This window comes from Candoia aspera, chromosome 18, assembly GCF_035149785.1.
Source record: "Candoia aspera isolate rCanAsp1 chromosome 18, rCanAsp1.hap2, whole genome shotgun sequence".
Taxonomy (NCBI): Eukaryota; Metazoa; Chordata; class Lepidosauria; order Squamata; family Boidae; genus Candoia; species Candoia aspera.
Window position 1 is genome coordinate 5,654,027 of NC_086170.1, and position 62,693 is coordinate 5,716,719.

Below are 62,693 nucleotides of genomic sequence, written 5' to 3' on the forward strand. Positions count from 1 at the left end.
TTCCTTCCTTCCTTCCTTCCCCACTCTGTCTCCTTCACTTTTCTTTCCTTCCATTTCTCTCTCTTCTATTATTCTTTCCTTCTTTTCACTTCCTCTCTTTCACCCTTCCTTCCTTCCTTCTTTCCCTGCAAAAAGTTAATATTTATCATCATTACTTAATTTATTTTCTCTTTTCCCTTTCTTCACACTCACGGCAGCCCAACTTTTAACCACTGAGGGCCAGGTGGTGGGGCTCGGAGTTCTGCCCATTCTAGCTAAGGTATTGGGTTCAAGACCCCGGGTCAAGTCCCTCCACGGCTACAGAAGCTTGCTGGGTGAGGCTGAGCCGGCACTGTCTCTTGGCTCAGCCTACCTCACAGGGTTGTTGTTGTGAAGGAAAATGGGAGGAGTGGAGAGAGAGCACTCTGCTTGTTGCCTTGAGCTCCTGAAGGTGGGAAGGTGGGTGAGAAATCCAGCAAATAAAGAACCATGAAGCCAGCTTGGTGACTTTGGGCCAGTCCCAGTCTCTCCACCCAACCCACCTTGCAGGGTTGTTGTGGGAAAAAGAGGAGGAGGGAGCATTGTCTATGCTGCCTTGAGCCATACAGGGTCTACATCCAGTAATACATGGATAAATAAATTGGAGAAGGCTGCCTTGATGGAGTGCTCGGCTTCTGCTCGAGCAGTTAGGATTCTGGATTCGGATCCTCCCATCCGCCAGCATTGCCCACATGTGCAATACAAGTTCTGGCTTTTAAGGAGGATATAAAAATGAATAATCACGATGATGATGGTGATCTTTTGCTTGATTTGCTTGGAAAGCCGCTGGCAAAAATAAGAAGCGAGGCTCGCCCAGGCTTACTTTCGGCTTTCGCAGAGGGAAAGGGATCCGCGCAGCAACCTGTTCGTGTGAAACCTGATTGATTCTTCCCATCGGGGACCAGTCTGTGCAGCAGGCTGTGCCGCTGAAAAAAGGTCAGCTCTTTCCCACATCCCGAGACACTGTCCCACAGCCTGGCCTTTGTTTAACCCACTCCCGGCGATTTACGTGCAAAAGAGCTGAGATCCCCCCAGCTTTTCAGAGTTAATAAACCAGGAAATAATAAATCCCTCTTGGGCCCTCATCGGCGGGGGCTTGTGGGAATTTGCACGAGGCAGAAAAAAGGCAGGGTGGGTGTGCGGGGGACAATGAACTGGGTCAAGAGACTTACTGGTGTGGAGGCTCTTCGGCTGGGTCGCCCAGGGAGGGGGCGAAGGTGAGGGCGGAAACAAGGGGGGCCGTCAAAAACCGCCTCAACGCCTTGGCAAGCCACAGCGATCCAGCAGCAGTTGGCCTTGTGCGGCTGGCCTTATGCAGCTGGACTTGTGCAGACAGAATTGTGCAGCTGGCATGGTGCAGTTGGCACTGTGCAGTTGGAATTCTGCAATTGGCCTTGTGCAGCTGGCCCGGTGCAACCGGAATTGTGCAGCTGGCCTTGTGCGGCTGGCACCGTGCTGTTGGATTAGCAAAGGAACGTGATTCCCTGCAACAGGCTTGCTGGGGGCTGACCAACCAGATTGGGCCTGCCTGCCCGCCCATCAGTAGGAACTGGGCCACACACACCTTGGGTGATGCACCTCGCCCCGAGTGGATCAGTGGCCTTGCAGGCTTTTTCACTACAAGACCCAGCAGGCACAGACAGGGAGGGAGCCAGAGAATTTCATCTGGACAACACTGTCCGTTCCTCATCCTGGATGTCAAGACTGAAGTTGGCCCTCAGGTCCCCTTGGATGGTCAATTGAATTGGCCCGCCTTAGGCACTGCAGACCATTAAGGGAAGGCTCTGAAGGGGTATCCGCAAGGCCATCTGGCTTGACCCCCTTTCTGGGGCAAGAAATCCAGATTGTTCAGCACTCCCAACAGCCACTGCTAAGAGGCCACCTTTATCCTCTTTTCAGTTATGTGAATAGGTGAGGATAACCTCTGTCACTTTGACCCCTCACTCTCCCCCAGCAGCATCCAGAATCTTAGAGTTGAGGATCACGTTCTGACAAATGGGGGTGGGGGTGGGGGAACAGCTATTTTGGAGACTCAATTTTCCCACATGGCCTTGAGTAACCCTATATCCCAACTGAGGGCCCCCCAGTAAGACAGATGTCATTCAATTCCCTACTTTCTCTCCCCCCCTGCCCCACAATTTCCCTCTTCTCTCTCTCTCTCTCTCACACATCTGGCCCTAAGCTGGGTTGGACTAGATGACCTCTAGGGTCACTTCTTTTCTGACTCTAGGATTCTCTCTTTTTCCCCCTCTGCTTCTACTCTGGCACTTCCCCCTAACCCTTTGGGCCTGGCCTCCCCCTATGCTTGAACCAGCTCCGCATCTACTTTGGGCCCCAAGTTAGCGTGGAAAGAGCCTGCTCCACTTCGGTGCTTGTCCTGTCCAATGGGTGGTCTTCCGATGCTTCCTGCCTGCCCCCTCCCCAAATTATTGTTCCTCGGGGGGGGGTTCCTCCTTGGCGTCCGCGCAATTTTTAGCAGGAGCTGCGTGCATTTGCAGCAGGACACCGATGCGCTGTCAAGGGCCGGGTGGGTTCCAGCTCGGCCGCGTTTCCCACACGCCTTGGAACAATGGAAGTGTGCCTTGCCACAATCAGAGGCATTAGTAACAGTGCTTGAACTTCAATGGTGGGTGGGGGAAGGCCGTTCCCAAAAGACCATCTGGTTAGGAGTTGCAAACCGGCATGGCCAATTGGAGCCGGGCGTTCCTGCTTTGATCTGCCTGCAGCCCCTTGAATGCAGTGTTTCTCAACCTCATCAACTTTAAGATGTGTGGACTTCGACTCCCAGAATTCCCCAGCCAGCCTTGCTGGCTGGGGAATTCTGGGAGTCGAAGTCCACACATCTTAAAGTTGCCGAGGCTGAAAAACACTGATTTAACTGGTCCCTCTGATGGACAACCTATTACTTGTCCAAAGGATGATGCCTAGTTGATGCTGCTAGACCTACATGGGGTTTGATCCAGTTCCTTCTCAAGCACTAGCCCCTTGGGGTGGCTTGTCCAAGCCCCCAGGTTTGGCACTCTTCAGCCTACCTCGCAGGAAGGTTGTGAGTGTCGGAGGCAAGCTTTCAAAGATGCTGGGGAGGTGAATGGGTCAAATATACATCAATGAAGGTTCCTCAGGGGGAGGAGGAGGAGGAAAACACATTCTTCATGGAGGAGATCATTTAGGCTGTGTTTCAAACACGTTGTGTAAAATTGGGGGGGGGATAAAAGGGTCAGACTCAGAAAGTTGGATATTTCTCTGTGATTAATGTTCCATGCTTCAGAAAGTGGTAGATATCGTTTGCCCAAAGTGTTTAAGCAAATGGCTTGCGCACTCACCTGTTAGGGATGCTATGGCAGCGAGCTGCTGCCTTTCCACAAGGGGGTTGGTCTGGATGACCTTTGAGGGACCTTCCAATCCTATGCTTCCATCACCCACCTCTGGAGCAGTGAAAAGAAACAGCTGCCTGGCCCCTAAGGGTGGTTTCCAACATTTTACCATCAAAAATTTCCCATCCCCATCCCCAGATTTGGAATATCTGTAGGTGATAACTCTGAGCCAGCTTGGTTTGATCTCCAAAAGCTAAGCCAACCAAAGCTAGTTAGGACTTGGATGGGAGACCACCAGGAAATGCCAGGGCTGAAGGCGAGACTGTAAAGTTGAAAAAGAAGCTTGGAAGAAGGCCAGATCAAACCACTTTTGGGTTATCACCAAGTAATGCAATATTTCAAACTCAGTAAGATTCAGTCTTTGCATTCGCCATAAATTACTAATTTTCAGGATGACCCACTTGGAAGAGAATTCAATTCTCGCTCCACACTGTGCCATTTTATTTTCCCACAGTGCCCCAGAGCCTCACGTCTTGCCTTCAAGGGCAAGGTGGGATACTGCATTATAATGGCACCTCATCACCCACTCAGGATTTCGGATTTTATGCCATTGGGAGCCGAGAGGCTGAACCTCGAATGAGCCACTTCTTAATTTAGGAAACGGGAGGGAGGGAGGCTTGCAAATCTCAGCTTTTCACAGCAGCCCTGAGAAGTTAAAGGGCACAAGACAGAGAGATTCAAACCCAGGCTGGAAATAAGGAAGGTACTTCATCCAGACGCTCTCCTGTAGACTTTAGTAAGCTACAGTTCCCATAAGGCCCAGGTGACAATAAGCCATGAATTTAGCATCCCATGCCAAGCAGGACCTCAGTTAAAAAAACAAGGTCTGACTTTACATCCATTGTAGAAAAATAGCCAGTGATGTCCCCAACTGCTAGAAAGCAAGAACTAAGCTATTTTTGGCCTGAATTTTGCACGGAATACCCAGGGATGGAATTTGAACTATTTTATTTCCAGCTTTTCTCCGCCCCTCTTTGGCTGCCGGCCCTGTCATTAAGCATTTGCACGTAGCCTTCTTATGATTCTTTTCCTTTGCTTGGGAAAAGACACTGGTGGGCAATTCCCCGCTGCCTGCCCAGACTTGGAATATTATTGTGCTCCAATATTCCAGCTTGGAACGTTCTTGCTCCCCAACTTGCAATGGAGAGGTATTTCTTTCTCCACCTTAGACCCCAACGTAGCCGTGAATCTGTCATTTTCTGTGACCATTTTATTATCAGCAGCGTAGAGCGTTCGGCCTTGCTGTCCGTTTTCCCGCGCTTTCCAAGCTAGGCAGATTCTCACTTCTTCTCCAACCCCTTCCTTCCACCCTTCCCGCTCACACCTCTGGATGGTATTCCATTATAGTTCTGGAATGCCTCTGATCCCAATCGATGGAGTTGCGGGGAAAGGGGGGTACAATTTTTTTCCCAGCAATTCTTACACCTCTGCCATGTGTGGCTTTGCGTCCTGGGCCAGTTGGCACAGGCAGGTTTTTCTCTCCCAGGCATTGAAAATCAGTCTAGCGTGTGCTAAACGGTGCCTCCTCTCTTCTCCATCCACAGGCCTGGATTGGTTGAGCGAGTGTGGGAAACACCAACTTGTTGAAAACTCACATCACTGCAGAGCCAAGGACGGGTATAAATAGAGGCCGGCAAAGAGCTGGCGGGTGACTCGGGGTTAGACCAAGGAAAGCTGATCAACGCCAGTCTGGCTAACAGCCGCTCTCCTGCTGACGAACCAATGGCTCCAACTCCAAGCAGCCATTGCCCCTTCCATGTGGAGGATGAGAAATTGCTGGTGAAGGAAAAAAACAAGGTAACTCAGCATGTTGGTCCTCTGCTTTGGGGGACGCAGGCTGTAAAAATCTGGGTCCCTTGCAAACCTCTTAGCTTCCCAACAGGGTGTCCATCCAGGTTGGCTCTGAGCAAGAAAAAAAAAAAAAGGCCCAGATTCGCCCATGCAGTTTTTGAACACAGGGAGGCAGGACTGGGGCTGTCTTGAGTAGGATGCTTGCCAAGTAGAATTGTAGTAACGGAAGGCACCTCAGAGGTCATCCAGTCCAACCCCCTGCTCAGATGATGTTGTAGAGCCACCTTCTGTTTGAAGGCCTCCACTGAAAAAGACAGGTCTAAACTTGATCCAGGTCGCTGGAAATCCAGTTTTTCTAAAGGGTAGAAAGATTTTTTTTACCTGCTCCCTCAAAGCCTCATGACCACTGCTTCTTAAATTTTGTATTTGGCTTGAAGTTTTAATATCTCTCTCTTCTCCCTCCCTCCCTCCCTCTCTTTCTTTCTTTCTTTCTTTCTTTCTTTCTTTCTTTCTTTCTTTCTTTCTTTTCTTTCTTTCTTTCTTTCTTTCTTTCTTGCAGCTGAGGAAACCAGTGGTGGAGAAAATGCGCCGTGACCGCATTAATAACAGCATTGAACAGCTCAAAGTTTTGCTGGAGAGGGAATTCCAGCGGCACCAACCCAATTCCAAGCTGGAAAAAGCAGACATTTTAGAAACTGCCGTCAGTTATTTGAAAAAACAGCGTCAGACACCAGGATCAGGTAAGTGTAAAGCTAGGATTTTGTATCTAAGTGCCCAGTGTTTCTCGTTGGCTGCAAAGCATATAAATGAGGGAGGGGGGGAAGAGAAACTCATCTCTGATTTTACGCATCTTAAAGTAATATCCAGCTGATGGGAATATAAAACGCCCGTTTATTCCTGTTCTTTTGCAACGAGGGTTAGAAAATGCTACAGGATTGTAAGAATTTCTGGCAAGGAAATGAGGGTTGTGTTGTTGTTGTTGTTTCGCTTTGCTGCAGATCAAGCTTCTAGAGATGCTTGGCTTTTTTATTTCTATTTCGAGGTCCATTTTTTAAAGATGCAGTGAAGAAAGAAATACTGAAAAAGTAACAGAGATACATTTTTAGGGATGCAGGACCAGCTGAACTGCATCATTTATTTGCCTTGCATGAAACAGGAGAGGATAAGATGGGAACTGTTGGATTTCAACTTGGGTGCAACGATCTTATTTAAAAGGGCAACTGCATCCAATCCATGAACTAATGAAGGTCAAGCCACAAGCTTAACCCTAACCCAGATTAAGACATTTTATGGATTCAGACACCAGGTTTCAGCTTGACTTATTAAACACGCCCATGCCAAAAGTGAGCGTCTCCTTCCTGCCTACCTTACAAGGTTGTTGTGACAATACCAGGGCAAATTATGCCTTCTGTCTATTTTTTTAGCAACCCAACTAATATACCATATTGAGAATATTTGCCTACATCTGGCATCCAAGCGTAACAGTGACAGCGCCATTTTCTTTTTTTCTAGCCTTTGGCCTGAAAAACCCTGAGCTCGATTTCAACACTGGCTACCTGCGCTGCTTAAGAGAAGCCTTTTATTTTCTCTCCTTCTGTCAGCCCAAGAGGGAAACCCAATCTCGGCTGATTAAACATTTCTGCAAAGTCCACATGATTTCCGATGCCACCTTCTCTCTCCTCTCCACATCTTCATCTCCTGAGCCCAAGAAACAGTCTGCAGACAAGAAGCCCCCTCCGTCGGCCACGGCATTGATCTGGAGACCCTGGTAGATGCCCTGCTGCGGCCTCTTCCCAACCACCTGCAGACTTGAAAAATCAGCCAAGAGGGATTTTTGATTTTAAAGTCCCTCTTGTCCAAGTAGGAAACATTTTATTTCCACCGAGGAGAAGAATTAGGTTCTTGTTTTCCCGGGAGGGTGGGGGTGGGAAAGAGAGCCTTTCTCTTCAAAGCGTTTTCCTTCATAATGAAGGGATGTGCTCTGCAGGAACAGAGAAAAAATAGCCTTTTTTTTCTTGGCAAAGCCCCAAGCTATATAAAACCCAGTGGGTCAGCGTGCTGAGGGTGCTTCTGGTAATGTCCGAGGCAACTTTGCAAAGAGGAGCTGCCGGAAGGCTGTGGGAATCTCTGTGAATGCGTTGTCCTTCAGAAAGAAGGGTGGTTTTGTGGTTTGAAGGTGTAGTTTGTATCAAAAAGTTTCCTTCCTTCCTTCCTTCCTTCCTTCCTTCCTTCCTTCTCTTTCCCTTCCTTCCTTCTCTTCCTCTTTCTCTTTTTCCCTTTCCTCCCTCCCTCCCTTCTTTCTTTCCCTTTCTTTCTTTCTTTCTTCCTTCCTTCTCTTTTTCTTTTCTTCCTTCTTCCTCTTCCTCTTCCCTTCCTCCCTCCCTCCCTCCTTCCCTCCCTTTCTCCCTTCCCCATTAGTTGGGTTCATGCATTACGTCTTTTCCAATAGACAGCACCAAGTCCCACCAAGCAAAACCCCCAGGAAAATTTCCAAGGGTTTCCCCCCCTCACCTTCCAGGGTCTTTGGCATGATGTAGCAATGCAAGGCCTAGAAAACTTTCCTTCCCTGTTTTGATTTTTAAGCACCCTTTTGAAAAAGTCACGAGCCCCTTTGCTGCAAATCCTCTATTGGGAGGTGGACTTTTCAATGTTTCTTTCATTTTTGTCAGAAATCTGGGTGCCTTTTGTGAAGGCTCTGCTAGCTTACATATCTTTAATACGGAAAAAGAAACGGGGGCACGACAGCACGCTGGCTGGATGTGAACGGCAAGAGATCTTTGTATCAACGGATGGTGCTTTCCGATTACTGCTATGTTTTGAATTCCTCTGATGCTGATTAAATATATATATATGTATGTATGTATGTATGTATGTACATGTCTGTGAGTGAATCCTTCCTTTCAGATTCCAGGACAGCTCATCAAACTACGATCTTAAAAACAAAACAAAAAACTGAGCATGGAAGATATGCTGTCTTTGGAACAGAATCGCAAGAGTGTTTGTGATTTGGGGGTAGGCTGCTCCTGTACATGGAAGTTCCATTGCTGGCTGTTGCCCTCCTGAAGGCAGAAATGCTTTCTGTTCAGTTTGTTTCTTGCATTGTCCAAGCCAGTATCAACTTACAACAGAGAGTCAATTCACTTCTGGTTTTGTAGATTGATTTCTCCCAGTTTCTTAACTTTTAACATCTTTTTTTTTTTGCTGCAGGGAGGGGCAATTCTAGCTACCAAATGGACTTAAAGCTACAGTTTTGTTGATGGTAGCTGTTGGTTGAACCCTCTTCCAAGGGGACGCACATTTCTCAGGTTGTGATCTCCGTTGAAGGCTGGTTTTACTTTAAATAACTTAAATTATTTGTTCTTAGGAGGTGCCAAAAATGCCAACTTCCTGGGCCACCGGCCTCCAAATTTTGTGTTATGTCGCAGCTAAAGGAAAATAGGGCTCCAGCTAAATGAATGAATGGATGAAGGGTCATTGATTCAATCAAATGCCATGAATCAGTTTGACCAATCGGATCATGGGGTAATAAATTAATAAACAATCATAAAGTCATAAAATGAAAAGGCTGGGAGGGATCCTTGGAGATCATCTAGCCCAACCCCACCGGGCATTCCTCCAGCTGCAATCTGGGAATAATTACTAACTTTCCTGGTTGGGTGACTATTGGCATGACTATAATACATTTCCAAGCCAGGATCTTCACAGCAGTCAATAAACCTGGTTACTGAATGAACCCATTTTTTTTGAGTTGACCAATATGGTGATCCATCAACTTATCAAATAACCTGGAGTTCACATCAGGCTAAAATACACACCAACATTCCAAAATTAATCCTTGCCAAGTTTAATACGTTAAGGGAACGTGCTGCTTGATCGTTCCTGGTCTGGTTAAGTGTGCAAAGGAAATGCAGTTTTGCACTGATGTACATTAGTGCTTAAAATGCCTGCTCCCCTCAATTAAGTATTACATCAAAATGATTTTTTTTTTTTGCACAATTAATTGCCTCGGAGAACGGCTCTAAGCTCTTTTTATATAATTTGGGCCAGGGGCTTAAATGAAGTGGTATATCCCACTGAATAATCATAGAATCCTAAAATAGGAGGGGTTATTGGAGACCATCTAGCCCAGCCCCCTGCATTCTCCACTGCAGCATTCCTGAGAGCAGCCTTTCAGGGCCTTGAACACCCCTATTGTGTCATCCCAGCCCCCCAAATTTACAAGCCCTTTAGGACTGGGGAGGAGGGGAGGGCAGCATCCACATCCTACAGCTGCCAATTTATTAAGTTCATTTACAGGCTGTTACTCCTCTTCAGGTGAAAAAGAAAAATGCCATTGAAAGAGAAGCATAGTGTACCCAAAATATGGAACTGTGAAATCAAAATGAAAGCACAACAGGAGAAAGCTTAACCGGAGTCAAGGAGCCCCAAGTGCAATTTCCACCTCTTGCAACTCAACAGTTGATTTCGGGTGGACTTCTCAGCCTTTCCTACCACACAGGGTCATTGTGAGCCTAAAATGAAGGGAGAATTCCCCCCATGAGTGCATGCTGGAGGAAAGAGGGAGCATAAATGTAATGTTTAAAAATGCCCAGAACAATGTCTTCTCAGTCAAGCTTGAAACTTCACAAACACATCCATGCACTTTTCTTGGCAATAATACAGAAGTCATGCATCATTACTTTCTTTGGGGATTTTTTTAAAACTTCCCAGCCTAGCCTATTTCCCTGTTGGTTTCCTGGTGGTCTCCCATCCAAATTCTAACCAAACTCCACTCCCTTAGCTTGCCAAGATCAGCTAGGTGCTGACCAATAAAACTGCAATATTGTCACAGAAATGAATCAGACAACCTTATAACCAACACAGCAATCTTGAAAGTTGATCTATAATACGGTTATGGTCCTGCTGAAGTGGAGCAACATGTAAGAAAATGAAATAATGAAATTAAATGTAAAGTATAGTTAAATTAAATTATAAATAATAAGATGAGATGGATAGGATAGGATAGGATAGGGAATTCCCTAAAAAGAGAAAGAGAAATTCAAAAGAAATTCTCAAGCTGCCTGACTATGAGGTAGAAAAACAGAAGCCACTTTTGTAGCAGAGATACACTTTGAAGTCAATGGGTGAGGGGGTGACACTGAGCGGGAAAGCTGGATAGGATAAGGTAGGATAGGATAGGATAGGATAGGGAATTCCTAAAAATAGAAAGAGAAAGAGAAATTCTCAAGAAATTCTCAAGCTGCCTGACTATGAGGTAGAAAAACAGAAGCCACTTTTGTAGCAGAGATACACTTTGAAGTCAATGGGTGAGGGGGTGACACTGAGAGGGAAAGCTGGATAGGATAAGATAGGATAGGATAGGATAGGATAGGATAGGGAATTCCTAAAAATAGAAAGAGAAAGAGAAATTCTCAAGAAATTCTCAAGCTGCCTGACCATGAGGTAGAAAAACAAGCTGCTTTTATAGCAGAGATTCATGTTGAGGTCAACGGGTGAAGGGGTGAAACTGAGCAGGAAGGCCAGATAGGATAGGATAGGATAGGATAGGATAGGATAGGATAGGATAGGATAGGATAGGATAGGATAGGATAGGATAGGATAGGGAATTCCCTAAAAATAGGTGAGGGTTGGTGTTGGTTGGTTTTTGCAATGCAAATTCCATCATCCTCATCCTGCTAACTCAGACCGATGGAAGCAGTAGTCCAAATCATCCAGACGTGGTGCTTTAAGCCTTTGGAAAGACCCTCTGACCTCCACTGATTCCCACCCAGCCACCTTTTCCCAGCGCCCTTCCTCGGGGGCTCAGGAGGGGGACGCGATCTTTATGACGTTGACCCCCTCCGCCCTCGGGGGCCGCTCTGGCCAACAGCCCCCATTAACACCCCCCCCATTGTTCTTTGGGTCTTTCCCACACTTCGGCATTCATTGAAACCGTTCACAAGCCAGACAAAAGAAGCGTGCGTTGCAATGCCCCATTATGAAAGCTGCCATTCAGCTCCAGCTCCAGGCCCTGCGAAGATAATCTGTTTGCTCCTAAGGCCCTTTTCAAAAATCTGGGAACACATCTCTCTTGGAAATCCAATCTTCCCGCGCAGTTTTGGCCCTGTCTGATCTGGCCAGTGTAACGTGCCGAACATTAATTCCCAAGTGTATCTCTGCTACAAAAGCAGCTTCTGTTTTTCTACCTCTTGGTCAGGCAGCTTGAGAATTTCTTTCGAGTTTCTTTCTGGAACCGCTTTCTGGGTTCCATTTTCCATTGTGCTCGAAAGGCCCAATTGGGAAAAGTGGGCATCTTTCCTTGGAGGATTGCACGATTAATAAAAGGACATATTTTGAAAAATATTTTAAAAGCTAATGCTGTTTGATTAAGGCGAACGAAAGTGGAAACGCAACAGCGTTTTTTCCACAGGCAACTGAGGCAGCATTATTATGATTTTATTTTATGGGGAAACATTTAACGTATTTTTTATCCCACTTTTCTTTGCCTGCAACACTCAGATTAGTTAAAGTTTGATGTCGGAATCTGAGAACAAGGAGGACGGATAAAAACCTCTCAGCTTGATGAACACAGCCTAAAATAAATTAAAATAAAGTCTATGAGTGGAGGAAAAAAAGGAATGACTAGCACAAAAGGAGATTATTCTGAATGAGGTAGACCAACCTGATATGATCTATTTTTTCCCCTTTTCTTATGATTAGCTCTGACCATAACACCAAAATGTGGGGTGGCCTCAAGTTATGATGGTGGTCATCAGCTTATATGGCTTTAAAGGTAGCTTGGGCAAATTCTCTGAGGTCTAGCAATGCTTAGATTGTCAATTAATTAAGCAACACAACACACAAGGAAAGAGGGAGGAAGAGGGAGGAGGAATAAAGCAAGCTCAGGCCACCTTTGGAAAAGTGCAGCCGTTAGCTCAACCATTTTGAACAAGAAACCATAAAATGAACAAAATGAGTTTAGTTACCTATTGTGTTCTAATCCCCCCCCCAATTAAACCTAACAAACCTTGATGTTGTCAGAAGGGGCCATTGAGGGCATCCAATCCAACCCCCAGCTCAAGGCAGGAATCCATGGAAAAGATAAATGGCAATCCAGGCTCTGCCCAACTACATCCATAAAGAGGAAGGCATAACCTCTTTGGGACTTTGGCTCTCTGACTCTTAAAATGTTTTTTGCGCTATTTATCCAGACTCTGCCATCCCAACCACTTAAATCCATTCTCCACGACCCTGCCTTCCTCTTCCTCCTCCTCCCCCCTCCTTTTTTGCTTCCCTTTAACCTCCTACTTAAAAAGAAAAAGAGAAAGATGGGCCATTTTTCCAAGGGGGGAAGAGTTGTGAACACAGCAAGTGTCTCCATCTCAAAGGGGTTACTTTGGGGACGCCACGGCCCGATGCTCTGCCGACGGTGTGAGCCGATAAAGCTCCATTTCCCACACTGCTTCCCATTCATGGGATTAAACTGCGCAACAAAAGGCATGCGCCCGTAGCATCTGGCCTGCACCCTGCTGGGATCAGATTCAGGAGAGGGGCGGCGGGGAACGATTTCTCTTCTTTTCGAAAAGCAAGGGAAGAGCCCCCAGGAAATTTGTGGGTGGCTCAAATGTCAGCAGGAGCAGCCATTTAACCACAATATGCCTTTCTGCTGGCACCATGCGTGCAAGCTTTAGAGCAACACAGAACTCTTTGTAAGGAGAGCTGGCGGCTGACCTCTCACACGGTTCTCTGAAGTAGCGACATGTATTTTCCTGCCCAGCCCTCTTATTGGGATTTGCTTACCTTTTTCAGCATATGATGCCCACTTTGAAGACAGCCCTGAATGATTTCTATTGGGGGAACTGACCAGCTGCTGAGTTACACAGCTCTCCACAGCAAACTTGACCCAACTTTTTAAAAGCCCACTTCCTTCTGAGCAAATAGCAGCTCTATTCTGTTTGGAGTCAGGATTGCGTGCATTAAATTAACACATCCAGCTTGGCCAGGTCAAATGCTTAAACACGCACCCCATCAATCCCAAATTCAGTCTAGGATTGCACTTAACAGATTTGTCACAGTGATTGACATCATGCCAAGGACGAGGCACTCATATTTTTGACCACATAACTTGCAGCAATCTGGGCCAAAACGTGATGCCTTGAAACATATTTGCTGCTGCAGGCCATCTTCCAGAAAGTCCTTGTGATGCTGTTCTCCAATAAATTGCAATTGTCCCCATTGTACGGATGAGGAAGACTGAGGTTCGTTCTCCCACCCACGGCTAAATCCTCCTAGCATTCGGATCTACTCCGATTTGCATCATCTTCCCATATCAAATAAGGTTATTCAAAAATACACATTGCAAGCCTGACCAACCGCCCTGTTATATTTCTGGACAGGCTGGAAGATCTCCCAGACTCTTTAACTTTCTTTATCCACAAAGCTCTTTCTCAAAACCTATTCATCTGTCTTGAATTTAGGGGACCCCAATGCCTTCCTTCCTAACCCCTTTTGCTGTTTATTTCCTCCCCGTCAACCCTCCTCCCAAAAACATGCATTCTGCAATTTACGGCCCTTTCTCAAGCTAGCAAATTTTACGGCCGAATTTTCTTCCACTATGCCACCCCCCATCCTCCCCTCGCCCAGTACATATGCTTTCCTTTTGAAAGAGGGAAGAGACCCCACTGTATGCATTTAGGCATCTTTTAATCAAAAGCTCAAATTCTCCATCTTCAGGGCAATGCACGACAGAAGTGCGCCTTTCCTGAGCACGGGTTTCTGATGCTTAATTTTGGGATGGGGGGGAAAGGCAGAGCATTGACCCCCCAGACATTTCCAACGGCAGGCTCCCACAATCGCACAATAATACCCCGGACCGTTTCCCACATTCCTCAGTCGATCTTCGGAGGCCTCCCTGTTGTTCAAGCCAGACCACCTGCTCCTTGGGGATCGGCTATTCTCTCAAGGCGATTCACAGTTAATTTACCATCCCATAATAGATGAGTTTGCTATTGTCTGAGAGAAGGGTCCGGATTGGACGGGAGTGTGGGAAACGCCAAGCATTGCTGGACCCATGCTTTTGAATGCATCGCGGGGGTATAAAGAGACCCTCACCATGCCCCACCACGCTTTCAAACCAGAGATTGGCTCGGAAAGCTGGCTTATGCAGGCAGCGTTACATCTTGCTGGAAACCTAGGCATCTAGAAGGTAGAACCCAGTAAGTATCTTTTTGCTTTTTCCACCTGGATCCTTTCTAACCTTGGCTAGGAGCAGAAAGACATGGATTCGGAAGGGGATCGGTGGTCTCTAATTCTTTCTCTGTCCATCTTTCTGGTGTCGCAAATAGCCAGGATGGACACAGCGATGCCGTGACCGGGTTAATGAGCTTCCAGCATGTGAAAGAGCAATGAGAAATGACTTCCGCAGGTGCCAGTTCAGCCCCAAGCAGGAAAGATCCTGGACTTGATTATCAGGCACCCAAAACACAGCCATGGTGAGCGTGCATCTGATTATTATTTCTTTTTCTTTTTCTTCTTCCTTCTCCTTCCAAAAACAGCCATGGTGAATGTGTATCTGTCGTTGTCTTCCTCCTTTTTTTCAAAACTAGAAAGTCGCTTCCGGTGAAATATCATTTTGAGATATATATATTGCTGAAAGTCTGAAGTTTGGTCTGGATGAAAGCTGGCAGCCCAGAAAACCTCTAAAAGGCCAAGATAAAGTTAAGCGCAAAGCCCCCTGTCCCTCCGCTACCTGTAAGAGGAAACCACTTTAATTCCAAAGGTACCTTATTCCTCAATACAGACCCTGCTTTCAAACAAGCTTAGTTATTACTGTTTGTTGGCCATGAGAAAACACACCCGGTTGTGTTTACCCACCATGCTTGACCAGACTGACAGCTTCATTTCCAAAACTGGCTACCTTTGTTCAGGTTCTGGCTTTTCCATGATTGAGGATATTGTGGGAACCCAAACCAGGTTAAGGGTGTTGTGTGAATGCAGCCCAGGGGGGTAAAGTCAAGACAGGGTAGAATTATCTTCTTTGAGTAACTAAGTCCTTTGTTATCTGCCCAAAGATCACTTGGAGAATCCCCATCTTTAAACTCCATTTCTTTTTTTTTTCTTTTTCTGCAGGGAGAATAATTTCCACCTTAAGCCAGGATGATGGCATCTTCCCTGGGAGGCCTGTACAGATCCCAGCTCTCCGCTCGGCCAGCCCTTAAATCTTTCCCCCAAACTTTTGGCAATGGTTATCAAGAATACGGCTTCTCTGGAAGGGACCAACTCAGAGGGGCAATGGTGGGGCCAATGGATGCCTTTTTTGCCGGGGTGGGGGGTGGAAAAGACTTTCTTGGACCCATGTCAGATAATTCAGAGGGGTCGATCTGCGGTACGCATTGCCATCATCCCTCTATGCAGTAGGGACCTTGTCCCACCATAAGACATCTGGATGTCAGCTGGTTTCTTCGTTCAGCAAGATGGAGGGTTCTCCTTTTTGCAAGGAAAGAAAGCTGAAATTTCAGCTGGAAAGTTATCCTTGTGTTAGGAAAAACTCCTCACAACTGTTCTTTGGGGAACTCTTATCTATCTATCCCTCCATCCTCTATCTTCTATCATCTCTTGATGAGTTTTCTAAAATTTGGATTTGGGAAAAGTAAGGCGAAGGAAAAATGGATTGGATTGATTTGCTTTGCCAAAGCGTTGACTTCAAAGAAGTTTGAGACCATTTTTTTTAATCCAGGGGGGGAGAAATCATTCAACCCAGATTCACACACATGCACTGTACGCACCCCTGCAAACTGAGTTTGCACAAGAGGCGAAAACCTCACGGGGGTGGCATTGGCCCCTTTTTAGCAAAGACAAGCAGCTCCGTTGGCATTAACTGTGCCTGGTCAGTATTAACCGGGATTAGGATTTTTCATGCCTTAGCATGTCTGGTAAACCCAGAGATTGGGGATGCAGACCAGGGAGATGGCTTGGCATAATGTGTCATCCCATTAAAATTTCAGAATTAGCTTCCTTCCTTCTCTTTCATTTTTCCCTCCCTCCCTCCCTCCCTCCCTCCCTCCTTCCCTCCTTCCTTCCTTCCTTCCTTCCTTCCTTCCTTCCTCCCTCCCTCCCTCCCTCCCTCCCTCCCTCCCTCCCTCCTTCCTTCCTTCCTTCCTTCCTTCCTTCCTTCCTTCCTTCCTTCCTTCCTTCCTTCTGCCAGCACCAGCCAGACCTTTGGGATTTAAGGAAGCTTTTTGGAAGTTCTATGACATTTGTAGATCGCATTTATCCAGCCAAGATGACTCATTTGTTGTAATGCTAATCAGGCGAGACGGTTCTTCGAAACCCGTTGACTTCCCAGAGTCGAGATTGTTTGTGTCCAAACAGTGGAACAAGGGCTTTTTATAAAGGCCCCAACCCAAGTTGTGTGTCCTTATAGGAACCACGGTAACAGTCCTGCGGGCTGGTTTTCTTCGTGCAAAGTTGAGCGAAGACTCTTAGGAAAGGGTGGGGGTGTGCAAATTGTATTTCCACGCGCTCTTTTTTGCTGGGGGGGTTTGTGTACAGATGTGCTTGTTACTGTCCTTACAGGACAATATTGTTGGTGTGAATATGCATCAAAATCTGTACCCTGTATAAGGGGGCATGACTGAAGTTTTTGCACAGTAACTGGGAAAAAAGAAAGATAAATAAAAATCTGCTTTCCATCCAGCTCAATGCATCCAAGTGCCTCATTCTGAATCATGGCAAAATGGTGTGGGACCTTCCTTATCTGCACTGTGCATCTAGTCAATCATGGCTTATTGAAGAAATCAGTTAAGCCGTCAAGGCTCAGCGTGTCGCAAAAACACAGCTATTGCATCCAGTGGCATTTACTCCCAAGTTAGTCTGCAGCTTTGGAATGAATTATTATTTCTCTGTTTATTGGGTGTATAAGGTTGCAGAGGACCAAAATAGCATGGCTTTTAATTACATGAATGTCATTACAGTTTATAGAAAGATACGTGATTGCAGATTGCTTGGACTTTTTTTTAAAAAAAAGGAAGAACCGAAATATGACACAAACATAAAATGACAAACATACATCATTACATTTTTTTAAAAAAGGCATAGCTCCGTGATAGACCATCATCATCATCATCATCATTCTATTACGAGTACTACTACTAACAATAATTTATTAAATTTATACGCCGCCCAACTCCCAGCAACCCTGCGGGGATTAACTGCAGAATTTAATGCAGGGATAAAATGAGGATAAACAGCCCTCCCCTACATTCTAAACCAGTCTTTCTCAACCTTGGCCGCTTGAAGATGGGTGGACGTCAACTCCCAGAATTCCCCAGCCAGCATGGCCGGCTAGGGAATTCTGGGAGTTGACGTCCACCCATCTTCAAGCGGCCAAGGTTGAGAAACATTAGCTTAGACTCTAAGTGTACATACATGCTTAAAAATAAAGCTTTATATGTATGTATGTATGTATGTATGTATGTATTAAAGAGAACAGGAACCGTGAAAGATAAAGGACATATCGTGAAAGATAAAGATAACCGTGAAAGATAAAGGAATAAAAAGCAAAATACAATTCAGATACAAGCACATGCTTAGAAACAAAGCTTGGGGTTCGCTTTCTGCAACTCAGTTTGGCTTCTAAACTAAAAAAAAACCCACTTTGTTCTCGTGCCAACATAGACTGGGGTGCAGCCAAATTGGTCTGCTTCTATTTACGGCCATCAAGACCAGCGGTCGGTCACGGTCTTATATTCTGGAACTCGTCCACTTCCTTTTACATCTGGTAGCAGGGAGTTCCCCAGGACAACTGGAGTCTTTTTGGGGAGGGGGCGAGTTCCACTCTCCCTGCATTGTTTGTCTGGAAATCAAATCAAGCTCATTCCTGTGCTGAATTTACTCCGGGCTGCACACGTGTTGCAATTCAGCCCTGCTTTCTTGCACGGCAACGATTCTTGCCGCTGCGTGAATCGCATCTCAGCCCGCATCCGAATGATGCGAATTCTTGCTTTCTTGGAAAACAAGTTTTGGAAAATTAAGCAGCTTCACTCCTAGGCCCTTTTCAGTTTAATTCTAAGTATATTTAGAAACGCACCCGGATTGGGAAAGCAAAACCCATTGAAATCCATGAGAAAAAGCAAACTCAGCAGGGTACATTCCCACGGAAACGCGTTCAGCCTCCTTGCATCGCCTGATTTGTTCCAAGCCGCAGGACCCCAGCGAGGCTCGAAGGGGACGTTTCAGTTTGCAAACTAAGAAGGCCCGATTCCCGCTATTGCCGGGGGAGAGCCCGGTTAGCCCACGTGCAAAAATCAGGAGTCTGGGAGCACCTTTTTTCACAAACGTATTTTATTAAAAGACATAAGGTTCCCCCGAAAACATTTTTGATTTGAAAAACAAGTTCCTAGATCTCAACGAGGTCGCCCGCCGGGCTGCAAGGGTTGAGAACCACGCCGACATCCCCAGGCGGGGCCACCGGGAGCCCCGCCCCCTTCCCCCGGGCAGCGCCGGCGTCACCGCCTCCTTTTTTCCCCCTCCCGATATTAACACGCAAAACGTATGCGCATAAATTTGCATGTCTAAGGAGGCCGGCCGCGCAGCGAGCGGGTCGATGCGTCCAAAATGGCGGAGCGGGCCGGGCGCGGCGGAGGCGGCCGGCTGGACAGGAGCATCACCTTGCCGCCGGACGAGATCTTCCGCAACCTGGAGAACGCCAAGCGCTTCGCCATCGACATCGGTAAGCCCGGCGCCGGCGCTTCTCCCCGGCCGCCCGCCGCCGCCGCCACCATTCGCCCTTATCTCCCTCGCTCCCTGAGGCGGCGACCGGAGCGAAGGGGGAGAACTGAGGCGCCGCGCGGGGCACGCCGGGAGTTGCAGTCCCGCGCCTCATAGGGACGAGTGGCGCGGAGGGCGACGCCGGACGGCAACTCCCGGCATGCCTGGCGCTCGGCCGGGCTGCGCGGCGCCCGATGGGAGCGGTAGTCCCCGCGCTCGCCCGCGGCAGGTTGTAGAGCTGGGGAAGACTACGAAGACCAGCGTCCCTCTGGATTTCAGGGCGAGGGAGGGAAACGATGGTATAAACAGGTCCTGGGTGTCTTGTGGGGTGAGGGAGGCGACTGGCCTTCCTTTTCGCGGGGGGGGGCGCCGCTACCAGCCGTGCCCCCCCGTTTTGCAGAGGGGAAATGTTTGTGTGGTGTTTTTTTTTTTTTTTTTGCAGGGGGAGAAAATGCCCCCTTAGCTTCCGCGGGGGGGAATAGGGCTCCCTCCATTTTTTTAGAAATGCTCCCCTTTTCTGTTTGCAGGGGGGGCTAAATTGCCCCCTCCTTTTTATGGGGGGAGAGAGAAAAAGGGGCTGCTTTCCCGTTTGGCGCCCCTCCCAGTCTTTCCTTTGGGCCAGGTGGGGCTCCCTGCAAAGCAGTTCAGGCCCTCCCTCTTTTGGGGGGGCTGAATCGGCCCCCCATCACCCCAAATCTATGAAAAAGGGGAGCTGTTAAAATTCTCCTGTCAAGAAAGATAGTCCTCCCCCAAAAAAATCTCTGTCAAGGAAGATATTCTCCCCCCCCCAACAAAAAAAACATAACCCTAGGAGTTTGGAAGGAACAAGCATGTCCCAAAATACAGGCCATACATTAGACTGTGAGTCTCACTGAAGCTGGAAAGGAAATATAAATATATAATCTTTCGCTTTTAAGAAATCTGCAGTTCGGATATCTGGCTGTAAATAGCAAATAAACTTTAACGAGGGGCGCTTTGCACAGGGTTTGAAGAACAGGCCGTACAATTTTGGAAGTTTTGCCTTTCTGTGCAAGACCTTGGCTTGGCTAGAAAGGGGGGTTAATGCTGGAAGTCCAGCATCCCCAAGACAAAGTGGAATCAACGGAGGGACTGTGGTGGCTATAAGCCTTAAAAACAACTGCGTCCCGCGAGTGGTTTATTTTCAGAGCTCCTTTCTCGCCCCAAATTACTAGAATACACCGCAAATTGGATCTCGCCTTTTGCGACTTTCGGGTAGGCTGCGTAGCTGGCTGCACTTAGGTTTTGCTTAACGTGTTGTTATGGTTTGCAAGCTGTGGTTTTACTGTTGGGTGAACCCACCCAATTGTGGTTTATTCAGCGGACCGTGGAGGACCTGGCTTTCTATGATGGTGAATCCTGCCAGACCCTTTGCTCTTTCAGTTTCAAAGTCGTTCGCTAGTGAAACATTTTTAGCTTTTTATTTTACTCAGTACGCTGCTGGTTTTTTGATTTAGCATGACAGTTGACCTACGTGGATAAAACCCAGCCTTTAGCAAATAGCACATTAAGTTGGCCGACTGAATAAAACTGAGCTCATTGGCCAAGTCTTCCCCGGGTTGACCCTTTTTCAAGACATGCCTCTGCTTGTTGTTCTCTTGGACATGTTCATTCCAAGCTGCTTTCTGTGTCTTTATTCAAACAAAGTGAACTAGGAGATCTGTTTCTGCCAGATAAGATGGCTCTGACTCTACGGTGAAAAACTTCACACAGTCCAGCACGAAAAGTGGGGTATGAATGTGAAAAATTTAGATCCGAGAAGCTTCTGGTGTTTGAGGCTGACATTTTCAGTGCCTGTCTCAAGTTTCTGGTGGAGAATTACAGGATGCAAAAATCCCAGGAGACCGCTTCTGTGCTTCTGCTGCTGGCATCTTGAGATCTGCAGATGTTCCCTTGGGTTTTGGCATGGCTGGCACCTGGAGATAAGGAGACAGGAAATTGTAGGCACAGCAGGATAAGACCAAGCATGATGGGCTTGTTTTGTAGTTTAGCCTTTCTGGTCTAAACCAGAAATATGATGGTTTCTAGCTTACTGTGTTGTAAGCATTATGGTTTCTTTCATGCCCTCATTTGCTATATTTCTGCTTGCTTGAATGAAGCAAAAAGCACTGTGGTCAGCTGCAATTTTTTAATCTTAGACTAGGGCAAACCCAGCTGTAGAAAGAGAATAATTTACATTTTGCCAAACTTGATTCCCGTTTGTTGATGCTCCTGGCTATGTTTGCGGTTGCGATGTTTTTCCTAAGCTACGGTGTCGATGGCATAAATTGTGAATAGGACATAGACCTTGAATCGGGTTTTCTCATTTAAAAAAAAAAAGTCTGCTCACCCTGCAAGCTGTGTTTTTATGGGACCAAGAGTAATTAGAACCAGATTTTAGTTCTGATTACTAAAATTCAGTTGAAAATTGAATAAATGCTTGCCAACCCTGGCTTTGCCGCGGTCCTTGCTGAACAATGTAAGATTGCAGACAAAGTAAGCCAATTAAGCATCAGTTCTTATCTGTATTTTTCTGTGAGGACTCAGTGGCTGGTCATACGTTGTGATGAGCCAAAACATGGCTTGTTTCTTTCCAGCTTAGTATGTTGAATGAATTCAGCCTGTTGTGGTTTAATCACCAAGGCATGGTTTAGTGTGATGCATGAGGCCAGTTCAGTGTATTTAGCTGCTGATGTTGATTAAAATTTGTATATATATTAGGCTTTTACCTAAATCCACAGTTTCTTTTTAATTAGGTAGCTCAGACATTACCGTGTGTCCTTTTTGTACAGTATACTTGTCTGTGGTTAACATCCTTAACCCGGTTTTCTGAGTTTGCAACATGAATCATGAGCCAACCCTGTTGCCTTGGTTGGTGGAACTTGGTGACCTGTTTAGTGTTTTGGTATGTTGTACAATCACAAGTTTCAATGGAAAGTCCAATTAGAGGCAGGAAAAAACTTTTTACCAAGTGAACTATTAAAGCAAAGATGGCTCCCCTCTCTTTCTCCTTGTTCTCTGTCTGCATATTTTGTTTGTGGGGTTGCTGAAGAAGAAGAAGAAGAAGGGGCTAATGGCAAGGAAGAGAGAAGAGGGAGCCATCTGTTTCAATCTTGGTGATGTCCAGGTGTGTGGACTTTGACTCCCAGAATTCCCCAGTAAGCAGCGCTGTTGCTGAGAATTCTGGGAGTTGGAGTCCACCCATCTGAAGTTGCCCAAGTTTGAGAAACACTGAGCTGTAGAGAGCAAATTCCCAGAAATTATGAATATCTAAGGAAAGAATAATTTTCTACTTCTGGACAAGAAAGGAAAAAAAGGGGGGGGGGGAGGAATGGAAATTATGGGCAACCATTTTTTGAATTGGCCTTTACGGATTGGTATAAATAGATATTGCTACCACCATTTACCCCAGTTCTTCGAGGCCTCGCGAGGGACAAGGCTTGTGATGTCTGGATTGATATTGCACAAGAAGGTGGTCTGTGTGCAACCACAGTCTGAGTCTGTCCTCTTGAGAAAACAGAGGTCCCCCCGCCAGGAGAAATACTTTCCTCTCCTTGCATTTGGGAGTTGCGCTGTACAGGAATGCTAATAGATTCGAGGCAGTGCAGCGTAGTGTAGCGGTTAAAGTATTTCTCTCTCTCTCTCTCCCTCTCTCTGAAAAGCAAGATACAGGTTTTTTTTGAATCCGTTCAATTGTGTCTCATTCTCGGCGACTGCCTGGATGAGTCCCTGCAGTTTTCTTGGCAAGGTTTTTCAGAAGCGGTTTGCCATTGCCTCCTTCCCAGGGCTGAGAGAGAGTGACTGGCCCAAGGTCACCCAGCTGGCTTTGTGCCTAAGGTGGGACCAGAACTCCGAACTCCCAGTTTCTAGCCTGTTGCCTGAACGACTAGACCATACTGGCTCTCAAGATACAGTTAAAATGGTTTATAAAACTTAGCTCAGCATCCACAGAATATAATCTTGATTCCCTTGAATCAAGCTTGAGCCCTGGGGGCTGCATACATTTTTTAAATTTATTTTTTACCCATGTTGCTGCTGATGCTGTGGTTTTGGCAGCAGCCTGGGCCAGCCACTGCGTTCTACATGAATGCTTTTTTGCCATCCTGGTCTAGCCCTGCTTAGCTTTTTACCATCTGCCAGTGACTCCCAGGTAGTGACACCAAAGATCTTCTGGTTTGAACTTAATCCCCGAGCAATAGAATTGCAATTATTTCTGTGTTTTTCAGCTGAGACACTTTGGGGTGAGTGCCCCCACTAACACAGTCCAAATCAGTGTTTCTCAACCTTGCCAACTTTAAGATGTGTGGACTTCAACTCCCAGAATGCCAGTATGTGTGGACTTCAACTCCCAGAATGCCAGTATGCGTGGACTTCAACTCCCAGAATTCCCCAGCCAGCCAATCTGGCCAGGGAATTCTGGGAGTTGAAGTCCACACATCTTAAAATTGCCAAGGTTGAGAAACACTGGTCCAAATCTTTTGGGTTTTGCATGGAATTCCTATAAATCATGCCAAATGTTTGCTTTTTTCTCAATCAAAGTATGGTTTATTTTGCCAACAGGCGGATCATTGGCCAAGTTGGCTTACTATTCCACAGTGCAACATAAAGTGGCAAGGGTACAGTCCTTCGACCAGTCGTGCAAGGTAAGATGACTTTTCCGTTGCTAGTTGGCAGAAGTCCAAAACTGTTGGCCTGAGAGAATTGCAGCGGGAGACGCCAGGACTCAGGTGCTAACCGGCGTTTTATGATGGCACAGGTGCCAAAATGTAAAAGGGCTGAAAACTGACGAGATTTAACAGTCTCATCTCTACGACCTTGCTAGGCTTCCACATTCTCGTTGAAAATCTCTTGAAATTTCAGGCCATAAACCTGGTCAGGTGCTTGTATTATGGTTTTGATTATTTTCTGATACATTATTACGCAGCAGTGTGTGCACATGCTGTATGTAAAAGTGCTCATTGGATTCCCAAACCTGGTATAAGTGAAGGAACCGATTGAATCAGCTTCTGGACCAGCGTTTCCCAACTTCAGCGACTTTGAGGTGTGTGGATTTCAACTCCCAGAATTCCCCAGCCAGCATAAAGCTGGCTGGGGAATTCTGGGAGTTGAAATCCACACACCTTAAAGCTGCTGAAGTTGGGAAACACTATTTTAGCCTAACTTTACTTCCCTTAGAGGAAGAACTTGGGCCCAAACTTTTGGGGAGGCAGCTTTGATCTTTCTGTGGTTGATCCCAAAGGACGTTGAACACGAATCTCCATACGAAATCACCGTTCAGGAGGAAATCACGGCTCGGCTCCATTTCATTAAATTTGAGAACGCCTATATTGAAACCTGCTTGGACTTCATCAAAGACCATCTCGTCAACACCGAAACGAAAGTGATCAAAGCCACAGGAGGTGGTGCGTACAAATTCAAAGAACTTATTGAGAAGAAGCTGGGATTAAAGTAAGTGGAAGTGCAAAGAAGAACATTCGTCTCGTGAGTGCTTGTCCCTGATGGGATGAGCTTAGATTCTGGTCCTCCTGCCAGCCTTTTTATTATGGAGCATGATGAAGAAGTTGCTTTGGCAGACAAGCTCAGGAAAGGGGTGGAGGGAGGATGCTGTTTCGTTATGCACTGCAAGCCTTCTCTCTATATATATATTTATTTATTTTTAATAGTGGATGGGTAGCTACTGTATAGTTTGAGATTAGCGTTCAGGGTTTGACAAAACAACACGGGGTAGACGTGTGGGAAACTGCTCTAAAGTCTTTGGCCCCCCTTGGGATTTCAAATCTCAGCCAATGTTTCTGCACATGAATGATCTCAGCTGGCCCAGAGTCAGGCACCCCGTTCAAATAAGCCGGCTTGGTTGACTCTCCCCTGCTCGCTCGAACTGACATGGCTGACCAGCTTCCCCAACAGAGTGCTCTCCAGCTGAGGCTGCGTGGGCTGCCCTAGATAGATATTCTGGACTTGCAGCCGCAGGGAATCATAACGCTGAGGAAGGTTGTCGGGGGCATCCCCGTTTGTTGATATCTTAACTGCTTGGTGGGTTAAAGGAGGGAGTCGTTGGGACTGCAGCTCCCTGACTTCTCCAGAAGCACGAGGGGAAGTGCTGTCTTGAGAATCCCTGGCACTGGCACACCTGGAGGGCAGCTGGCTAGGGACAGGCTGTCTGATGAAGCCAAAAGGTGTCGCGTGAAAAGATTCCAAGAGGCCCAGTCAGGAACAGGGAGACCCACTTGTGAAACAGCCGAGCCAGGCGGAACAATTTGCTGGTCAAACGGTATGAATGTTTGCCTTATAGTCACAGATGCCCCCAAAACGGTGCTGGGATGTTCCTTGCTGTTGGAGGAAAGGTTGTAAAAGGGGCAGAAAGTGTTCAGCCATTTAGGATGCCTCTTGATATCAGGACAGCCCCTTTTCCCCTCTAGAATAAGTGAGTAATACCCCCAGGCAGGAATCTTTCCCAGTCCTGCTTTGCGGCCCTCCTTCGGAGCAGTGGTTGCAACTAGGAGGAATTAAGAGGTTTTCTTTAAGCAAACTTCAGCGCTTTTACGAGGAAGCCATGAGCTGGTTCTGTGGCTATTAACAGGGCTGTTGTTTTCCTCATGTGGTTTCCTCGTAGATTAGATAAAGAAGATGTTATGACTTGCCTAATTAAGGGGTGCAACTTTGTGCTCAAGAACATCCCCCACGAGGCCTTTGTCTACCTGAAGGATGCCGACCCCGAGTTCAGGTTTCAGATGAACCACCCCCACATTTTCCCTTATTTGCTTGTCAATATCGGCTCTGGAGTTTCCATCGTGAAGGTGAGGACCCTCGGCTCGTTGGCTCTTCTTCCTGCCAATGGATGTTAGGAGGTTGATCCCCTTGTCGTTATGATCTTCCTGGGAATTAAAGGGTGGGATCTCCTAATGCCTGTAGTTGGAGGCTGAGCGTGAATTCTTTGAACTGTGTTGGCAACAGATTGACTGGCCTTGCTTTTCTGGCCTAATTAATCAGATCAGGTCAGTATCCTGTGGCTGGCTGATTTATTTTTATTTGTTAGGGTGTGTATTTGGTACTTGTCTATCCAGCCTTTCCTCCAGAGGAGTGTTTCTCAACCTCAGCACCTTTCAGATGTGTAGACTTCAACTTCCAGAATTCCCCAGCCAGCATGATGAATTCTGGGAGCTGAAGTCCACACATCTGAATGTTGTTGAGGTTGAGCGACACTGCTCTGGGGGCTCAAGGTGGCATATGTCGCACTGACCGGCCCCAAATCTCCTGGCGAGTTTTTGTGGCTGGAGTGGGGCTTGTACCTGGGTGTCTCAGTCCCATTTGGACACCTTAACTGGCCTTGGGTAAGCTGGATCGCTGGTGGGAACCCAGCCGTTGTCTTCGCATATTGTGGGAACAGACCATGATGTTAAGTATGGTGTAAGTCATTGTGTAAATACGAAGCATTTTATTTCATTAACTAGGTTTGTTGACACAATGAATTCAGGTATGTTGTCTGAACTCCCGTCTTTGGAAAACAGCAGGGCCTAGAGGCAGGAGCCTAGAGCAGCTCTGCAAAAGCAGGCCACTCGCGCATTGCATCTCTGGGGTGGTGTTTCTTGTTCCATGCCACTGCACCAGCTGAGAGGACTAACAGGCAGTGCCTTTCCCCCCTCCGTAGTGGCTGGGAATTTCGGCCGTGTCCCCGTTTTCCTAGAAACGGGAGCTGTCATTTGGAAAAAAAGCAACCCATTTAATAGGCAGCCTGGATTTATTTGTCTCTCTGCTGCTGGATTGATGGCGCTCTCTTACTTGGGAGGAAAAGCAGGCTGTCACGTGAACTGGGCTACCGACATGCGTGCAGATTCAGACATCTGTGCTGGGATGCAGTTTCAGGAAAGCAGCCTGGTCTTCTCTGGTGCTCAGTGACCTCTCTTTTGTGTCAGATCCTCCCCAAGGGATCAACTTGCCCAGTCAGCCCCAGGCTGCAATAGAGATCTGTCCTTACCGATGTAATGGCAGTGGGCTTGGGGCAAGAATCTGCTCCTTGTCTTTGACAGGTGGAAACGGAGGATAAATTTGAATGGATTGGCGGAAGCTCCATCGGAGGCGGGACTTTCTGGGGGCTCGGAGCGCTGCTTACGAAAACCAAGGTAATACTCCTGCCTAGCAGTTCAATGTGTTGTTGATGGATTTCTGTTAAAGAAAAAATGTGCCTTTGCCACATTTTAGAGAAAGTAATAGTAAAACAGTGGCAAATCTGCTCTGCTTGCATGGCGCGAGGCTCCAAATCAAAGCTGAGCATCCTATAAATGTTTTCAGGTTGGGGTCGGCATGATTAAACGATTCTGTGTATAAAATAAATGTTCGGTTCTTGCTACAGTCTTTTTAGAATGCTTTTGTTTCCATGCCACCCCAGAGGCTGTTAAAGTAATTCCTAGAGTGATATGGGCATTTTCTTTATAAAGAAATCTGGTAGAGTAGCTTATAAAACAGCATGGCATTCAAACGGCTCACTTTAAAAGCTCAGGCCAAAAGACATCTGCGGCACTGAGCTAACCTGTCAGGATAAAAAGAGAATTGTTGCAGAAATCTGAGAAAAGTAGATTGCTTGTGTGTTGCTGGAGGAATTCCACACTTCAGCCCCAAGACTGCACGTCTGCTTAAATTTCAAACGGTTCTCCTCCTGCGTTTAGAAGGCTAGCTTATCAGGAAAAGGAGCTATTGTACATTCTAAGGTAGGCAATGGCAGGCTAGATTTTTAGAGGCAAGGAGCTTTCCTCTCTCAGGGTGGATAAGCAGTTCCAGGCCAGCTCAGAATTGGCGTCATGACTTGAAATAATGAAGGATGTCTTGGGGGAAGGAAAACAGACTGGTGTCGAAGACATGATGCCCATTTGGGATTTTCATTTTTAGAAATTTGATGAGTTGCTGCAGCTTGCTTCGAAGGGCCAACACACCAACGTTGACATGCTGGTGAAGGATGTATATGGCGGGGCGTATCAGACCCTCGGGCTTAGCGGGAACCTGATAGCCAGTAGCTTTGGAAAATCTGCCACAGCGGACAAAGGTAGAACTTTCCAACATTTCATTCTTCGGTCTACCCAAATTTGGGGCTCTCTGTTAAGTGGTTTGCTTGCTCTGCCCATTAAAATTAAAATTACAGGCAGTCCTCGATTTACGACCACAATTGGGACCAGAACTTCCATTGCTAAGCAAGATGGTCATTAAGTGAATCACCCCGAATTTTACGACCTTTTGTCATGGTCATTAAGCGAATTACTGCAGTCATTAAGTGAATCGTGTGGTTGTTAAGCAAATCTGGCCTTCCCAATGACTTTGCTTGTCAGAAGCTGGTTGGGAAGGTCACAAATGGCGATCATGTGACCCCAGGACGCTGCGGCCGTCTTAAATACATGCCAGTTGCCAAGCGCCTGAATTTTGATCACATGACTGCAGGGATGCTGCAATGGTAATAAACGCAAGGACCGGTCGTCAGTCACTTTTTTCAGCACCATCATAACTTTGAACGGTTGCTAAACGAATGGTTGTAAGTTGAGGACTACCTATAAGGGCCTTTATTTTTTCATTCTCAAGATAATCCATTGGCTGCCATCGCCAAACCTTACTGCCGTTCCGGGTGGCTTCCCTCTTCGATTCATTCTCTGAATCCCCTTCCGAATCAATTTTGACAAGCTTCTGTTAATTGACACACATCCTTTGGGAGTTCTTGACCTCCCAACCCTCTCGTTCCCTTTCTCTTCTCAGATTTCTGCAAAGAAGACATGGCAAAAAGTTTATTGCACATGATCAGCAACGATATCGGGCAACTGGCTTGCTTGCACGCAAAACTCCACAACCTGGACAAAATTTACTTTGGGGGCTTCTTCATTCGAGGCCACCCCGTCACCATGCGCACCATCACCTACAGCATTAATTTCTTCTCCAAGGTAGCGGAAGGTTGCTCAGAAATCTCGTAACAGATTTGGGAGCGTGAGGACGGGGTGGGGCGGGGGTACGGCAGGACAAATGTAAGACTTCAGGTGTGTTCCAGATGGGTGGGTAAGTGGAAAACCTAGGTTGCTTGTGTGCCAGGGGTACGGTGGGTGGGCAGGCATAGAAGAAGCCCTCTATAAAGAGGTCTGCATCTTCCTGCTGCATTAAATACCCCTGCAGTAGAACAGAGGTGGGTTTCTGCAGATGCCTTCAGGTTGTAGACTGAAGGGGAGTCCCTCAGCTTTTGGCCTTTGTTTCCCCCAAGCCTTCAGTGCCGTCTTCTCTGATGAGCTTTTTTTTAAAGCGCGGTCTGTTGAAAACAGCCAGGAAGTCCACTTGGTTTTGATCAGAACATCGTAATGTCAAGCGCTTGTTGGTGTTGGAAACCATCTCTCGTTCAAAGGAGGTTCAGGGCTTTGCTTCCCACGGCGAGAGGTTAAGGGCTCAGCCTCCCTGTGTCAGCACGAATATCTTTATCCCCTTGTGGATGCGTGTCTGAGGAGGAGCCTAAAGTGGCTATGGGGGAATGAAAACGCATCAGGAAGGCCTGGGTCATCTTCGTAGATGCTGCTGGGGGACACAGAAGAAATGAGCAAATCACCCCTTGCCTCCATGGTTTTCTGGTTCCGTAACATCTCTGTGGCAGAGTTTGCCTTGTTTTTTCCTTTACAGGTAGTCCTCACTTAATGAACAGTTTGGACTTATGACGGTGCTCAAAAGCCCGACTTGCAATCGGTCCTCGCACTTGCAACCATTGCATCCCCATGGTCACGTGATCGCAATTCAGGGCCTTGGCAACCGGTTCGCATTTATGACCGTCGCAGCATCCCGCGGTCACACAATCGCCATTTTTGACCTTCCTGGCTTGTTTCCAGCAAGCAAAATCAATGGGGAACTGCGTGATTCACTTAATGATCACATGGTTTGCTTAACAACCATGTGATTCACTTAATGACTGCAGCGATGCGCTTAACAGCCACTGCAGAAATGGTTGTCAGATTCACTTAGTGACCAAAAATGTCCCAATTGTGGTTGTTAAGCGAGGACTGCCTGTACCCTGAATTTGAACAAAGGGCAGGTTTGTGGCGTTTGTCCCATCAGGATAACCCTCTCTGGGGTTTGGGCCTGAAATGAGGTTGCTTGTGTTGTCTGTGCCTGCTCTTTTGCTCAGCGTCATAAATATGGGACAGCCTGTCCTTGGGGGTCCCTCCAAACTATGTTTCATGTCATGGCAGGGAGAAGTTCAGGCTTTGTTTCTGAGGCACGAAGGCTATCTGGGAGCAATAGGGGCCTTCCTCAAAGGAGCAGAACAAGACAGTAAGTACAGCCCCTTTCCCTCTTCCACCCCATCGTTCCCCCACGAGGAAGAATCCCTCCCCCCATAGCGGATTCTTAGGCACCGTGCCCCGATCTCTCATTCCAGGGTCCTCCCAAGCCAGGGAGGGCTTGAAACATTCGGTCAAGTCTTTGACTTGTATCAAAGGTGGGGAAGAAGTTCAACCAGCAGAGACTGGCCTTCCGTGTTGGTTATCTGCCTCTGAGAAGCCTCGGCTCGGTGTTTCCCCCCCCAACTTGCTGCGCCTGGAAGGACATCGGCCCCGTCCCTATTTTTGGGGTCCTTCAGAAATTATTTAAGTGCTGCGGTGTAGGCGTGCTGCGTAACTAGACCATAAGCCTAAATCCGTAGGGATTTGCCAGCTCCCGGTTTTATCCGTGGCCATGTGAAAATGCTGGCATTAGGCTCTGCTTCGGTGTTGCGCTTCAGTTGCATTCAGCTTTTGGTGGAAAAACAAGGTGGGTGGTTTTGTTCATTCCCTTGTTTTCCAGCATATTTCTAAAATAGAATCAAGTCTTTAAGTGCGTGTGGGTGGGTGGGGGGTGTTTTTCCTCCTATCCAATATTCTTTCTCCCTGGAATGTTTTTTTAAAAATGCTGATCACTGTTAAAAAGAAAAAACAGCAATGCTTTGGTGTATGCTGGAATACCGTTGTCTTCTCTTTTTCTCTTTCTCTTCCCTCCCCCTGCCCTTCCCTAAGATCCCAATTTATACAGCTGGGGAGAAAACTATGCTAGCAGTTCGGGCCTTCTCAGCACATCGCCCGATGTTTGCCCCATGCAGCAGGAAAGAAGTGGCACTGTAAGTTTTTCCTGAGTAGAAACAGCTCAGCATTTATCCCCCTCATCTAAATATAGCCCCACCCCGGTGCTTTCTGAGGCCCCTCTAGGAAAGGTGGCAGAAGACAGCTGATCAGTGGATCCTTTTTCTGCCTTTTTAAATTGCAACAATGAAAAACAGCCTGCTGGCACCATGTGCTGTTTGGACAGGAAACATCTGCCCTCTGGGCAAGGAAGTCTTGGAGCTTCATCATGCGTATTTTTCCTAATTACTTTGAAACTGGCCAAAAATGAGGGCTTCAGACCTTCCGAATCACGTAGGCCCTTTGTTCTGGAATTCACCCTTGTCGAGAACTTCAGCAGCCATCTTAATATGAATACTGCATCTTCTGTTCAGGGAAAACAGCCAGTTGTGATGCTGGCCGACATTTTTTCGTTGGTATTATTTGCACGGCATAGAGAAGGGAGGACCCAGTTGGGTTAGAGATTTGGAGAGAGAGGAAGACTTTCCACAGCTGCCAAGTTCCCTTATTTTGCCTCTTAATTCTCCCCCTGTAAAAATAAAAGGGAACAAAGTTTGAGCCCTCCAACTCAGAGCAGAGGTGAAGGCTTCTGGAAGCCAGTAGTAGTATTTTTATCCCACCTTTTAAAACACTGATATATTTGGCCAACTCAAGAATGTTGATGCATCTCCTGGGTTGCAGTTTCACATTACAGGTAGTCCTCGACTTAAGGCCATTTGTTTAGCAACCGTTCAAAGTTACGACGGTGCTGAAAAAAGTGACTTCCAACTCGTCCTTGCACTTATGACTGTTGTGGCATCCCTGCAGTCACATGATCAAAATTCAGGTGCTTGGCAACCAGCTCGCACTTATGATGGTTGCAGCGTTCCAGGGACACGTGATCACCTTTTTCAACCTTCCCAGGCAGCTTCCGACAAGCAGAGTCAATGGGGGAAGCTGGATTCGCTTAATGACTGCAGTGATTCTCTTAACGGCCATAGTAAAAAAGGTCATAAAATCCGGTGTGACTAACTTAACTGCCTTGCTTAGCAGTGGAAGTTCCAGCCCCAATGGTTGTCGTAAGTCGAGGACTACCTGTACTGTCGTAATGCATTCAGAAGCATAGTTCCTTTTCCAAGCTGTTCCAGGAAGAAGTGGGCAGTGTTCTGGATGCAGTTCCCAGCAGATTTGAAAGGAAAAAAGCGGTACCCGTTTTTACCCTCCCGCTGACGCTACAGTCTCTTCTTTCCAGTTCGACATGTTGGAGATGGATCGTCTGGAGCGAATGCTCGTTAACCTCCCCTTGCTGCAGGATCCCTCCACTTACGTTGCAGACACCGTGGATCTCACCGATGACGTCATGGCCCGGCAGTATTGGCTCTCGTGCTTTGAGGAAGCCTTGGATGGGGTAAGGACTCCCCATGAAGTGTTTGGGGGGGGGGGTTAGGAGGAAGCCCCACCCTGTGTATAATGTTCACATCTGCCTAAAGGAGCTTCTCTTAGATCTTCCTCCAGTTTGCATAGCCCCCACTTTAAGGCAGCAGGAAGGAGAGTTAGTCAAGCATCCTATATCTTCTGGTCCATTTAGTAGTGCAGAATTAAAGCTAGAGGCTTATAGTCAGTGTGCTAACTTCCCTTAATTTTCATTTTTCAAGATTCTGTTCAGGAGAGAATGCAGAAGTGGCCTAATTTGGGGAATAGAAGTTTCTAACCTGCTTTTTCAGTGGGTTGTTTTTTGGTTTGTTTTGTTTTTTTAACAGTGGGGAGGAGCGTGAAAATGCAAAAGCAGTACATTAAAGCTCAGGCTTATTTACTGATTTTGCACCTTAATTTCTTTATTTTAATAAAGCACATCTAAGAAAAGTAACAGAGAGGCTGGTAGGTGGCAAGAGGAATCTGTAGGCTCGTTGGTGTCTGTGGGGAGTCAGGTGAGAGCCCAAATTGCCACGAACCACAGCAACTCTGCAGTTTCCATTGGAAATTGGAAAAAACTGACCCCTGAGTCTTTGCCGCTGGCCTCATTCTTCAGTTTCTTGCTCCTCCTCTTCAAAGAGTATAAACAGGGGTACAGAACCCCCCGCACAAGGCCCAAATCACTGGGATTTGTGTAAAGCAGAAATAGGGTTTAGCTGGGAAACTCAGCCAGGATTTCAGCACTTTTGCACCGAGAAGATAAAACTTCATTTCTTCGTTCCTTTGCTTGCTTTTTCCAGCCCCTTGGCTGAAACTAGAACTGGGATGGGCAGCGTTTCAGGGATTGGGGGGGTGGAAATTTGGTCTCTGGCTTCCCAAGGGGGAAGGCCCCACATCCCAAGAAGGAGCAGAACACAAATGCTTTGGGCGTTTTCAGGATGGGATTAGGAACAGGAGCCTTCTGGGAATTCCCGTTTCTATTCCCTCCTTTGAGGAACGCCGGCATGAAAAAAAGAAATCCAGCTGCCGAGACGTGGCCTCTCAGCAGCCGATTTTCAGGGTTGGGACGGCCTGCTAAACTAGAGGAAGGATGTGGTTTGATTCAGCCCCTCGCAGAAGGGTTTTCTTTCTCTAGCCCTTCTCTCTCCTTCCCCGGCCAGGTCGCCAAGCGTGCCGCCGCCAGCCAGCCCGATTCCATCGATGCAGCCGAGCGAGCCGAGAAATTCCGGCACAAATACTGGGAGAAAGTCCAGACACTCCGACAGCAGCCTTTGTAAGTTGGGGCCGGGGGCCATTTTAACATCCTTAACCGAGTGTTTCTCGGCCTTGGCAGCTTGAAGATGGGTGGACCTCAACTCCCGCTCAGAGCTTTGTCAATTTCTCAGTCGTAATCCCTGCCTTAATTTTTTTTTACTCTTTAAAACATTTATACTACAGCTGGCCTGATTTATACTGTCCTTGGCTGTTCCTTGGGTCTCTGGCCATAATTCAGTATATTATCAGTCTTTGAGCCAGTGTCATGGGTGAAAGGCGCAAACCAACCCAGATGGTTATTCTTGCCAGTTTTGTAACAGAGGGACGTCCTGTTTGGTGATTCTTTCGTTCTTTTCCATTTTCACACATCCCGCAGCTGCTGGTTAAGGAGCTACGACTAAACTCTTCTAGCTGGCCTTTTGTTAATTTAAAGCAGCAACGCGTAGCTTAGAAGGAACAGCCGGGCTGGGTATGTAAATAAAAATAGAAGGCCAGAAAAGAGGGGACCGAAGCTGGCAGTGGAAAAGGGCTAGATTTGAGATACCTCCTTTTTTTGTAAATTATGGCCAAAGCCATCCAACCCTTCAGGGAGCAAAAATTGCTATTAGCCAGGGACAGGAGTGGGTGGGTGGTGTTAAAAGGCAGAAAATCCTTTTTTTCTTGAGACAACTGACCCCTCTCTCCTCCTTTTGCCTTCTCAGCGCATACGGCACCCTAACAGTTAGAAGTTTATTGGATACAAGGGAGCACTGTTTGAATGAATTTAACTTCCCCGATCCCTATTCCAAGGTAGGGCCTTCTTCTCCTTCTCTTGGTCCCATATCTATTGAGCCATGGCCCAGTTTTGCTTCCCCTGGTCCCCCCCGCCCCCCCCATGACATCCCAGCCTGCCTTTTCAAAATAACATTGCAGCAACGGCTCTCTGGCCCCAGGAACTTCCCAGAAGGTGAACCAGAAGGCCCAAATGCTGTTACAGGCACCCTCCATCCTTGGGGAGGGAAGGCGAATGGGTTTTTTCTGTCTCCTGTAGCTCAAGAGACACACAGTCAGTTGCAACTGGGAAAGACTGTCCACAGCATGGAGGGGAGATACTGGGCTCTGCACCCCCTCCGTGGCGGTCGTAGTAGAAAAGCAGGCATAGCAGGGGCATCGAACAGTCTGTGCGTCAGAGCTAAGCAGAAAAGGAACCGAGAGGTGGGAAATGTTGGCACTAGCTACCAGAGCAAGTTGGAAGATCAGCCAGTCTGATCTTGTAGATTTACCATTGCAAATCTGTAGATTTACAATATTTGTAAATTTACTGCAGATTGACTATTCCTTTTCTTACATTTTGACCAAGGTTGTCTTAACCTTGTTGCTGGGACAATATCAAGCTGGATCTTCTAAGGCATCTGGAACCTCCAGCCGTTATCCAGCGCCTGGCAAGCGACAAAACTAGGCGTAGAAGAACCATCTCAGCAATGAGGGTCTTGGGCGAAGAACCTCGGGGCATTTCCCCTTCCCCTCTGAGCATGTTGCGTTGCGTGTTTCTCTCTCGCAGGTCAAGCAGAAGGAAAACGGCATCGCGCTCAGGTGTTACCAGGGGGTGATCGACTCCCTGGATTCCCTGGCCTGGGAGGAGAGGCAGTTCGCTCTGGTGAAAGGTCTCCTGGCAGGAAACGTCTTCGACTGGGGAGCCAAAGCCGTCTCAGAGTAGGTCTCTGTGTTCTTTGCAAATCCCTGTCGTTCTTCTCAAGGCCGCCTTTCGCCCGCTGCGGTTCTCCTGGCAGAGGACTTCTGGGGGCATGTGCATCCCTAAGCTGCAGTTTTCAAAATGCAGCAGTTGAGTTGGCTTAATTTGCTAAGCCTGAACTCAATTTATTATTGCTTTGGGCGAGGGCAGATCCAGTCAACAGCTCTGCAAGAGAGATCGCTTTACGTTGAAAATACAGGTAGTCCTCGCTTACCAACCATCCATTTAGTGATGGTTTGGACTTAGACGGTGCTGAAAAAAAAAACGACTTGCAATCGGTCCTCACACTTATGACTGTTGCAGCATGCCCACAGTCACATGATCGCAAGTTGGGCACTTGGCAACCAGTTTGCATTTATGACCATCGCAGTGTCGTGAGGTCACATGATCGCCATTTTTTACCCTCCCAGCCAGCTTCTGGCAAGCAAAATCAATGGGGAACCGCGTGATTCACTTAACCATGAGGTTCGCTTGACGACCACTGCAAAAAGGTCATAAAATTGGGTCAGATTCGCTTAATGATGACTTTGCTTAGCGACCAAAATTCCAGTTGCAGTTGTGGTCATTAAGCGAGGACTACCTGTATCTGCTTTTTAGTCTAAAGGGAAACTTCCTTCAGCACTGAAATGCGGAGGAAAGAGGCTGATCGGCGATAAAGCCTCTGTTTTGTATTTCAGAAATCTTAGTTTCAGAAACAAGGGTGTTTTTCTGATCCCTTGGTGAGCTTTCTGGTGAGATCTCTATGAAACGACGCAGGAAATCCTGGTGGGCGTTTTTCTTCCGCAGAACAGCCGCAGGAAGTGTCCCCGTAGAACCTGGATTTCTCACTTGTGTGCTGTTCTCTGTCTTTTTGCCCCTCCTCTTCCTCACTGCCAGTGTCCTTGAAACAGAACCACAGTTTGGATTTGAAGAAGCCAAGGAAAAATTACAAGGTATTTGGAGCTGGAAACCTGGGCGAGGTTCTTCTTTTTCTAGATCCCTATAAAACCACGCAGGAAGCAGTGCGAGAGGACTATAACTGGTGAGCACCAAAATGAAGTTCTCCGATTGCAGGCTGCGAGCCGTTCCCCTGGCTCTCCGAGACCAGAGAGGCCGCCGGCCCTCGGCCCCCAGATCCCCTGAGCTGGACGTTTAAGCCGAGCTAGCTGAAGTGTCCCAAATCCTGACTGTGACGTGAGGAGTCCAAGCCTAAGGACATCATCCTCAGTTTGAGCCTTCTCTGAATGCGATAAAAATGGAAGGGCGCTTCACCCTGGATGTCCCTCCCCAGACGTGGGGACTTCAAATCCCAGAGTTCTTAGCCACAGCCATAGTGCTGGCTGGGAAGTTCTGGGAGTTGAAGCCCACCCCTCTTAAAGTTGCCAAGGTTGAGAAACACTGGTGTAGATGGTTGCTCTGGTCCCTGGGTGTTGAGCAGACAATTGGATGACACCCCTTTCCCAGTCAGGTTGAACCTTTTGGGTGCTCTGCAAAATCCACTTCTGGATGCTCTGCTTTCCAAAATCCACTGTTTCTTTAGCTGATAGATTAGATCGCTTGGTCTGCCCAGGTTCTTCTGACAATCGATGACATTGTTCTCTCTCTCTCTCTCTCTCTCTCTCTCCCTCTCCCTCTCCCTCTCCCTCTCTCTCTCTCTCTCTCTCTCTCTCTCTCCCCCTCTCCCCCTCTCTCTCCCCCTCTCCCCCTCTCCCCCTCTCCCCCTCTCCCTCTCTCCCTCCCTCCCGCCCTCCCCTTCTCCTTTTTCCTGGCTGGTGCACAGAACGCCCTTGGCTTGAGGATTCGTACAGCGAATGGGTGGAGCGGCTCAAGGTAGGCACAGCCAGGCACCTCAGCAACCATTTCGTACTGCCCGTTTGGGCAGAGGGTGGCAAAGCAGGAGGAATGTAGGAAAGGGACTCACAGGCTGTAGCCACAAGAGCGGGAGGAGAAACGTATTGGCTAGTTTTTAAGATGCCGCAAGACTCTGCTCTATCTCCGGCAAGACTGACTTTCTAGACCGAGGCCAAGCTGGGTTTTGTTTCGCAACCAAGGTGGCCTCGGGCTTGGCGATGGGCATTGGTGCAGCTTCTCTGCTGTTCCGTTTCTGGAGCGGACATTGTGGGAACGGGTGGCAAACAGCCTCAAAGTTGGAGCTCTTGTCTAAGAACAGAAGAGGGGGACCCCCATGGGACTGTTTGGGGTGATGTCAACTGCCCACCTGATTTATTTCAAAGTTCCCCAACCCTGCCTCACATAACAAAAAAGATGGGACATTCTAGGGTTTCCTTGTGAAATTCGAGAACAGTCAAGACATTCCAGGGGGCTGAGATGTTTCTTGGGGGGGGGTGGGGAATGTGGGCCCCTTCATTCTGTCTCCCCAGAATTGCCTGATTTGAAAAGCGGCCACCGATGCGCAGTGGCCAAATGCGGTGAGCGATGTTTGTGCCTGGTCTGTGAGTTTGTCTCTGATGCTTCTTTTTTTCCTTTCACAGGCCCCAGCTCATAAATGTGCCTTAATTTTTGCAGATAACAGTGGAATTGACATCATCTTAGGCGTCTTCCCTTTTGTTAGGGAGTTGCTCTGTAGGGGCACTGAGGTCAGTAGAGATACGGTGGCACCCTAAGGTAAAAGGCCTCAAGGGAACGCGGACGGTCTCGCGCACTATTTGTATGTTGGCTTGTGGTTTAGGGAGACGAGGTGCCCAGCTGGCCCTCCTCTGACTTGGCACCTTGGGGGAGGTGGGGGGAGGTGACTACAACCCCTATCATCCCCTGCCAGCCTGGCCCCCTGATGGGCCTTGTGGTCCAGGGCACCTGGTTAGGAAAAGGCTGGAAAGAAGATGCAGCTGCTAATATTTTTGTAGGATCAATATACAAAACCGGGTTCAGGAAAAAAATAGGTGACCTTTAATCCCACCAGTGGCTAAAAAATTAGTGGAAACAGTACAATTTAACTCGAATGAGTTTTTAGCAAACTCGCTACCAGCAAATCTTCATCGGAGAGGCATGGAAGATGCTGGTCAAAAATCACAGCTTAGAAAGAGAAGAGGTTCCCTTGAGCCCCACCTCACCCCCTTTAAACGCTGCTGCTCACCCCAGGGAGCCACATCCTCGCGGCAGCAGATTTCTTGCCTCTTTCGGTCCCACATGCTGAAGTCTCCTGCAGATGTGGCAGGAGGTCTCCTGGCCAAAATGCAGGGTCCACAGCTGGAAGGGAAGTTACAGTGGCTGCAGAGAGGGAAGAAACAGACGCCTCTTGCAGTTAAAAACACTCAGTTATAAATGTAGTTGGGAGTGAGCTTGGCATTCACGAAGTTCTGGAGGAGGTGGCGAAGAGGGTAAACCAGGCAGGACAATTTCCAGATCATATAAATTATTCTTGCGGTGCCAACTCTGCCTTTTCACATTTTTCCTGGATTGCAGTTAAGGTCAGACATTTGGTCAAATGGCTAATGTGGTGCCCCTTTTCATTTCTGGGCCAACCCCCAACAATAATATCAGATGCCTTTGGTGGTCTTCTCGCTTCACCAACAAAGATCGAGGAAAGTCCACTGGCCTGAATCTACGGAGGTAGAACTTAGCTTGACCCAAAGATGGTGCTGTTTTTTTTTTTCTTTAATCGTATGGCATAGCAGTTCGGTGTTCATTTTTTCTTGCTGGGAAATCCTTGAGGTCCAGCAGCCAGATGTGTAGACTATTTAGCCGTGACAAGTCACGTTGCCTGGGGTGCACCGTCAGGAGGCTGGTCTGCATTGCACCGAGTTGGGCTGAGAGGGAGTGACTGGCCCAAGGCCACCCAGCCGCTTTCATGCCTAAGGCGGGACTAGAACTCTCCTACCACGCCTGATTGGCTCTTGGGCTGAGAGGGAGTGACTGGCCCAAGGCCACCCAGCCGCTTTCATGCCTAAGGCGGGACTAGAACTCTCCTACCACGCCTGATTGGCTCTTGGGCTGAGAGGGAGTGACTGGCCCAAGGCCACCCAGCCGCTTTCATGCCTAAGGCGGGACTAGAACTCTCCTACCACGCCTGATTGGCTCTTGGGCTGAGAGGGAGTGACTGGCCCAAGGCCACCCAGCCGCTTTCATGCCTAAGGCGGGACTAGAACTCTCCTACCACGCCTGATTGGCTCTTGGGCTGAGAGGGAATGACTGGCCCAAGGCCACCCAGCTGCTTTCATGCCTAAGGCGGGACTAGAACTCTCCTACCACGCCTGATTGGCTCTTGGGCTGAGAGGGAGTGACTGGCCCAAGGCCACCCAGCTGCTTTCATGCCTAAGGTGGGACTAGAACTCACAGACTCCTGGTTTCTAGCCCAGCACCTTCACCGCTAGACCGAACCGGCTCTCTATGGTGCTGGTGCTCCTCGTTCTAAAGTCCCGGAGGGAACCACAGGTGCCAATGCCTCAGAGCTTATTTCAGTTCCTGTTTAAAATGGATCTAACTTCCCTGTGTGTTGTCTAGAGTCCTCAACCAGAATGACACTTGTCCAAAACGCCCTTTGATTTATTTTATGTTTTCTTCTCCTCTGCAACAATAGGTTATATTGGCTTGCAATTCAGGTCCTGCTCTGAACGACGTAACCTATAACGAATCCTTGCTTGTGGCGGAGAGGATTGCCGCAATGGATGATGTCATTCGGTAAGGCCTGGCGGCTAGGCTGAATACGAAGCCTGAAGAAGCAAAGGCTTGCTTTTGGCCCAGGAAGAAAATTCCAGATTCGTAGCTTGAGGATGTTTCCGTCTAAGGCAGTAACTCTTGATCGTAAAGGGCTTGAAAATAATCTACTAAGTCAACTTAGGCATCTGTTAGTTAGAAGACACAGTGTCATCAGGGTGCCATTGCAACTGAGGCAATTGCTCCATTTTTGCAATAGCGTCAGAAACCCAGATATAATCCTTGATCTTAGCCAAAAGTCTGAGAAGCAATAAAACCATAATTTTATGGCTTTACAATGTTAAGTAACAGAGATAATATACATTTATTCTCATTCATACGCACCTTCCTAGGACTAATGCGTAAATAATTTAAGGTTTTAATAACCACTGAATTAAAACAGAAATATTTGACCCCCCCTGTTTTAGAAATTGTTCAGAGGTTTGTCTCCTGATTCTGGCAACTCGATAAAGTTAGTCTTGTGCCTTTTGATCTCTCCTAATATTTTATCACTTTCTTTTTGCCTGTTTATTCAGTTTACAAAATCAGTGTTACAGCTGTGATCCCTGATGTAATAAAAAAAAATATTCCAGATAACCAGACAATCTGGTCTAACGAAGTAAACCAAATTTGATAAATAAATAAACAAAGCACTAACAATTACTGTAATGCTAACAGATCAGCCTCTTTGCATGCGCTGAATTAATTTTCTGCATTTTGCTCATCCCCTATGGTGTAATCCTTAGTTAAATTCAGAGAAATGGACAAGTTGTAATTAATTTTATATGGTTGAATGCTTTTTGAATGTCTAAATATTTACACTTCTGGGTTTTTTAATCAAATCCTCTCCCGGGATAGAATCTTTCCTTGTGGTTGGTATGCACAATTTAAGGCAGCCTTTACATCCAGACAAACATGTCAGAAGGGGAAAGGTCATGAAAAGCAACAGGATGGGCAAAATGCAAAGTTTCATTTTCACTGTACACAAATAACTGAAGATTTGCAGATGGGGTACAGTTTGTTAAATGAAACATTCCTTCTTTGTTAGATGAAGATCACAACTGAGTTTTTTCTTCTAAGATACTTGACCAATTTTCCTTAATATTTTTTGGGGGAAAAAACCAGATCCATGCCCAGGTGTTGTTCACAGTCACAGCAACTGTTGACAACTTTGTTGGGGCCAGAAAAAAGAAAAATCAGAATTTGGAGTGCCCTCTGTTAGACACAACAGTGAAGAGTGAGATAAGGGGATAGAGGGTGAGATATTGAGGACATTCACATGTGCAAATCTGGTCTGATCAGGTACCAAGTTGCATTTGGTTGTAATCAAAGACTGTGCTGAAATTTGCAATGGAAATTTGCTACGGAAAAGCTGTAAAGCTCATTTGTGTTCACCTTTTGAAAGTCAAAGCCGTTTCCATCCTGCCAAGACCCACGTCTTTCTAGCCAACTGATGAATGTTGGCAAGGTTGCATGGGTGCTGGGCAACTTTGCTAGGCTCCTAAGGGAACTTTGGATCTTTCTTCCGTCGGCTGAGTTTTGCAATTTGCCTCCCTCTCTCTTTAGATCTGCCTTGAAGGATGGGAGGCTCCTGTTGGTACAGACCGGCTCCAGTTCGCCCTGCTTGGATCTCAGGTTTGACACCTTCCTGGTCATTGTGAGATCATCAGGATACTTTTTATTGACGTAACTTACTGCTTTTCAAAATGATGACAGAAAAAGGAAAAAAAAAAACCAAAGATACAGAAAGATACATATGTTATTAAAAAAACATAACAAGTTCTTAGAAAATAAGAAAAATATAACAAAAAGAAGGAAAATAAAAGTATTGGGTAACTTCCTTGTCCCAAAGCGGGGCGCAGAAGGAATGATCCATGATTTTTAAGTGCACGTGGCAGATATTCCCAGTCTGATCGGCTTCCAAAGGTAAACTCAGCCCCCAGGATCCTTTGCTGTGGCCTTGCTGCCTAGGGAATTCTGGGATTTGAAGTTCTTCTGCCCAGGTCCCTCTCCCCCTCTTCTAAAAGGTGCTGGTGTTTGCCTTTCCCAAAAGAAATTATCTGGATAGATTTGATACCCACTTGATAAAGACAGCATAAAACAATACTTTGCTATCTTCTGTTAGTTGTATCTCCCCAAAGCGGCTGCAGCCTTTTCAGTCTTTGGGCCCAAATCCCTCTAACTTTTCTTCCGTAAGGGTCGTGCCTCCAAATTATCACCAGAGGGCAGGATTAACTGGCTCGTCTTTGCTGGTTGTGACGCTTTTTTAAAGGTAGCCAAGAGGGAGAAGCGCATCCTTCTGGCCCACGACCGGGGCCTTCTGCGTTGGTATTAAAAGACAGCAAGCAAGCAACATGAAGCCCTGAAGCACGAAGCCCGCCCAACCTCTCCATAAAGTCCTTTTTCAAAGATTCTACAAAGTCATTCTAGCTAGATTGGCAAGCTCTTAATACAAAGTGCTCCCAATTTGCAGCTGATGATTAAAAAAACCTTTAAAAAAAGAAAACTAACAAGGGAGGGCAGTTGGTGCTGTTGATGTCCCTCAGCCATGTGGCTGCTAAATTAAGCTATTTTCTGGCTCTGTGCAACCTACTAAGCTATTAAAGGAAAGTGCTTAAAATTGACCAAGGGCAGCATGTGGTACCATGGCACCAGTTAGTTCTTTTCAGGGATCTTTTACTGGATCCCAGTCCGTTACAGGTAGTCCTCGCTTAATGACGACAGTTGGGACCGGAATTTTGGTTGCTAAGCAAAGCAGCCATTAAGCAAATCCAACCCAGTTTTGTGACCTTTTTTGTGGCGGTCATTTAGCAAACCACATGGTCATTAAGTGAATCACTTGGTTTCCCCGTTGACTTTGCTTGCCAGAAGCAGGCCGGGAAGGTCGAAAATGGTGATCACGTGACCGCGGGGATGCTGCACCGGCCCTAAGCGCGAAGAGCAGTTGCAAGTCGGTTTTTTCAGCAGCATCGTGAGTCCGGACCGTCACTAAACAAATGGTTGTTAAGCAAGGACTACCTGTAAACCGCAAACGAGCTAACTGCATTTTAGCCAAGGCAGTTGGGTGGCCCCGCTGATGGATTACCGTGGGCCCGTTCCTCTTTCAGCACCCTCTGCACACCGAACATTTCAGCCGTGCATCCTTTGCAAGGTTTCCTTGCCTGCGTTGCGCAGAAGCTCCCTTTCAGCAGTAACCAAATGCTCGTCCTCTTCCTTCTCACAGCCGTCTAGACAAGGGCCTGGCCAACCTGGTCCGAGAGCAGAAGACCGACCTGGTGATCATCGAAGGGATGGGCCGGGCCATCCACACCAACTACCACGCAAAACTCAAGTGTGAGAGCCTTAAACTGGCGGTGCTCAAAAACTCTTGGCTGGCTGACCGTCTGGGGGGAAAGATCTTCAGCGTGATTTTCAAGTACGAGGTTCCCCTCAAGCCCTCCTGATGATCCCGAAGCGGAACGGAAGGGGGGGAGCTTCAGCGGCGACGGCTGGAAAAGGACTTGCACTAGTTACAATTTTAATTGTAAAGAATGTATTTTTATTACCACAGGGAAAATGAGTTTCCTCTCGCACACACCTCTGTATTTATATTGTGCTTTTGTGACTTAAAGGAAGCAGCTATCACTCACTCCATGTGTGTGCGTGTGTGCGTGTGCGTATCTTAAACCTTAATGCAATATTTGTGATGGCAAAAGTTTGATTTTCTTCCTCTTTTTTTTTTCCCCCAGTTCTGTTTTTTGCGAGATGCTTGTACTGAAATGTCCTGAAAATCCTTTTATATATATTTTAGCTTAAATCTGAACGAGCCGATTACCTGGCAAACAATTCAAATAGAGATTTTAAAAAGCTGAAGGAATTTGATTCTACTATGCTTTACGGGCTCACAAAATAAAGTGTCTGTTGCTGGAATCTGCAAAACTGTTTGAAAAGGAAGAGTCAGGGTGGACTGCAGAAGCATTTTTAGAGGGACCTTATTCTGGGCCAAAAGTGCCATTCACTAAATTATTGAGGCTGACAAGATTACAGTCCTACTGATTTGACATGGATAAATTAATCCACTACTGTGCTGGTGTGGCGCAGAGTGGTAGGCGGTGGCATTGCAACCGAAACTCTCCCCACGACCCGGGTTCCATCCCAGCGGAAGCTGGATTCTCTCTCGGGTAGCCGGCTCAGGTCGACTCAGCCCTCCATCCTTCCGATCGGTGAAATGAGCACCCGGCTTGCTGGGGAAGGCGACGGCTGGGGAAGGCAACGGCAAACAACCCTGCTCTATAGTCTGCCAAGAAAATGTCCCAAAAGTGGCATCCGCCCAAAGGGTCAGACATGACTGGGTGCTTGCATGGGGGACCTGTCACCTTTTTCTTCCCACTGTGCTGGGGGCTGAGTGGCAATCACTGAAGGGAAGCATCCTCCCTCCTAAGACACTTAGAGTAAACATATATGCCCGGATTTCTTTTCCTAAAAGTAATCAGCCACTAGAGTTTAGGTACTTTTCCATATATATATGTATATGTCCCTTGAAAACTGCAGTACCCAAATTTGCCACCAGGAGGCAGTTTCCTCCCAAATATTTCTTCCTTTGAAGCTGCAGTACCCAAACTAGAGACTGAAGGGCAGATCTTCTGCTGAGCCTGCAGTACCGAAATTTACCACTGGAGGGCAGGCTTCCATGTTTCTTTTGGAGGCTGCAGTTCCAAAATTCACCACCTTTGTACACAGGCTTTATACACAGACACTTGTATGTCAATCAGAAAAACTGCCCTCTAGTGGAGAATTTAGAAGCTGCAGCCTGGAAGGGAAACATGAAAGTTTGTCCTCCGGTGGTAAATTCGGGTACTGCAGCTTCCGCACACACTCATCTATATGAATGCTGCAGTACTGAAATTAGCCACCGGAGGGCAGACTTTCCATTCATCTTTGTCTCTAACGCGGGTGCCCGCGGGGCCGGCGGGGGAGCCCCGTAAGTGCTGCGGGGGGCCGCGGGGTCTGCGCGCGCCCGGTCGCAAAGCGAGGAAGGGGCTGCGTCGCGTGGCGTTGCGTCCCGCCCGGGAGGGAAGGCGAGGCCCCCGCCCGACGCGTGTGCGGCGCGCCCGTGTGAGCGAGCCCCGTAACGCGGGGACGCGCGGCGTGTTCCGGTGGGCGTGGCACGGAACGCGCCGGGCCAGGAGCCTGGCGGGCGACGCGGCGGAGAGTGCCCGTCGGCCGGCCGGCCGAGTGACCAGTCAAGCCCCGTTAGCCTTTCTGGGCTGGACGGGCGGGGCCGGGCCGGGCCGGGCGGGGAGGGGGCCGGGCGGGGGCCGGGCCGCCTTTCTACAGGGCGGGGCGTGGCGGGTCTTCTGCCTGTCGCGCAGGCGCAGGCCTCGTCTGAGCCCCCCTTGGCGGGGAAGAGCCCGGGGGGGGGAGGGGGCGCGAAAGGGCCTCGCGAGCCCCCCGAAGAGCCCCCCGGGGGCTGCCCGGAGCCGCTTCCCGAGGCTCGCCCGCCGCCTCCCCGCCGGCGCGGGAGGCGCAACCGGGGCACGGAGCGGCAGCTGCGGGCCTGGCGCCCTCGGCCCCGGGTGGGGCTCCGCCGGGCGGGCCTTGCTTGACGACGGCGAGCCCCGGGCTGGCGGGCCGGGCGGGAGCTGCCGCTGAGGGGAAGCAGCAGGGCGTTTTCGGCATTTTAAGGTGACTTTTCTCCGCAGGGGCTGCGGGGCCTGAGGCCTCCCTCGGCCGCCTCGAAGAACGGGGCGAAAAGGCCCTTCCTGTAGTTTTCCCCCTCCTGTTCAGCTCTGGGGGCCCAAATCGTTATCTGATTCAGAAATGGGAAATGCTTGGGGCTGCTGCTGCTGTTTTTAAACCTGCTGCTGTAATTTGTGGATCTGGGCACTTCTGGGCGCTTCGGGCGAGTCGAGTTTCGGGAACGGAAGGGGCGTCTGAGAGGAGTAAACCCTGATGGGTTTGCCTCGTGTATTTCTATTCATTTGGCCCCCGCTGGGACTCCGGGCGGTTAAATGGGATTAAAAACCCCGTAGAAGCGCGCCAGTAACAATGCCCCCCTCCTAATGCGTCACTGCAAACAGTTTATGACTTGTGGATGATTCCTTAGAAATTACGAAGCAGTCCAGGATGTTGTTGGTGGGGTTTTGCCCTCTGTTATGTTATTTTATATTTATATTTATTATATTTTACCAAATGTATACAGCCGCCCATCTCACAGAGGTGACTCTGCGTGGCATGCCATTAAAGCAAAACTATTGAAAACGGAGCCTGGAATTGTCACTGTGTGTTTTTGTTGGTGTTAGCGTAATATTTGGAGTGTCCTGTTGTATCAGCCTCCCAGAGTTGCTGTTGTGAGATGGATGGCCACAGAAAACTACTTTTTATGTAATATATATATATATATATATATTAGTATGGTTTATTTTGGGGCCCCAAGGAGGGAGGGATCCCTTTTGCTCCCCGTCTGGGTTCGCTTTTTCCTCACCCGCTTTCCCATTGTTTAGTTCCTTTCCTGAATATTTCAGACTTGTAAGATCTATTTTTTCTTTGTAAAAAGCTATTTTTATTTAGCAAGACAAACAAGAAAGCAAAAGCAAAGAAAAAGGAGAGGAATACATACACATGCATAAAATAAAGTTCACGCTACAGCGAAGGTTGAAGTGGAAATTGGGTCATTAAAAAAATTAAGGGAAAACAAAAGGGGAAAAGAAAAAAGAAAAAAAATAGGAAAAAGCATTCTAGTAGCCTCCTCTTCTCTCCCCCCCACTAATTGCTACTTTTTATACTATGCTTTGGCATCTGTGATTACTCATTTCTTTTGTGTGGTTTTAATAATTTTTTAAACCGTTTCTCTTTTTCTTCAAAAATCAAGAATTAAATAATGTTAAACCCTGAAATTTACTTGGAGCTCCTCGGGGAGCTCTGATTTGTTCTGGTTGCCTCTGAGATTTTCTCATTTACAGGACTTAAAGCAGCAGTGCAAACAGCGTTAATTTCTCTAGCAAAGTTGGAGATGAGGGTCCAGCATACAGGTAATCCTCATTTAGCATCTGCCTCGTTTAGCGACTGCAGTTACAGCACTGATGAAGGTCTGTACAGGAGGTCTGTAAAGCAAAGGAAAGCTGAACTAAGATCATAAGTACAGTTGTGGTTTCATGTAGCGACTGCTTTGCTTAACAACCAGATTGCCATTCCCAGTTGTCGCTAAATGAGGACTACCTGTGTTGCAAGATGGGGAAGCAGCTAGACTAGGCTATCGTAATAACACTCTGGCCTTTCTAAATTAGACCACTTAAAAGATGTCTTGTTTTTAAAAACCTCCTTTATATCTGTTTGCCTTGCCTTTTCAGGTGCAAAAAACTGGATGACTTGAGTGTGGATGAGTTTTTAACCTCTGGATTTGATTCCGATGAGGATTCGGTGGAAGATGCTCCAAATTTTGGGGAAGATGAGGGTAGAAAGCCGCCTTCAAAGGTTGACAGCAAAAAGAAACCAGGGTGCAATTTGATACCAGTGAAAAGGTGAGTTTCCATGACTTGGATGGATGGATGGATAGATGTTGTTGTTTATTCGTTTAGTTGCTCCCGACTCTTTGTGACTTTGTGGACCAGCCCACGCCAGAGCTTCCTGTCGGTCGTCACCTCCCCCAGGGACGAGTCTGTCACCTCTAGAATGTCATCCATCCACCTTGCCCTTGGTCGGCCCCTCTTCCTTTTGCCCTCCACTCTCCCCAGCATCAGCATCTTCTCCAGGGTGTCCTGTCTTCTCATTACATGGCCAAAGTATTTCAGGTTGGCCTTGAATATCGTTCCCTCCAGTGAGCAGTCTGGCTTGATTTCCTGGAGGATGGACTGGTTGGATCTTCTTGCAGTCCAAGGCACTCTCAGAATTTTCCTCCAACACCACAGTTCAAAAGCATCGATCTTCCTTCGCTCAGCCTTCCTTATGGTCCAGCTCTCGCAGCCATATGTTACTACGGGGAACACCATTGCTTTAACTATGTGGACCTTTGTTGTCAGTGTGATGTCTCTGCTCTTGACTATTTTATCGAGATTGGTCATTGCTCTTCTCCCAAGGATTAAGCGTCTTCTGATTTCCTGACTGCAGTCAGCACCTGCAGTAATCTTCGCACCTAGAAATACAAAGTCTTTCACTGCCTCTGTATTTTCTCCCTCTATTTGCCAGTTATCAATCAAGCTGGTTGCCATAATCTTGGTTTTTTTGAGGTTTAGCTGCAAGCCAGCTTTTGCACTTTCTTCTTTCACCTTCCTCATAAGGCTCCTCAGTTCCTCTTCACTTTCAGCCATCAAAGTGGTATCATCTGCATATCTGAGATTGTTAATGTTTCTTCCAGGATAGATAGATACATAGATTTATTTACGGTGGCTGTTAAACTGTGTTTTTTCTCTCTCCACAAAGTGAGTGCTGTATAGTGGAGATCACAGGTAGACATTTAGGTTGAAAGCCACGGTGGAAAAACTTTGTGTTGCTTAATTTCTGAAGTCTCTTCCATGGTGGGTTCCCTCTGTTAAAAGTCTAAAGGGGTCTGCAGTGATCAAATCAAAGCTGGACATTTCAGGAAAGTGGATTTTGACGGACAGGTAGAAGAAATTCCTAAAATTTTGTTGCAAGTTGTGCCTTGCAAAGTGGTGGGGTCCTTTCACTGGACACATTCATGCCGGTGTTTTTCAAACTTGGCAACCTTAAGAGGTGTGGACTTTGACTCCCAGGAGCCCCCAACCAGCATGCTGGGGAATTCTGGCTGGGGAATTCTGGGAGGTGGAGGCCACACCTCTTAAGGTTGCCAAGTTTGAAAAACACTGACCGAAGTCAAGACCAATTGAGTTAAATTGGTTGATTAAGTCAAGAACAATTTTTGGTCATGGATGCTGCAGTTGCATCCTTCCTTAGGTGGGAAGTTGGCCTCCAGACGGGATCTGGTGATGTCTGACTCTCTAAAAATTATTTAGCGTATTCTTCACAGTGCAGGCGGGATGTACATTTTTGCTTGCCCTTTTCTCCCTCTTTTAAATTCTTTGCATCTGTTTTTTTTCCCCCCTTCTCTCCCTTCCCAGGACGGCCTCCTTGAATAGCTCTATGACTTGACTCTGGAATATCTCCACAGCCAGTCCTACGCAATCGGCTTCCCAGAACTTGGCTCTGCCTGCCATCCTTCAGGTAAAAGCAGTTTGGGTAGCTAAAATTAAATAGATGGCTTGGGCAGAAAGAAATTGCCAGGTGTCCCTGAGTCCTTTCCCCAGTTGGCAGAGCCCTAAAGCAAAAAACAGCCTCTGTTTTGGAACAGATTGCATGGCTTACTGGGGTGAATAAGCGCATTCGGTAATTTTGGCAGGCATTGTGCGTGCTTCCAGGCACGCCGAGGACTAGAAACTTACCTTAAAATCAGAAGAAATCTTAAGTGAGGGCCACATCTGATGTCTTTCTGCAGAGTAGTGGCATTGCAGGATGGTGCATTTTTGCCCCATGGTGGTGTTACCTAGCCTTGCTTGGCTAAATGATGGGTGTGGGGCGCACAGAGGAAAGTATTTTTCTTCCCCCCCCCCCTCTTTAAACCTGCCAGAAAGTTTTCACGCTGCTGTGCTGCGAAGGTGGTGCTTCCAGGCGCAGTAATGCTGTTCCCGTCGCCCCTTGCCCTGGCTCAGCCCTGCCTGGACTTTCCTACCACCAGACTCGGGGGGCTTCCAGCTCTGTCTGGCTAGTCCCGGACCACCCCTGAAGAGGAGGCCGGCAGTGACCATTGATGAGACAGGAAGGATGTTTAGCTGGGCTTATTTTTTTAACAGCTGTTTCCTTTCTTTTCCCTTTTTCTTTCTTTCCCTTGTTGCTCGTCTCCAGCTGGAAGATCTAAACTTCCCTGAAATCAAACGGAAGAAGCCGGGCGAAAAGAAAGATGACAAGAGGGAATTTGAGGACCTCTTTGAGATGGAGAGCAGTTTGGAAGAAGAAAGCTCCGGTGTCTTTTCCATCAAAGGTAGGAAGTGCTTGCTGCAAGGAAGGTTCACAAAGTGCGTTGCCCTTTCCTCACCTGCCCCACACTTCCTGGCTTCAGGCTAGAGTTTAAAAGAAGTTAAAAGTGGGGGGAATCTTTTGGCCTGTCCCCCACCCGTCCCTTCCATTGCAAAGCAGTTTCTTCCCAGGAAGACTTTCTCTTTAAAAGTCAGCCCAGGGGTGTGCAGATGGGCCTTGCAAGGCTGCAGCGCTTTTACCATCACTCTTAAGCCCAAAGGAAAAGCTCACTTTAAAAGCACAAATTTACAAAGCGGGCCGAAGAACTGGGCGTGAGATCTTTTGAGTGGATAGCTGTGCTGTGATTTTATTCGTTCATTTATTCAGTCGGCTGGGCTCCCTGTGGTTAACACTAGAGTATACAAATCATGCTCAGTTAATGTTATCATTTACATCCACGGTAAATAAATGATGAAATGTTCATGGTAAGAGCCCAGTTAAGAAAAAAAAATAACTGAATTAAGTAACAACCTTTAGAAACACAAGTAGGCTCAAAAATCAACCAGCCATCGAACTTATGATTTATGGTTTGGATGATTAGACAGGATAGATTATCTCAGAAGAGAGTTAAGTTGTAACCATAGAGCAAGAGGTAAATTTATAATTGTACTTACGACTGCAGTAAAGAAGCTTGGAAGCTACTTCTTCGTATTTCTTTCTTTCTTATTTTTCCTTCCTTCCTTCTGTTTATCCGCCCACCTCAAACCAGTGACTCTGGGCGGGGAACAATCATAAAACCAATTAAAACAGACACAATACAGAAAAAACATTAAATACAAATAGCAGCCGAGAGACATCCTTTCCTTTCCTGCACTTTTAGCTTTCTCTTTGATTCCTTTTTCTTTTCTTCTCTTACACCATATTAGTTTTTATTTTCCTTTTTAAAAAATCTTTAATAAAAATTATATTAAAAAAACCCATCAGCTGCTTTTTGGAAGAGCTCCATTTCTAACTTCCTCTGAAAATGCATCTTTGATCTCTTTTTTAACTGACTCTTATCAGGCTGAGCAGCCTGGCAAATTTATTGTAACGTGCAGAGGGACCATTTGGAATCGCTGTTCAGTGGGGTAATAAATTTGATGGATTGATTGGGGCAGTTAGTTACAACCACCGCACTGCAGGCAGGGCTCCAGTATTCGGCAGATTGGTAAAAACAACTTTTTAAAAATTTCCTTCAGTTTGCATGGCTGCCCATCTCAGCAAGAGTCTCTGGGTGGCGAACAAAGCTAAAGTAAAAACAGTGGCAGTAATATAAGAATTAAAATGCATAGCACTTGAGAAAATACCATATCCCATAGCCAAGAACCAGGTCCTTGGATAAACAACCATCGCAGTTGATTACTAGGGAAAGTATTTGAAACTGAAAATGATTTAAATCAACACACACCCTTTTGAGGGCAAAACCTTCTTTCAGGAGCGTGCTGAAATTAAAACAACTCTCTCTCAAGTCTGGGAAACTCAGACTCCAAATGATGAAGGAAAGACACTGTTGAAATGGGGCATTTCGTACCCAAAATAGAAAGTTTCAAATTTTAGAATCTGTTGCAGACCCTTAATTATTCCTGTGGTTTGATAAATGCATACATTCTCCTCACACAGAGTAGGACACATTTCTTCCAGCTTGGTGCTTTCCAGCTATGGCCCATAATGCAAATTATACGCAGGCCGAACCAATTAATAAAGGAAAATTTGCACATTTAATCAGCAAAGGCCTCTTTAGAGGAGGGGAGGAGCTCTGCAGCCCCAGGGCCCAGTCCGGATGGTCCATCAGTAGCGGTTGTCCCGTGGAACCTCCACAGTCAGAGATGGTATATCAGGGTGGATAACAAGCAAAAAGGATGTCTCTTCCCCTTTTTGTGAGCTTCCCAGGGGAATTTGGACATTTCTTCAATGCTTCAATTCAAGCAGATGGAGTTTGCTCTTCCTTGAAATTTTCCCAGTGCTCTTTCGGTAGGTAGGTAGGTAGGTGGAGGGATGAATGAATAGATGGATGGATGGATGGATGGCTATTTTAAATCACTGCAGCCAACTCCACAAGCCTTTCCTGAAGACTTTTGAAAGACTAGTTGGGGCGTTGTTATCAATTTCTGGTTGTGTTGCTGTCTCCCTAGTCCTGAGGTGATTGTGGGGGAGGCATCTGTGCAAAAGCAAAGTCCCAGCTGGGTTTTCCTCTTGCTGTGACTTCTGTGCATGGCAGGCCATAGCCGAGCACATTGTTCCCATGTTCCTCACCAGGCAATCCAGATGCCCTCGATGGGCCGCTGACGTTGGCTTTTTTCCTCCTCTTTTTTTTTTGAGGGGGTGGAGGAAGCTTTTAACCCAACCAAGATTGGTTTTCCTGGGAGGGAAGCTCTCTAGGTGGGTGGTGATGCTTCTGGGGCAGATCGGGCTCCCTTGGTGGGGGAACAGAAGGCGCTGTCCCATCTCGAAAGCTTCCCTTCTGTACCAAGCTGCCAATTAATAAAGGAAAATTTGCACATTTAATCAGCAAAGGCCCCTTTAGAGGAGGGGAGGAGCTCTGCAGCCCCAGGGCCCAGTCCGGATGGTCCATCAGTAGCAGTTTTCCCATGGAACCTCCACAGTCAGAGATGGTATATCGGGGTGGATAACAAGCATAACGGATGTCTTTTCCCCTTTTTGTGAGCTTCCCAGGGGAATTTGGACATTTCTTCAATGCTTGTTCAATGCAAATTCTTCAATTTATCAATCCATGGGGTGGGTGGAACCAAGCTGGGAGGGCAGAAAGGCCTCTGCGTGCCATGCTGCACCTGGGGAATTGGGAAACAGAACGTAATCTAATGTCCAGTGTTCCTCAGTGGGTCCAGCTTCCTTGAACTTGCCGAAGTTTGGACGTTCAAGAGGTATAGAAGCTTGACTTCTGTTTTAAGGGCCTTAAGGCTGGTTCAGGGTTCCAGCTCTAATTTGGAATTCACCACTTTTCATCCTTCCCCCCCATCACATGCCAAACTTCCCAGTAATTCTGAAATCCTTTGGCATCCCTGTCTTGTTTTTAATGTTACTTGTGAACTGCCCCGAGTCATTGGAAGTTGGGTGGCATAGAAATTTAATGAGTCATGATCGTCCTCTTCTGCGCTTTGGTCCTCTTGAATGTCTGAGGGATAGATTGAGCTGAGAGAGGGGGGGACTGTGCTGTTCTAAGCCACAATTTGTTGCATCCTGGTTTGCTGTATAAATCACTGCTGTGTTCCTGCATTACGCAGAGGCAAAACCAAAGTACATTTGGGTGTCACGTAATCTGGGAAACCAGCCAGCGTAGGGTCCAAGTTGGGCAGGGGGTGTCTAAAGCAGACAGCAATTAACAGAGGATGCCTGTCGCAGCCCTTCATGAGTCTGTGGTCGGAGGCTGCCTGCCCTTGCATTCAGAAAGCTGAAGAAAGGGTCGGGGTCCTGGGGAGTAGAAAGACATCTTGCACGGAGATTGGACAATGTTGGCTTAGGTGCACAAGGGCCTGAGCTGGTGCAGAGGGCCAGAGGTTTGGGATGTGGGATCCCAGAGGTGACATTCATCTTGAAACTTAAAATTCCAGATGGTCTGGGGGGGAGGGGGGTGTTTTGCTAAGGAAGTGGGGCAGCCTCTTGGCTGCAGGAAAAATACCCCAATATGGGGTTAGGGCAAGAAAAGGTCATAGGCTGCCCAATTTTGGAACCTGTGTTTGCCCCTCAATAACCCAGATTGTGTTCAGCCTGTTCGGCACGGCGCGTTCCCTATTTATGCTATCGCTTTGCTTCCTTGCCTGTGTGCATATGAATGGAAAATAAGCTGTTAATAGCTCGGAAATTACCAATTTTCTGTTAATTAGCAGCAGCTCACAGCCCTCCTCCTCCTCCAATTAAATATTGCCGTAGTTAAGCACTCATTAGTGTTTTATAGCAAGGCACAACCCGTTGGTCCGGAGAAGGCGGCCCAGCCCTCGATGGTTGCAGGCTTGGAACAGTGGCATCGCACTTTGCTTTGAGCTAAGTGCCCTGCAGAAGCGTTGGGTTGCAACTCCCATCATCCTGCCTTGGCTAAGGATGCTGGGATTTGAATTCCTGCCCAGCTACCCCTCCCTCCCCACCATTTCTCCCCCAGCTCTGCAGTGAAGAGAAGCCGCGCGGTGCCTAATTCTCGGCAGCAGATGGCAGAGGCTTGGCATGCCAGCCTCCGTGCCGTTGCCCAGAATAGACTGGCGGCAGAGGCGAGAGCGGTCAATCTCAAAACGATTTCTCTCTGGGGCTGCCAAAACAGTGAAGCGGGGGGCACCACAGCAGCCTCACTCAGCACCTCGTTCTGCTGTCTCTTTCAGGGCGGCCCTTCCGGTTTCCCTTTTCCCTGCTTTGTTTTCTGGTTGGCCCTAAAAAATGAGCTTTTTAGAACGAAATCCTGAACCTGGAGGGACTGTAATCTGGCCCAAACTCCACGGGCAAAACCCTTGCTTTGTTAATGGGCAGCCCTGAATTTCCGTGTCCGACATTTCTGAGTAAGGTGGGAGAAACATTCCTGCCTGGAATCATGCTGGGGTAGAGCAGGTGGAGCTCCTGTGGGGTGGGATCACCCCATGGCCCTCGTCCCTGGTGGTGGCAGGGTCCAAACTGTCTACACAGCCTGGAGATGGCTGTGTTCACGTTGGGTCGGGAGAACAGTCCTGTCTCATCTTCAGGACCAGGAGTAAGGTGGCCTCCAGCGGTGGCCTCCAGCAGAACCTGCAACCTGGGACGTGTGCCCATGTGCTTCATCTTCCATTCGGTGGTCCATCCGCCATGCCCAAGTCCGTTGGATTCTCCCCTCAGTCATCCTCAGTCCACTCCCTGTGCCTGGGGTGGGCAGGCCGATCAGCCCACATGGTCCACCCTTCTAGGTTTTCCCACTTGGGCCACCACGAGAAGAACTTCAGGTCCAGCTCTTTTGGGGAGACGGGGATGTGGGAACCACCCATCTTGGTTTGACCGGTTGGGTCTCCAGCAGAAGAATGCAAAACACAGAGTCGGGCCAGAGGATTGTGAGCGTCCCAACCGCCAAGGGGCCCCCACGGTGTGCTCAAAAAGTGATACCACCTTCAGAACGGCCCATTTCAAGATGTGGGGGTGCTTCTAGGACATCTAGATCAGTGTTTCTCAACCTGGGCAGCTTGAAGATGGGTGGACTTCAATTCCACAAGCAAAGCTGGCTGGGGGATTCTGGGAGTTGAAGTCCACCCGTCTTCAAGCTGCCCAGGTTGAGAAACACTGATCTAGATTCACCTCCCTAGGTTGGAACAGCCCATCCCTGTTCTTCTTAATTGCCTCCAAAGGGTTGGGGTGGCAGCCCTTGGCCCCTCATTTCTAGGGTGTCTCTCTGGGAAGCTTCCTTTCCCCCTTACAGGGCCATGTAGCCCAAAAGAAAATGGGGGAAATTAAGATTTAGACCACTCAGGCAGATGTTTTTCTGTCCCGCAGCCTCTTCCTGTCTGCAGATGTGCTAATCAATTAGCGGTGATTAAATAGCCCCCAGCTGCCTTTTCTGTTCCTTCCTCTTCTCGATAAGGGGATTTATGCCTCCTCTTCCCTCCCCAGGGGGCAAAAGGGCCGTGCCTGGAGGCCGGGGCCGAAAACCGCCGTCTCGGGCAGAGCTGCAGCAGCTGGCACGAGGAGGAGGGGACGCGGTGGAAGACTTGGCCTTCTCCGACGGGGACTGATGGACGGGCCGGGGGGATGATCGGACAGCTGTTCCCCGTGGGGGTGCCGAGGAGGGGGCTGCATTGTTCAAGCTGGCCCTGGAGCGGCGTTTATGCGCTTGGGGAGACACGCCATAAAATTTGGGATCGGGCAGGGGAGCAGTAAAAAGACTGCTGTAGCTGTAAGAGCTGCTGCTTTTGAATTTGTGGGTTTTTTTAAAACAATCTCAGAACAAAACCCAGCCAGCAGTGCTCCCTCTCCTGGACTACAGCCCCACCCCTGGCACTGAAGATTCAGAGATGAAGACAATTTCCCACTGCGGTTACTGCATAAACACTTTTTTTTTGAAGGACTTCTCTGTTTTCTTGCAAGCCCCTCAGATGAAAAATATTTTTTATTTTTTTGGAGCCCGCAGCAAGAACAGTTGGACTGCACCTCCAAAGTTGGACTGAACCCCCCCCTCCCAATGCTTGCAGTTGTCCATTTTTATTTCTGTACGCGTGGAAGACTTGTTTGAAGGGGATGGGGAAACTTGTGCGGGTTCGTTCTGTCTCGCTGGCGGAAATGGCTTGTAAAAACAGCCTGCCGTGTGGATTTATTTCTCACGCGTGGATCTCGGAGCGCTGAAACCGCAGCGGGCAAAACGGCCGGATCCCGAGGGAGCACCGTTGTCCCCTGCGGCTTTCACCGTGTTGTGATCCGCGGACGCGTCTGCACCACGCCGGGCCCACCAGGAACCGAGACCCACCAGCTTGTGGTTTGAGGTCGCCCAGCAGGTCAGAGCTGGCTGTTGAGAAGCCTGCAAACCTTACAGTTTTGGTCTTGATTTAGTCCCAAACGTGTCAGGCTGAGTTTCTGCAGTTTGCGAGTCAGGTGGAGGGGGGCATTGCAGATCCCCGAGAGGTCCTTAGGTCTTAAGCCTGGCTAGGACAGCCACGTTTTGTGGCTTGTGGGAACGGGGCTGAAACCCAGAGAGCCCTTGGTGGAAGCCTTTGGGTCCCGTGAATCCCAAATGGCGGCTTCCCTAGCTTTAAGCTGTGGGGAGTGGCGGGTGGGTGCGACAGCCATTGTGGGCCCCTGTGCCCTGGGCGAAGACGGTTTATCTTGTCTGGGGGCCTCGGGTGGCCCAAGTGGAAGCTTCAGGTGCTGGGACAGAGTGTTGAGGTGTCAGAAGAGCCTAGAGCAGCGTTCCCAACCGTGGTGACTTGAAGGTGTGTGGACAGTTCAACTCCCATGCTGGCTGGGGGATTCTGGGAGTTGGGCTGTCCGCACGTCTTCATGTTGCCACGGTTGAGGAACACTGACCTGGAGGGTCACAAATGCCCACCAACCCCAGGTAGGTGCCAAACGTGGGTGGATGTGAACTCTGCTTTCATTAAGCCAAGTGGCTTTTAGATGGGCAGACTTCAATGCTCAGAATTTTCCAAGTTAATCTCTCTCGAAAATTCTGGGAATTGAAGTTCTCCCATGTAGAAGGCACTAGGTGGCTGCCACTCAATTCCCAGAAATCAGCACATTTCAGAATTCTGGGAACTGTAGTCCACCTCCAGAGGGCTGGATTTCAGTTCCCAGAATTCTGAGCTGGAGAATTATGGGAATTGAGCCCCTGCCCCAGATAGCTGCCACTCAATTCCCAGAATTCTGGGAGCTGTGGTCCACTCATTGGAAGAGGCTACTTCCAGAGGGATGGGTTTTAGCTCCCAGAATTCTTTGGAATGGTGGGCTGAGAGTCATAGGATTTGAGGTTGCCCCCCACCCCCCAGAGACCACCAGATGGCCGCCACTCAATTTCCAGCATTCTCCAGCACATTAAAAGTTATGGGAGCAGAAGTCCAACTTGGAAGGCAATGAAATTCTGTGCCTTCATAACAGAGGACTTCAGTTCCCAGCATTCTTGATGCTGGGCTGGAGAGGTCTGGAAATTGAAGTTCACCCATCTGGGAGACGGAAGACCCGTGCCCGCTAGGTGGTGGGCCTCCACCCCCAGAATTCTCTGTTATGGGTTCTGGGAATGAGGTCCACCACCCCAGCGGGCACAGAGCCCTGAATGCCTGTATCTGGATGGGAGAACCCCCATTTCCAGAATTCTCCAGTCCGCCTTTAAGAATGCTGGGGACTGAAGTCCTCCCACCTAGATAGTGGGCGAACAATTCTCCAGCCCGTCTCTGTATTCTGGGAACTTAAGGTCAGCATGGAACCTCCAAATGAACCTGGGCCCCCGGAATTGCTAGCAATGGGGCTGGAGAATTCTGGGGAATGAAATCCATCCCTCTGGGAGGCATCAGGCCCGTGTGCTCTGGAGATGTGGGCGGCTGCTCCCAGAACACTCCTGCATGTTAAGAGTTCTGGGAATGGAAGTCCATCCAACTCAGATGCATGGAGCCTGGATGCCCCTGGCCAGGGTGGATTGTAAGTTCCCAGTGGTGGGCTGCAGGGTTCTGGGAATCATAGGCCCAAGTCGGTGCACCTTAGCTCCAAAGGCACGCAGCACGGCCCGGCATGTCCCAACCTGACAACCTCGAGCAGGCTCAGTTCCACACCCTCAGGTTGCGAAGGCTGAGAAACTCTTGGGGCTGCACTTGGGTTCACTGTGTGTAGTGAAAGACCCACCCCCATTTTTTCCCAGTGCAGAAAGCAATGCGGGGGGGGGAGGGGAAGAAATCCTCAGGTTTTGAGGTTCCTGCCTTGCTTATAACTAGGGGCGCACAAAGTACTCGGAGGTTGAAATGGGGGCCTCCCGTGGCTGCTGAGTCCTGCAGGCGCTTTGCACTTCATTTCAAGCCCTGTGCATGTTGTGCACCACTCCTTATAGCAAGGGATGCACAGAGAAGGTGCTGTGCATGGTGGGCTGGTGCGAAGGCAGCCAAGGAGCCAACCCTGGCATGAAGGGAGGCTGGCAGAGGGAGGCCCTGGGGAGCTTGGGGGCACCTAAGCCCCCAGCAGCAGCCCTGGTCTTGCCAGAGCCTCCCTCCCTCCCTCCAGCCTGCCTTCATCTCATGGTTGAAGCCAAAGGCCTTGGCAGGGGCTGGGGAAGGCCCAGGCAAGGTGGGGTGGGGGCAGGTGGGCTGCTGGGAGATGCCCCTTGGTCCCCATCTTCCCTGGGCCTCCCTTGGCCACTCCCAATGTCCTTTGGGGGGGACCCCTCCCCCACCCCCACCCCCCAACCTAGGCCAGGATTGAAGCCAAGGGCCTTGGTGGGGGCTGGGGGAGGCCCAGGGAGGATGGGGTGGAGCCAGTTGGCAGTGGTCTCCCAGCAGCCCACCTGCCCCCACCCCATCCTCCCTGGGCCTCCCTGTCAAGGGCCATGGCTTCAATCCTGGCCCAGGTGTGGGGGGGCAGGGGAGGGGGAATCCTGGGAGGAGGGGGTGTACTGCTTGTTCTTATATTTCAATAAAAAAATTGAATGTCTCTTGCTGTCTGTCTGCTTCTTTTCCCCCTGCCTGTGCCGCCACCACCCGCCCTGGTTGGACCCCTCCCACAGGTCTGCCAGGGGCTAGAGTGGCCACTCCCATCTCCCCGAGGCCTTCCCCCCCCCCCATCTCCCCAGGAGGGCTGCTGGTGGCGGCAGGCTTGTGGGCAGGGGCATCGGTGAAGGGAATGGGAGGCCCTGGCATTGAAGGCAGGGCAGGGCAGGGCAGGGCAGGGCAGGCAGAGGTGCCTCCCTTGAAAACTTTAGTGGGGGCAGTCTGACCTGCCCATCCCTCCGCCCCTCTCTGGCCCAGGGTTTCTCAACCTTGGCCATTGAAGATGTGGGACTTAGATGGGAGTTGGAGTCCACACACCTTAGAAGCTACCAAGGTTGAGAAACGTTGCTCGGATCTTCCTTTCCCTCCTTTGCCTTTGCCACCAACAACGTTCTCCCCGCAAGCCTGGCATGAAGGGGGCTGGGGAAAAGGAGCAGGGGAAGGGAGCAGGGAAGCCACGCTTGCAGGGAGACCACCGGTGGCAGCTTCTAAGGTGTGTGGGCTCCAACTCCCATCTAAGTCCCCACATCTTCAAGCTGCCAAGGTTGGGAAACAAATCCTGGGCCAGAGAGAAGCGGAGGGACGGGCAGGTCAGAGCGCCCCCACCCAAGTTTTCAAGGGAGGCACCTCTGCCTGGCCTGCCCGTCCCCCTGCCCTCAATGCCAGGACCTCCCATTCCCTTCCTTGCCGATGCCCCTGCCCACAAGCCTGGCATAAGGGGGGCTGGGGAAAGGGAGCAGTGGGCATTTGGCAGGGACTGCCTCACCAGCCTGCCTCTAGCCCCCTCCCAGCGCCTTCCTTTCCCCACCCCGACTCAGCCACCACCAGCAGCCCTCCTGGGGAGACCGGGGGGGGGGGGGGGAAGGCCCTGGGAAGATGGGAGGGGCCATTCCTGCCCCTGGCAGACCCCTGGGGGCCACCCAAGGCCAGCCTCTCCCTACCCCCCCTTGGGCCCCCCTTGAGGCCAAAGATGGTGGAGGTGGCCAAGGTGAGGCAGAGAAAGGCAGGCGCTGGCAAGATTGGGGGGGCAGGCCAGCTGGTCGGAGAGCCCTTGCCAAGTGAGACCCTTGGCTTTACGTCCGGCCCCTCCAACCGGCTGGCCCGCTTGCCCTCCTAATCTTCCTTACCAGACCCCCTTCCCCCCACACCCCCACTTACCCTCCTCTTACCTGTGAGTCCCATCCTCTCCGCTGCCCATCCGGCTGGGTTTCCACAGATGCCAACACCACAAAAGCTCTTTCATACTTACCACTTTGGCCTAACCTGGTTCATTAGGCCAAGGCTTGATCTAACAAGCTAGGTTACATTTACCCTCCTACCCCACCCACCCAATAGTTTTACTGCCCACCACAAAACCTTCCCCCAGGAATGGCTGTTCTGAAGGTCACACCCCAAAAAGCACCCATTTTATAAATTGAGCAAGTTCCTTGTTTTTATTATTTTCAACTGCTTTGCTGGAAAGCCTTAATTTTAAAGGGATGGATAGTTGGACAATATACATACATACATACGTGTCTGTGTATTAAAAAAACAATTCCCTTCTCACCCCCATGGGTGGTGGTGTCCTCCTCAGCCTGGGGTCCCCCGCCAGAGGCCTGGGACTTTGAGGGTCCTGCGCAGGATCTCAGCTGTTCCCAGCACTGCACTCTTCCCCCACTGGGACCACTGTGGCCTTCCCTTTCCACATCCCCTCCAGTTCCTCCTTCAGGCCCTGGTCCTTCTCCAGCTCCTCAGCCGCCTCCTCCTCCTCCTCCTCCCTGATGCTGCTGCCACTGGGCACCGCTACATCTATCACCACCACCACCTAGCGGTCCTTCTCTAGTACCACGATGTCCGGTTGATTGGCAAGGACCTGCCTGCCTGCCTGCCTGGATCTGGAAGGCCCCCAGGATCTTAGCCCTGTCCTTCTCCACGACCTTCTGTGGAGTCTCCCAACTGGATTTGGGAGGGTCCAGCTCGTACACCGTGCAGATGTTCCTGCACACAATGCCCACTACTTGGCTGTGCCGTTCAGTGTGCGCTGTTCCTGTTACATCTGTTCCTCTTGATCATGCTTGGCTACATATATGTGTGTGTGTATATAGTAAGAAGCTAAGGTACCACTGAGCTATCTTGGGTTGATTTTGGTGCTGCTGAAAATGCACAAGCGGGGGAAAAGGACGTGTGGGTGTCTTGAAACAGAACGGGCAAGCTTGGTCCCACGTTCTTTTTCCACCGCTGCACAAACTGGGGAGACACACACGCACACACTCACACCCCTCAGGTTGGTTGAAAGCTGGCAAGGGCTAAACATGGATACACAACGCCTGGGTGTGGATGCCAGGGAAAATGTGCAATTCCGCATCCTCAGCCAGGCAGCCCTGCCAGAAAAAAACCCAAACACATCCTTCATGCACAAAGCCCAATTAAAACAGAGCATACCTCTGTGTACACACACACACCACTCAAGGAGGGAAGCAACAGGCTCCCTCCCAACTATGATATCCTTCTTTTGCTCCTTTTTTCTCCCCCTCCCGACAATTCCCAGGCAGGTCCCCAACTGCGGATGGACCCTCTGCAGCATCCCAGCAGCAAACACCCAGATATGCAAGGATGGGGGGGAAAAATCAACACTGCACACCAAAGAGACACAGAAAGCCAAAGAGAAAGAGAGAAGATGCCCCACAGAGCTTGGCTGTGCTGTACCATCCGAGCTGAAGTAAACACAGACCGGAGTTTTGGGTCCCGGATCAGTTTGTCTGTCCTTGGTATTATTTCCAAAGTTGCTAGCGATGCAAAGACCTCCCGAAGAAGGAACTGTGTCGTACCAGTTCCAGCCAGGGGTGTATTTCCCCACAAAAAGGAAGATGGGTAGGGGGTTCCTTTCTCCTTTGGATCCGCTCGTTGGCCGTTCTGCGAGGTGTATTTCCACAACATGGCGGAGAGAAGGCAGGCAGCCCCTTCTCTCTCCAAGCGTGTCTTCCTTCCTTCCAAAACTTCTTTGGATTAGTTCCTCCCACTCTCCCTAATCCAGAAAAACTTCCCATCCGTTCTTTCAATTCCCCAGTTCAGAAAAGCTCCACGCGGCCTCTTGGGTGGGCTTGCTTCTTTGGACCATGAAATGTCAGATCGCAGAGGAGAGGCAGGGGGTTACAATGGGGGCTTGGCAGGGTCGCCAAGAGCTGCCAGCAAGGGGGTCCCGTTCTCCTGCATTGGTGAGACCCAGCTGGGGAGAAGCCGGGCGAAGCTCCACGGGAGGCAAGTTGCCATCGGTGGGCCGCAGGGCCGGGGGCTGCAGCGGAAAGGCCACCAGGAAGCTGGCCACATAGAACACGCAGCCCACCCGCTTGGCCACCTGGGGAGAGAGCACAAGGGGAAACGGTGCTCATGAGCACGAGAAAGGAGCGCGACCCTGCGTAAAGCCCGTGCATGGATTCTGGCATGGCCAACCGCTGGGCATTTGGGAACTGACTCCCAGCCCAAGGTGGGCTGACCTTGCAAGGATTTGGGGAATAAAAAGTAAAGCAAAAAGTATGCCCACAATTCAGCACCA

General features: G+C 48.6%; 2 protein-coding genes and 2 long non-coding RNA genes across 6 annotated transcripts; all 4 read left to right on the plus strand.

Moving 5' to 3' along the window:
• Positions 1–4,867: 4,867 nt before the first annotated feature.
• Positions 4,868–7,086, plus strand: LOC134507055 (transcription factor HES-5-like). Its single transcript, XM_063317472.1, has 3 exons — positions 4,868–5,189; positions 5,743–5,923; positions 6,696–7,086. The coding sequence occupies exons 1-3, from the start codon at positions 5,115–5,117 to the stop codon at positions 6,953–6,955; spliced, it is 516 nt and encodes a 171-aa protein (XP_063173542.1). The 5' UTR covers positions 4,868–5,114; the 3' UTR covers positions 6,956–7,086.
• Positions 7,087–18,726: 11,640 nt separating this feature from the next.
• Positions 18,727–43,665, plus strand: PANK4 (pantothenate kinase 4 (inactive)). 3 transcript variants are annotated; one of them, XM_063317736.1, is made up of 19 exons: positions 18,731–18,891; positions 23,487–23,569; positions 24,166–24,374; positions 25,540–25,723; positions 26,954–27,046; positions 27,810–27,963; positions 28,662–28,843; positions 30,125–30,206; positions 30,926–31,026; positions 32,259–32,414; positions 33,580–33,692; positions 34,375–34,462; positions 35,214–35,365; positions 36,192–36,337; positions 37,165–37,214; positions 37,877–37,981; positions 39,922–40,022; positions 41,604–41,672; positions 43,261–43,665. In XM_063317736.1, exons 1-19 carry the CDS (start codon positions 18,777–18,779, stop codon positions 43,478–43,480), a joined length of 2,403 nt encoding a protein of 800 aa, XP_063173806.1. In that variant the 5' UTR covers positions 18,731–18,776; the 3' UTR covers positions 43,481–43,665. The 3 variants fall into 3 exon arrangements, with proteins under 3 accessions (XP_063173808.1, XP_063173806.1, XP_063173807.1); XM_063317737.1 differs by having other exon boundaries at positions 18,732–18,891; positions 36,282–36,337; XM_063317738.1 differs by lacking the exons at positions 41,604–41,672; positions 43,261–43,665 and having other exon boundaries at positions 18,727–18,891; positions 37,911–37,981.
• A 1,302-nt stretch (positions 43,666–44,967) lies between these two features.
• On the plus strand, positions 44,968–47,537 carry LOC134507074 (uncharacterized). Its single transcript, XR_010068865.1, has 2 exons — positions 44,968–44,997; positions 47,366–47,537. It is a non-coding gene; the product is annotated as an uncharacterized LOC134507074 (long non-coding RNA).
• A 1,557-nt stretch (positions 47,538–49,094) lies between these two features.
• On the plus strand, positions 49,095–56,057 carry LOC134507104 (uncharacterized). The gene is made up of 3 exons (XR_010068871.1): positions 49,095–49,193; positions 49,872–50,007; positions 55,596–56,057. It is a non-coding gene; the product is annotated as an uncharacterized LOC134507104 (long non-coding RNA).
• Positions 56,058–62,693: the final 6,636 nt, after the last annotated feature.

Coding starts and splice junctions, on each gene's coding strand:
- LOC134507055 (XM_063317472.1), top strand. CDS start 5,115: ATGGCTCCAACTCCAAGCAGCCATTGCCCCTTCCATGTGGAGGATGAG. Junction 5,190..5,742: donor TGGTGAAGGAAAAAAACAAG/GTAACTCAGCAT, acceptor TCTTTCTTGCAG/CTGAGGAAACCAGTGGTGGA. Junction 5,924..6,695: donor GCGTCAGACACCAGGATCAG/GTAAGTGTAAAG, acceptor CTTTTTTTCTAG/CCTTTGGCCTGAAAAACCCT.
- PANK4 (XM_063317736.1), top strand. CDS start 18,777: ATGGCGGAGCGGGCCGGGCGCGGCGGAGGCGGCCGGCTGGACAGGAGC. Junction 32,415..33,579: donor TTGAGGAAGCCTTGGATGGG/GTAAGGACTCCC, acceptor TTCCCCGGCCAG/GTCGCCAAGCGTGCCGCCGC. Junction 35,366..36,191: donor GGAGCCAAAGCCGTCTCAGA/GTAGGTCTCTGT, acceptor TTTCTTCCGCAG/AACAGCCGCAGGAAGTGTCC.